The sequence below is a fragment of the Protopterus annectens genome, chromosome 11.part0 (genome assembly GCF_019279795.1).
Source record: "Protopterus annectens isolate FY-2018-M chromosome 11.part0, PAN1.0, whole genome shotgun sequence".
In the NCBI taxonomy this organism is placed as follows: Eukaryota; Metazoa; Chordata; order Ceratodontiformes; family Protopteridae; genus Protopterus; species Protopterus annectens.
The window spans coordinates 1,373,471,595-1,373,543,683 of NC_056745.1; positions in this window are offsets into that span (position 1 = coordinate 1,373,471,595).

A 72,089-nucleotide genomic window follows, 5' to 3' on the forward strand; every position below is an offset into this window, starting at 1 on the left:
TTAGTTTAGTTGGAAGTACTGCTGGGCCTGATTAAGGCGCTGGGAGATTTCAGAATAATTAGAACATACATGGAAAGGGCATCTAATGACTAGCCATAAAGTGCATAATGGTTTTGTAATGTCTTCCTCCAAGGACATGAGATGATCCAGAAGTTGAAATTCTTCTTCACATATTTATAACATACTTTATATATATATATATATATATATATATATATATATATATATATATATATGAGAGCCAAGATGATTTCTGTTTTTTTCCTGTATTTAGTTGTACATAAGTTGTGCAAAATTTATATTCCTGACATGACTATATTCAGTACATTGTCTCAGCACAGATGAGCCTAGTTTTTACTCCATATGGATGCGGTTTATAGTAGATATACAGATCCCTCTTAATGTAGTACTTACATATGTTTCATATTAAAAAAAGATGCAGATGCCTGGATGTCATGTTATAAAGTTATTGATACTTCCTTGAACAGTGAAAAACTTGTGTAGTAGATTTATAATCTTTCTGGCATCACTTTGAGAGATTATGTCTGCAATAAAACATTAAAGGGCACTAAAATGTAAATGTGTAGTTTCAAAATGATTACTAAAATCTGGTATGGTTCTTAAGCATGTTTACTACAAAAGAAACGCAGACATTTGGGGTAAAGGAAAATGAACCTATATCTTTCTGAAAGAATTTAAATACAGCATTACAAAAAATACTTATGAAAATAGAAGCTGCTAGAATAACAAGTCTTTACAAGCCCATATCTTTTATTTTCCTGGAGTATACAGAGTGCTTTTCTACAGCATTTATTAACTGGCTGATTATTTTGGATAGGGTTATTTCCTATTTATGATGTGCAGTCCTCTGTTAATAAGGATCCTTATAACAACCATTTGCACATGTATTAAGTCCGAATCAGTTACCAAAAGCACTGTATCTTCACTGTTTGGTTTGCACAGCATAAGTTGCATTATATGACATCAGTGTAAAATGGAGAAAAAAAGCATGAAGAAGAAAGAAGCATATCCTATAGTTGTGAGACAAATGTTATTGAATCTCTGATGCAAATTTAAGAAAGCGTGAATGGAAATAAAGAACTAGATTGATGGTGTGGAATGAATAATGTTTCTGCTAGGATATTAGAATTGTTTTGAATAGGGATGGAAGATGTTATTTGATTTCTTTTAAAACAATGTACTCTGTCAGTTCTGGAACAATTGTATTCATTTATTTGTTAATTAGTTAAGGGAATCAGTACGTCTGAGATAGTTTTTAACTATGACCTGCCTCCATGGCTAAGGACACATGCAATATACGTTAACAGTTAAGAGAGACAAGAATACATGTAATATGTGAACAGTTTTGAGAAGTTAATCAGCCAACATATTTTGGAAGTTGAAAAGAATTTGAAGTGCTATCAATAACCTAAATGGTAATGAGTACATGCATACTTAGGCTGTCAGTGGAGCCCATCATTGAAATCCAGAACCTGGAGCTCTGAGACAAACAATCATTTAGTTATTGTTGCTACTAAAATCAATGGTATTGTGTGACAACATATTTTATTTTCAAACAAGTGCACTCATATTTTGCAACTTTAAATAGACTGTACACTATTTAAAAGGTTATGCACCATAGTTCATTTTTTGTAGCTTAGAGCACCATAATTATATATTTTATTTATTTTATTTTACATTTGTTAACTGGGAAAGTCCGACTGGATACATGCCCATTTTCACCAGAGGCCCGGGGAGAACAGCTCCACATGTACAAAAAGATGACGGTCAATATTCATGGTTACATTAAAATATGTAACTATTTAATGTTTCAATAGGAGGTTTTTTATATATATATATATATATATATATATATATATATATATATATACATCGTTACATTGAAGTTTAAGATCATTGTAGGTTTATAGTATTACATATGTACAGCAATAGTAGTATTACATATTTACAGCAATAATAGTAAAGCATTTGAGTGTATAGAATGGCATGATGCAATGATAGATGACATGAGTGACAAATTCTGCCACACTGCATTAACAAATGTAAAATAAAATAAAATAAATAAAAATAAGTTTCTTAGATTAAAGAGGAGGTGAAGGCTAGCAACTAATGTGACCAAGACCTCCAACCTTAGGACTAGGTTGATTTGTTTAAGAAGAAATGACAAACCATTTTGGAACTCTATTAAATAGCTTGCAGATGTGGACCAAAAGTCCTTACAGGAGTTTGTACTCCTGCATCTGTTTTTCTCAGCAGTCTGTGCTTAGTATGGTATACTTCAAAAGTGGTAAAAAGACAAAATTGCCAAGTACCTTTCTAATGTCAATAGCATGTTTAACAAGAGTTTAAGCACCCCTAAACATCATTAAATTTGTGTCTTGGACTGCAGATTGAGATCGAATGGTACCAGCTGACAAAAAAGATCAGCAGATGGTAAAATAGCTTTAAGAGCTGTTAAACACATTAATGTGCCCTATTTGTAAACAGAAGTGTGGCAGAATGAAGTGTCTCAGTTTATTCTTCAGAGAGAGACTTTGTTTCCACCTGATGCCTGTTTAAAAGCTCTAAAGTATTTTACCAGCTTTCAAAGGTATTGAAAGCCAGTAAAACACTTTGCAGTTCTACACATTTTAATTTTTTCTTTTCTGTAACTGGTAGTACTTGGAGCACATAAAGCTCCAAATAATGCAAAGAAGTATAATTGGGTCTCTGATCATAACCGTAATACGTTTTTAGTGTGGATGCCAAGATTCACCGTCCAAGCTATACTCTTTTAAGGTGAATTTCTTGGTATCCACATCTCAAACAAATAATAAGATGGCTATTATTGGACATAATCCTCTACATTATTTTCAGTCTTAACATTTGTTAAATATGGATATTAGATAGCAGTAGTTTGAAGGTGGAGAAAAGACAGGAAACCTGAGCAAATGTGTGTGGGGATGGGTTTTTAATATAACCTTACATGACCTTGTTCTGGATGTGATCACTTCTTAATATAAGTTCTTGCCTGATTTTTAGTTAAAGTGTTAGAATCTTGAAAGATGTCCTTCGAGTTTATTTATAAAAACCTATAAGGATTTTTGTATAATTGCATTCTTGTGGCAAAATTCTAATGTTATATAACAGTCTCTTCACATTTCTTGCAGACCATCATTCATTATGTCAACAGCCAGCAGCAGAAGTACTGTTAGACTGGTTTTATATTTCTCCTTATTTCTTCCAATGTTTCTGACTTAGTTTTTGTTAGCTAAAATGAAAGTAGTGGAGTAGGTAAGGTACTCATAGAATGCTATACTGCTACCGCATACTTACTACTCTATTATTCTAGATAAGTTACACTTGATATTTAATAAACAAAGAAGAGAGCTAGGCATTTATTTGGCTATGTTTATGGCAACTGTAAATTAGAAGGAATAGAGGTAGGAAAGACCTGAGTGAATCTAACATGTTTATCTTTGCATGATAGTGAAATGTATTTCTCATTTGTCTAAATAAGCTGCACTTTGCTTACATTATTATGACATATGTATTTTCCGTTCATGGAAAACTATAAGGAACCTAATGGTAGAATATGGATTACTGGGGATTCAATGTCGAAAGGTATGATGAATTGTTAGCCATGAATTAATAAATATAAGATTGTGGTTACAGCATTGTGATGTTAGGATGTGACATATTAAGAAAAGGATATTAAGGTTGGTAAAATACAGCTGTATTTTCTGCAGAAGTGGTTTGTGGTGGAAACAGTGATGTTAACAATAGTAGCTTAGGGCACGTATTAGAATAAGTGACTATAATTATTGCGCATTGGTCAAGGGTAGGGCTGAAGATTTTCTTTCTGGATATTTTTCCTGCAGCTAAGTGTGGGAAATTCTGTAAAAATGAGCCAAGTAGGTTAAATAGTAATATAAGAAGATGTATGTTTTATTCTGGAAATTTCCATAAGTGTACATGGGAGTATATGGAGGACAGGTGAGACTATTTTGCTAGAGGTAAACTTCATGTAAGTCAGTACGGAAAATAAAATTCTGTGCCATAAATTGGTGAAAGCTTATTAAAGTTTTTTTTAGAAGTAGAATTCATAACATTATAGGTAATAACAAGAGTTAGAATAAGGGCTGGGTGATGTTATTGCTATCAAATGCAAGGAGCTTAAACAATATGTATAATGAACTTCAGCTGATATTAAATCAAGAGGATGTTGGAATAGGAATGGCGACATAGTTTAGTCAATTAACCCCTCCACTGGATCTCCCAAGATATAAAGGTTTTCATAAAATTAGAGAGTCCTCCAAGGGGGGATGTCTATACATGTTAAAGAATTTCTAAATACCCAACTCTTATCAGTAAGTGAACAGTGTGACTGGGTATTCAGGATAATTTTTTTTGTAGATCACCATCTCTTAGTAAGAAAGGACATAGGAATTGGGTAAAAGTAATTTAGGTCTACATTATCGGTACAAATTATGTCCTTGGGGGAGATTTGAACCTTCTTGAATTAGATTGGCTATCAATGTCAAAGGAAAAGTAGGGGGGGATACATAAAGGATACCGTGATGTGTACACCTTGTGTCCATGTTGTAGTAACCTTTTTGAATTCAGAGACAGCCCTTACATGGAGCTCCAGCATTATGAAATGTAGCACTGTTTTGGGCTGTGCGGCCATACTTTATACAAATGAGGCAGTCTGGGGGAAGAGGCATATGCTAATTAACCAAATGCTCTCTCTCCCACAAAACTGCCTCCAGGGAGGCATTTATTTGCTGAATGACTTATGAAATTGCTCAGACATGTAGATGCAGGGCACTCCTATCACACTGCAGTAGTGAACACAGTCTTTTGGTCATGTTCAGCCATTGTGGAAGAGATAAGTACTGTGGATTTTAGTAGTAAGGTAGGGTTGGGAGATATGTGAGAAGGTGGGGATTGCATGCGTGAATGTATGTGTGTGTGTGTGTGTGTGTGTGTGTGTGTGTGTGTGTGTGTGTGTGTGTGTCTTTCTGGGAGATAGTGTAAGGAGAGTAGTAGTGGAAGGGAGAGTTACAGCATGTGTGTGTGTGTGTGTGTGTGTGTGTGTGTGTGTGTGTGTGTGAATGGATGATTGGATGATTTTGTGAGTGCAGACAGGTGGGCAGGGAGGTTTATATATGTGTGTGTGTCTGTGTGTGTGTGTGTGTGTGTGTGTGTGTGTGTGTGTGTGTGTGTGTGTGTGTGTGTGTGTGTGTGTGTGTGTGTGTGTGTGTGTGTGTGTGTGTGTGTGTGTGTGTGTTGTGTGTGATGTGTATGGGTGTGTGAGTTTGGGTTGGGATGGCTGTCATACCACCACACACCCCTAGAATAACAAGCATAATGTACAATATTGGATGAGTGTGGCATTAGTCATCAGGGATACTACTTCTGTGGCCTAGCTGCACTTTAACACTATCGCAATTAGGAGTGGAGAGGGGAAAGTCTAGCCACCAAGGATACTACTTTTGTGACATATGGGCACTTTATTGGGATTGGGAATGGAGAGGGGTAGGTCTAACCACCAAGGATAATACTTCTGTGCCATAGGGGCACTTTAATACTATGTAATCTTGGGGGAGGGCACTAGCCACCAGGGGAACTGATCTGTCATGACAAATGGCATTTAAAGAGGACAGGGATCCGGGAGTGGAGGGAACACTAACACTAGGGGTAGGACATGTAGAGTTCTCAGAATATGAATGGGGACTGTGATGCTTGTGTGTGTGTGTGTGTGTGTGTGTGTGTGTGTGTGTGTGTGTGTGTGTGTGTGTGTGTGTGTGTGTGTGTACTTGTGCCTGTGTGTGTGAGTGACTGAGGTGGAAGGGATACCTGTCTACATGATGCGGCCTCAACAGTTAACTACCATGACTAATCTGCTTTTTGCAGTTAACTGTGATTCAGAGACATGGGAAATGACCTGATAATGTAGTATTTTGTCCTCATGGCTTACTGTCTCTGAATTGCAAAATACAGTGTTGTGAGCGACTGGCCTTTTTAATATGAAAAGTATGGCTCACTCTAGGCCCTTTAATGAATCCCTGGGTATGTATTTCTGTGTTACAGTAACTTGGGGCTCTGAATATATAAACAAGGAATGCCACCATCCAAAGGTTTCCACAAGAAAGCAAGAAGTCCAATGAGAAAACAAACCAGGTAGAAACCACCACGATGTAAAAACAAAATCTATTTATTAAAACTAAAATAACAAGCGCTTTCACGTGTATCAAAAAACACGCTTCATCAGGTTTAACTAGAAATTTCAACTGAGGCTTTTTATACAAATCCAAAAGCTATCAAATTGTATAATTAGCAATCAAAGCAATGCAATTAAACAATTAAAATGATAGTTAAATGTTTAAGTTAACTCTTGTAGCACAGGATAAAAATTCAATGCTTGAGACAGATAATAGCACAGTCTCTATTATATTGACATAAAAATAGAATATAAATATATTAATGAATTAATAAGCAATCGCCTCATACTTATACAATGTAACATGAAAATATAAAACAAATAGATTCAACGAAATAGTGAATATTTTAGGAACTAGTGAATAGAAACATAAACTGGTAAAACCAAATTGGTTCATACTGGTCAGTGTTCACGTGCCATTAGAACAGGCTTGATGCTGACAGACTGATTCAAGCCAGGCTAGAGATGGGCTTTCAACCTTAAGATCCATCTCAATTCAATCGTTTCTAAATAATTCATTGCATCACCTCCTCTAACATTTATATCTATAATTTGTAAAACCCTAAAGGTGAAACTATGATCAGGACACATGACTACATGTTTAGCCAAGTCATTGCATGTGTTCATCTTCCTAATGTCATATATATGGTTGTACATTCTATCTCTCAACCTGCGGGACGTCATGCCTACATAAAATGCAGTGCATGCTGTGCAGGTAGCCAGATAAATGAGGTTAGTACTGTCACAAGTAGCATGAAAACGCGGTTTTAAAAATATACCTAAAATGAGGATGATAAAATGTATTTCTGTGTTACAGTAACTTGGGGCTCTACAACATGTTTTGAAGCCAAGGAGAGGGAGTAATATACTAGATGTTATTTTGTTTCCATCTGAAGTTGAAGTATCAAATGTTAACTATAAGGAACCTATTAGTTCCTCTGATCAAACAGTAATTAAAAGTAGTTTAAGACGGATTGATAGAAATAGTAACGTCTTTGTAATCTGGCAAAAAACGTCAATAAATCAGATTATTTTTCTACTAAAAACTTAGTAAGAAGTTGGAACTGGAAAGATGTACTGGAAGGTTTTCCATCTGGTAAAATATGGAATGATTTCATGAGAAACTTAATAAAGATGTATCTGCCTGCAGTTAGGAAATCAGTAAAATTACTGCGCCTTCTAGCACATTATAGCTGGATATTAAGCTTGTAAAAACTATTAAGATGAAAATAAGGTGTCTGGATAGGTTAAGATTATTTCCCACTGAACAAAGTAGAGCATTATATATAAAAAAGCTAGTGCTGGAGTTAGAAAGCTAATTAGCATAAGCGTAAGATGAATTTAGCTAAGAATGGGGTTAATAATAAAAAATATGTAGTTTTGTAAATATGTTAGGGAATGGAGAATGACAGGTGATTTTAATGTTCATATGTTTCAGGATTAACAAATGGGTACTGAACCTTCTGTAAATATGTTAGGCAGTGCAGAATGACAGGCGATTTTAATGTTCATATGTTTCAGGATTAACAAATGGGTATTGACACTTTTGTAAATATTTGGTCTTCATCAGGCCGTTACAAGTTTTAAATGAGCAAACACTTATATTTATAGAAAATGCAATACAACACTATATATGTCATATCCTGTTAACGACACTAGTGGAACAGTGTAAAATATTCCTGCATTTCTCATTAAAATAAAATACAATTAGGCAGTTATTATGAATATATATCATTCCCCTGCTTCATGGCAAATCATATCTACATTAACAATCATAAGTAAAGATATGTATATCATATCTTTATACAGACATTAATAATTCAAGATAAAATATGCCTAGATTTCTTATTAGAATAAAACTCAATTACCTAGTTCTTAATAAATGTATATCATTCCCCTACTCTATAATATATCAAATCTATATTAACATTCATAAAATCATTTATAAAAATATAAAAATATATACATATATATTTAAAAAATACATATAAATTAGTATAATAAAGTATTTAAGTTGCACTACCCATTCACATGTGCATAAATATATATATATACATAAAAATATACATAAAAATACCAATAAATATCTTATACAGAACTTAAGAAAGTGGGACAGTGTGCCTTAAAATCAATTATTAGGCATATATAATACATTTGGTTTACATCACTTGTTCCTGTACACCTATAGTCCTATGTATATGACTAGAAAGTAATTACTATACATAGGAATATTATTATTAAAAACTGTACTTCATATTAGTCACATGGTTGACTTATCATGTTCTCATCTGTATTTTCATTTGAGCTTCCTAGCTTTAAGTACTGGTTTTATAGATACTCTGTCATTTATGCCAGGGCTGCGATCAGCCCTGAGTCTAATAATCCATTTCACTTCTGTCTGTTCAGTTTGGTTGAACAGGTCTCCTTTCCTAATCCCAGGCCTGTTTACATGGATAACTTGAAACATAAAACTGTGTTCCATTGATGTATTATGTACATGTTTCGAAAGAGCATTAGATGAACATGACACCCTAATTTTATATATATGTTCTCTTATTCTCTCTTTTAATTTCCAATCTGTCTTTCCCACATAAAATGCAGGACAGGACCGGCATGTAGCTAAATACACCACATGTTCAGAATCACAGGTAGCTGATGCTGTGAATCTGAATTCCTGTTTTGTAACTGGGTGTATGAACATGTTGGATTCCTTAATATATTTACATTGGTTACATTTGTGGCATTTCCTTGTAATATTTTTAGTATCAACCAGCATTGTCCCATCAACTCTATTCGGGCCACATAGCATCCTATGAAGATTCAGTTTATTCTTATAAGTAAATACTGGGACCTCACCTAGCACCTTAGATATATTTGGGTCCGTTAGGAGAACGTTCCAATATTTTCCATAAATATTTTTAATGCTGTTGGCGTCTTGTGTATAATGTATAGGAATCCTAATATTACTATTCGTGTTGGCATTAATTATTCCAAGGCGTCCTGGGTTATCACGTTGTTCAGCAAAATATGGATAAGCTCTGCCCTCTCTAAGTGTACCTATTTCATTAAAGCTAGTCTCAATTTCTTCCTCCGTATATGATCTATTCAGAAACTTGGCCTTTAACCCTTCTATCTCTCTCAAAAATCCTGCATCATTAGAATTTAGTCTAGATGCCCGCATTGCTTGGCTCTTCAGAATATTGCTAAAGATATGCCTTGGGTGCATGCTGCTACAATGGAGCAAACTATTTCTGTAGCAGTTTTTCCTATACACCCCTGGGTTCAAATTACCATCAGGTAGTTTTTCTATATATACATCCAAGTATGGTATAACTTCTCTTGATTGAACCATGGAGAATCTCAGGTAGTTAGTCTCCTTATTCATTTTTATATGTAAATCATTCAGCTTCTCTTCATTTCCCTTCCAAATTAGGAAGAGGTCATCAACAAAACGAGTGTAGCATAGTGCATTATTGTAGAATTCAACCATCTGAAAAAGAGAAATATCCTCCCAATCAGCCATGATTAGGTTGGCGTAGCTATTGGCACATGAAGTGCCCATAGCTACACCATCCTTTTGTATGTAAATCTGACCATCAAAAGTAAAAATAATGTTTGTTAATACAATCTCCATAAGTTCACATAAAACACTAATTTTACCAATAGATAGAACACCATCCTTCACCAATCTCCTTTCTTGCCTAAGTAACCCATCCTGGTTCGGTATCATTGTGAAGAGAGATTGTACGTCAAATGTCACCAGTATTCTGTCCAGCCCTTCCTGTCCATTGTGTGATGTAGATGTTTGTTCATATAATTTAATCAAAAATTGTTTGGTGTCCTTTAATATATGTTCATATTTATCTACTATCGGTCTTAATATTGATTCCAAATACAATGATATAGGTTTAGTTATCCACCCTTTCCCAGCAACTATAGGCCTCATTGGTGGACTAGTCCCATTTTTGTGTATTTTGGGAATTCCTTGTATAATTGGAATGGTGGGATGGTCAGTCAATAGGTATTTAAACAATTCTTGATTAATCTTACCTTCATCCAACATATTACTTAGTTTGTTGGCAACATCAGCTATTATTATATTTACTTTATTAATATTGATTCTTTGATAGAAATTAGAGTCACTAAGCATCATAGACATCTGATTTTTATAAAAGTCCATATCCATTATCACAGCAGGGCCTCCTTTATCTGCTGGTCTAATCATAATAGTTTTATCATGTTTTAAACTTGTAAGAGCTTTCCTCTGGGCTGGTTTTAAATTGCCAGGCCACCTCTTATTTTTATTTATATTCTCATTCTCATAAAGTTCTTGTTCAACCAGCTGCGAATAAGCTTCAATTAATGGAATGTTGTTAGGAATATATGTACTGGGCTTCCTAAATGGATGGGGTATATCTATCATATTGTGGAAATCAACCTTAATCTGTAAATCACGAATAAATAGTTTAAGATCAATTACATTGTCAGTGATATCACTTTTGGTAGAGGGGATGAATGTTAGGCCCTTTTCTAATACATTTTGTTCATCTTCAGTTAATGTTTTCATAGATATATTCCAAACTAGGGATTCTTCTTCCCTTGCCAAATCTTCTTTAATGTAGGTCCAGCTTGTGTTTGCTCTGCTGGCCTCTTCCTCTGTCTCCCCCTGCTTATGGAGCGTCCCCTCATTCCTCCTCCCCCTCTCCATTGATTGGCAATGGGGAAAGGGGTAGGTCTATTGCCACCTTCACTTACAGTGTCTGCACTAATTATACCAGAGCTCTTACTATTCCTTTCTCTTATATTATCATTAGTTGTTTCCACATGTTCACAAATATCTATTCGTATATTAGCTTCTTCAAATATTGATATATTGTGGATGTTATTAATAGGTGATGCACAAGCATCACTTATACCATCATGGTGCACTAAAGATGTCGTTACTAGGGTCTTACTCCTACCTGCTACTTGATTGTCTTTTTCCTTAATATCAGTGTTATTCCCACTATGGGTTAATGTATTAGGACATTGTTCTTTTCCCGATCTCATTGGTTCATCATTTACCATCACTGTTTGTTTGTTTTGCAATAGGTTATTGTCTTGGGCATTCCTCCACCCTTTGGCCGAGGTCTCCACCTTAGGCCAGGTGAAGACATTCCCCCTTGCAAAATCGTCAGTGTCCTTCTAATCTTATCCCTTTTCTGCTGTAGCAATTTCTTTTCAAAAAGAAAAACATTGTCTAACACTTTATCTATACGAGTATCTACAGCATGTCTAGGATACATATTACATACACTTGACTGTTGTTTCTGAATTTTTTCTCTTAAGGAAGTCTCTATAGGTAGGAAGTACCTATTTAGTAATTCCATATACTTAACACTTGTTTCAAGATTTATTTGCTGCCACATATACAATAAATCTGTGTATAAAGTACCTGTTGTGGGCATTTTTAGAACTCTCAAGCCCCTAGGAACAATCTTCCGTACTATGCATGCTTCGAAGTGTTGTCTCTGAAGCTGGAGACGCTTCAGTTTTAAAAAGTCACTCTCCATTTCTTGTGCTAATGTATCCAACCCTTCGTAGTTCTTATAAGTCTTTTCACTCTCATTAGTTCCTTCTGGGAAGCTGTAACCAAGTAGGTGATTAACTTCACATGAAACTGCATTCTGAAATCTTATCTGGTTTTCAGAAGAGTCCGCCTTAGCACTCGAACGGACATCCGGGTTGTACGGTAATTCTATTGATGCGTTCTCTACGTAGCTTTCAGCCATGAGTGTGCGAGCGTCAGCAAATATAAAATAGAAAAGTAACAACAAGGTAACGCTCACTGAACACTCCTGTGTCCACAAAGTAAATAAATTTGAAAAAGCGAAGGCAAGGTTGTGGCGCAGTGGGCAGGAAATAGTGACATCGACCTTGATTTGTTTCATTTTCTAACTGTATCTTGTCCTTTGATACTTCATTTGTATGGTATCCCAAAAATACATAAGTCTATGGATAACCCACCAATGAGACCTATCGTCTCAGATGGAGGCTGGATTACAGAACCGGTTTCAGTTTACTTGCACAAACAGTTACAACCACATCTACTTAATTGTAATACCATCCTGAAAGATACAGATGATTTGTTATCTAAGTTACAGCAATGGTATACTAGAAATGAGCCTGATATAAAAACTAAAATACATTATTTAGTTAGCTTGGATATCGTATCCTTATTTACCGTCATTCCTAATGATGCCGGACTTGAGCTCCTGAGGGAATTTTTAATAACACAACCTAACCCTGATTTCAAATCCATTGACAACATTTGCTGTCTTATGGATGTTGTTTTGAAAAATAATATTTAATGTTTAACGAAACTTTATATTTACAGTTAACAGGAATTGCTATGGGTACCTCAGTGGCTAACACATACGCTAACCTAGTCCTTTACCAATGGGAACATAAACATCTGTATAGTAATAGGAATCTTTCTACCTATATTAGTTTTTATCAAAGATTTGTTGATGACTGTTTAATTGTTTGGAATGGTACACTTCATGATCTGGATGTTTTTGTTGACTATTTGAACTCCACAACTGATTATTTGAAATTTAAAATGCAAGTTTCTGAAAATACTATGTGTTACTTAGATTTAAAAATCAAGCTGAATGATGGAATTCTTAATACTTCTGTATATAAGAAGGAAGTTAGCTGTTGTAAATATTTACATTACAGTAGTATGCACGCTCCACATATTTTCAGAAGTGTGGTAAAATCACAATTTATTAGGACAAGTAGGCTCAACACAGATGATGATGTATTCAAGTTACAACTGGATGATTTGATAATGGAATTTACCTCAAGTGGCTATGATGCCCACCTACTTAATAAGTCAAGAATTGATATTTTAGAGGCTAGGAAGACTTATTTGAAACCTATCAGCTTTAATCAAGGGCAGGATATTTCATTAACTACATCCCAGAAAAATAATAACAGCAATAAAGAGATGACTTCAGTTAGATATATGACCACTTTTAATAGAAGAAGTCACCTGGTTAAACAAATTATCTCAAGAAATTGGATAATTTTATTAGCTTCAGATGAAATGAAAGCTATTGTAGGTGATAAGCCATGCTTCTCCTATAGAAATATGAAGACTATCAAAAGCTTATTGTGTTATAAAGATTTTTATAAACCTAAGCCTATGACGTTGGCTACTAAGCATGGAACTTTTCAATGTTTTAACTGTATTGCCTGTGCACAGATGTTTGGTAATGGTAGTGACATTTTCACACACCCTAGCACTGGTCAAGTATTCAATTTTAAAATTTCAGCTACTTGTAACACTTCAAGTGTTATCTATTTGGCTACATGTAAATCCTGCACTTCGTTCTATGTAGGAAAAACTATTCGTAAGCTGAAAGAACGTGTTATTGATCATAATTCAGAAATCAGACGGTGTTGTGAAAATAATGCACTATATAAGCATATCAATATTCATGGCTCTGAACATTCTTTTAAGTTTAGAGTTATTGATTTTAATTGTCCTAGTGCCAGAGGTGGAGATTTGAATAATCGCCTTGAGACTAAGGAATTTGAATGGATTTTAAGACTAGCTGCTGATTCACATCCAGGAATTAACAGCAAAGTCAGTTTAAAACCAATTTTAACTAGATTACGTAATATTATTAATTGATTTTTTAAAAAGTTTTATTATGTTGTTTGCACTTTAAGACTTGTTCGTCACATGACTCTTGGCTGCTAATCATGTGACTTCTAGACCTGTATATAAGCTTCTAGTATGCAGACTTGATTGTATTAGTATTGAAGAAGGGTTCTGCCCGAAAGCTTTGCTTTGTTATTAAAGGTGGTTTTTCCTACAAGTTTGTACTACTTGCTCCACGTTTTGCAGCTGGTTTTTTGGTCTATATCTGTTGCTGTTATTGGGAATACCTACTTCAAGGTCTACCTCGCAGCCTGTAGTCTTTTTTTGACATCAAGAAATGGATTTAAATTCCTCAGATCTCTTATTGATGTGGAGAATAATCCTCTACTGAACTTTACAGAAACAATGAACACTGCATCTGAACCTACAGCAGACTTGGATAATGTTGCTGAATTCAATAGAGTATTACAACTTCTGGAAAGAAAGGTAATGGCATTTAAGAGGTTGCAATGGCAACGTTTTAGTTTTTTGGCATATCTTGATAAAGGTATTGTCCCACGTGGACTCAGGATCCTTAAAATGCCTTCATATGGCAATACCTTTCCAGAACTACTCAAATCATGGCAGCAATTGAATATTAAGTTATCTTTAGACTATATGTCTTTAATGAATGACTTTTTTATAAAAATTGAGGAAGAGTACAAGCCTGAAACTTTTTCACTTGAGAGTACTATTTTAGAATTGACTGTATTTCCTAAAGTTACACCTGTATACCAGCAAATGCTTGATAGGATTCAAGCTTTTGAGGTCAGGATGGAAGCTACCAAAAAACGGAAGCTCCAACGCAACATAGGTGACTTCCAAAGAGGGAATATCTTCTCTTGGCCCAGAACTGAGAATCCTCGTACTACTGTTTACCATAAAGTTCCTGCAAGAGAAGGACTTGATTCCCTGGATACTTTTGACAACATTTCTTTAAATAATAATCCACCCTCTACACCCTTGACATCTGAAACTCCCCCTGCACCAGTTACGAATGAGCCTGGCCTTTTGGTATCATGTTCCTCATCCCAAAGCGCATGCGCGCCTATAGGAAGTAAGAACAAGCGTGATGGCAACCTGAATGTGAATACGAACGCTATGGCTATTAAAAAGACACAACAACTAACTTTAAATTTAACTAATAAACGATTCCAACTGGAGTACGCTGAAACCGACCCAGGTCTAGAGGTTCACCTGCAAGGTCGTATGCAACACAGGCAACCATAGCAAACAAACGTAAAAATGAGAGCCCTTTAGGACTCAACAAAGTAAGTCGCAAGTAGTTGTGGCATTAAATTTATCATCTTTTGAGTTAAATCCTGCTCATCTCTCTCTTTTAGACAAAGGATTTAAATTTATACAATCCTGTAGTGATAATGTTGTGTCTGCTTTAACTGATTTAAAGTTGTTTGTTCGTAACTTGAGTTTAAAACTAATGTTTGGTAAATCTAACTCAATGGGAGACAATCTAAAACGACGAAGTACTTTTATTCCACTTAATGCACCCATATTGAATGCATTTCATGATGTGTGTGAACTACAAATAAGAGAACTATACCTGCCCATGAGGAATAAGAACTTTAATCTGACTTTTGCAGAGTATGAAGCATTAAAAAGTCTACAAAATAATAATGACATTGTAATAAAGCAAGCGGACAAAGGTGGTATGCCTGTTATTATGGACCGAGACAAGTATTTTTCATCTGTTTCTCTACTTTTGAATGATGAGAATGCATTTAAAATAGTTACACATGCAGATGTAAAGAAATGTGTGAGTTATGTCAACATGGTAATATTTGAACTTCAGCTTAATGGTGACATCGACCTTGATTTGTTTCATTTTCTAACTGTACCTTGTCCTTTGATACCTCATTTGTATGGTATCCCAAAAATACATAAGTCTATGGATAACCCACCAATGAGACCTATCGTATCAGGTGGAGGCTGGATTACAGAACCGGTTTCAGTTTACTTGCACAAACAGTTACAGCCACATCTACTTAATTGTAATACCATCCTGAAAGATACACATGATTTGTTATCTAAGTTACAGCAATGGTATACTAGAAATGAGCCTGATATAAAAACTAAAAGACATTATTTAGTTAGCTTGGATATCGTATCCTTATTTACCGTCATTCCTAATGATGCCGGACTTGAGCTCCTGAGGGAATTTTTAATAACACAACCTAACCCTGATTTCAAATCCATTGACAACATTTGCTGTCTTATGGATGTTGTTTTGAAAAATAATATTTTTATGTTTAACGAAACTTTATATTTACAGTTAACAGGAATAGCTATGGGTACCTCAGTGGCTAACAGATACGCTAACCTAGTCCTTTACCAATGGGAACATAAACATCTGTATAGTAATAGGAATCTTTCTACCTATATTAGTTTTTATCAAAGATTTGTTGATGACTGTTTAATTGTTTGGAATGGTACACTTCATGATCTGGATGTTTTTGTTGACTATTTGAACTCCACAACTGATTATTTGAAATTTAAAATGCAAGTTTCTGAAAATACTATGTGTTACTTAGATTTAAAAATCAAGCTGAATGATGGAATTCTTGATACTTCTGTATATAAGAAGGAAGTTAGCTGTTGTAAATATTTACATTACAGTAGTATGCACGCTCCACATATTTTCAGAAGTGTGGTAAAATCACAATTTATTAGGACAAGTAGGCTCAACACAGATGATGATGTATTCAAGTTACAACTGGATGATTTGATAATGGAATTTACCTCAAGTGGCTATGATGCCCACCTACTTAATAAGTCAAGAATTGATATTTTAGAGGCTAGGAAGACTTATTTGAAACCTATCAGCTTTAATCAAGGGCAGGATATTTCATTAACTACATCCCAGAAAAATAATAACAGCAATAAAGAGATGACTTCAGTTAGATATATGACCACTTTTAATAGAAGAAGTCACCTGGTTAAACAAATTATCTCAAGAAATTGGATAATTTTATTAGCTTCAGATGAAATGAAAGCTATTGTAGGTGATAAGCCATGCTTCTCCTATAGAAATATGAAGACTATCAAAAGCTTATTGTGTTATAAAGATTTTTATAAACCTAAGCCTATGACGTTGGCTACTAAGCATGGAACTTTTCAATGTTTTAACTGTATTGCCTGTGCACAGATGTTTGGTAATGGTAGTGATATTTTCACACACCCTAGCACTGGTCAAGTATTCAATTTTAAAATTTCAGCTACTTGTAACACTTCAAGTGTTATCTATTTGGCTACATGTAAATCCTGCACTTCGTTCTATGTAGGAAAAACTATTCGTAAGCTGAAAGATCGTGTTATTGGTCATAATTCAGAAATCAGACGGTGTTGTGAAAATAATGCACTATATAAGCATATCAATATTCATGGCTCTGAACATTCTTTTAAGTTTAGAGTTATTGATTTTAATTGTCCTAGTGCCAGAGGTGGAGATTTGAATAATCGCCTTGAGACTAAGGAATTTGAATGGATTTTAAGACTAGCTGCTGATTCACATCCAGGAATTAACAGCAAAGTCAGTTTAAAACCAATTTTAACTAGATTAAGTAATATTATTAATTGATTTTTTTTTTAAGTTTTATTATGTTGTTTGCACTTTAAGACTTGTTCGTCACATGACTCTTGGCTGCTAATCATGTGACTTCTAGACCTGTATATAAGCTTCTAGTATGCAGACTTGATTGTATTAGTATTGAAGAAGGGTTCTTCCCGAAAGCTTTGCTTTGTTATTAAAGGTGGTTTTTCCTACAAGTTTGTGCTACTTGCTCCACGTTTTGCAGCTGGTTTTGTGGTCAACATGTGGAAACAACTAATGATAATATAAGAGAAAGGAATAGTAAGAGCTCTGGTATAATTAGTGCAGACACTGTAAGTGAAGGTGGCAATAGACCTACCCCTTTCCCCATTGCCAATCAATGGAGAGGGGGAGGAGGAATGAGGGGACGCTCCATAAGCAGGGGGAGACAGAGGAAGAGGCCAGCAGAGCAAACACAAGCTGGACCTACATTAAAGAAGATTTGGCAAGGGAACAAGAATCCCTAGTTTGGAATATATCTATGAAAACATTAACTGAAGATGAACAAAATGTATTAGAAAAGGGCCTAACATTCATCCCCTCTACCAAAAGTGATATCACTGACAATGTAATTGATCTTAAACTATTTATTCGTGATTTACAGATTAAGGTTGATTTCCACAATATGATAGATATACCCCAACCATTTAGGAAGCCCAGTACATATATTCCTAACAACCATCCATTAATTGAAGCTTATTCGCAGCTGGTAGAGCAAGAACTATATGAGAATGAGAATACAAATAAAAATTAGAGGTGAGCTGGCAATTTAAAACCGGCCCAGAGGAAAGCTCTTACAGGTTTAAAACATGATAAAACTATTATGATTAGACCAGCAGATAAAGGAGGCCCTGTTGTGATAATGCATATGGACTTTTATAAAAATCAGATGTCCTTGATGCTTAGTGACTCTAATTTCTATCAAAGAATTAATATTAATAAAGTAAACAGAATAATAGCTGATGTTGCCAACAAACTAAGTAATATGTTGGATGAAGGTAAGATTAATCAAGAATTGTTTAAATATCTATTGACTGACCATCCCACCATTCCAATTATACAAGGAATCCCAAAAATACATAAAAATGGGACTAGTCCACCAATGAGGCCTATAGTTGCTGGGAAAGGGTGGATAACTGAACCTATATCATTGTACTTGGAATCAATATTAAGACCGATAGTAGATAAATATGAACTTATATTAAAGGACACCAAACAATTTCTGATCAAACTATATGAACAAACATCTACATTACACAATGGACAGGAAGGGCAGGACAGTATACTGGTGACATTTGACGTACAATCTCTCTTCACAATGATACCGAACCAGGATGGGTTACTTAGGTTAGAAAGGAGATTGGTGAAGGATGGTGTTCTATCTACTGGCAAAATTAGCGTTTTATGTGAACTTATGGAGATAGTACTAACAAACAATATTTTTACTTTTGATGGTCAGATTTACATGCAAAAGGATGGCGTAGCTATGGGCACTTCATGTGACAATAGCTACGCCAACTTAATCATGGCTGATTGGGAGGATATTTCTCTGTTTCAGATGGTTGAATTCTACAATAATGCACTATGCTACACTCGTTTTGTTGATGACCTCTTCCTAATTTGGAAGGAAAATGAAGAGAAGCTGAATGATTTACATATAAAAATGAATAAGGAGACTAACTACCTGAGATTCTCCATGGTTCAATCAAGAGAAGTTATACCATACTTGGATGTATATATAGAAAAACTACCTGATGGTAATTTGAACACAGGGGTGTATAGGAAAAACTGCTACAGAAATAGTTTGCTCCATCGTAGCAGCATGCACCCAAGGCATATCTTTAGCAATATTCTGAAGAGCCAAGCAATGCGGGCATCTAGACTAAATTCTAATGATGCAGGATTTTTGAGAGAGATAGAAGGGTTAAAGGCCAAGTTTCTGAATAGATCATATACGGAGGAAGAAATTGAGACTAGCTTTAATGAAATAGGTACACTTAGAGAGGGCAGAGCCTATCCATACTTTGCTGAACAACGTGATAACCCAGAAAGTATTGGAATAATTAATGCCAACACGAATAGTAATATTAGGATTCCTATACATTATACACAAGACGCCAACAGCATTAAAAATATTTATGGAAAATATTGGAACGTTCTCCTAACGGACCCAAATATATCTAAGGTGCTAGGTGAGGTCCCAGTATTTACTTATAAGAATAAACTGAATCTTCATAGGATGCTATGTGGCCGAATAGAGTTGATGGGACAATGCTGGTTGATACTAAAAATATTACAAGGAAATGCCACAAATGTAACCAATGTAAATATATTAAGGAATCCAACATGTTCATACACCCAGTTACAAAACAGGAATTCAGATTCACAGCATCAGCTACCTGTGATTCTGAACATGTGGTGTATTTAGCTACATGCCGGTCCTGTCCTGCATTTTATGTGGGAAAGACAGATCAGAAATTAAAAGAGAGAATAAGAGAACATATATATAAAATTAGGGTGTCATGTTCATCTAATGCCCCTTCGAAACATGTACATAATACATCAATGGAACACAGTTTTGTGTTTCAAGTTATCCATGTAAACAGGCCTGGGATTAGGAGAGGAGACCTGTTCAACCAAACTGAACAGACAGAAGTGAAATGGATTATTAGACTCAGGGCTGATCGCAGCCCTGGCATAAATGACAGAGTATCTATAAAACCAGTACTTAAAGCTAGGAAGCTCAAATGAATATATAGATGAGAACATGATAAGTTAACTATGTGACTAATATGAAGTACAGTTTTTAATAATAATATTCCTATGTATAGTAATTATTTTCTACTCATATATATAGGACTATAGGTGTACATGAACAAGTGATGTAAACCAAATGTATTATATATGCCTAATAATTGATTGTAAGGCACACTGTCCCACTTTCTTAAGTTCTGTATAAGATATTTATTGGTATTTTTATGTATATTTTTATGTATATAAATATTTATGCACATATGAATGGGTAGTGCAACTTAAATACTTTATTATACTAATTTATATGTATTTTTTAAATGTATATGTATATATTTTTATAAATGATTTTATGAATGTTAATATAGATTTGATATATTATAGAGTAGGGGAATGATATACATTTATTAAGAACTAGGTAATTGAGTTTTATTCTAATAAGAAATCTAGGCATATTTTATCTTGAATTATTAATGTCTGTATAAAGATATGATATACATATCTTTACTTATGATTGTTAATGTAGATATGATTTGCCATGAAGCAGGGGAATGATATATATTCATAATTACTGCCTAATTGAATTTTATTTTGATGAGAAATGCAGGAATATTTTACACTGTTCCACTAGTGTCGTTAACAGGATATGACATATATAGTGTTGTATTGCATTTTCTATAAATATAAGTGTTTGCTCATTTAAAACTTGTAACGGCCTGATGAAGACCTAGTTGAAAGCGCTAGCCGATTTTGTCTCAATAAATTATTTTAACTATTCCGTTGAACGCTTGGATGATTATTTGAAGTACTTCACAAGTTATTGTTCTGCGGATGTGACTGTTACAGTCTGGGCTTTTATATTCATTTGCAGCAGTGAATTGGAACTCTAACGCACGCATTTGTACGTGTCCAATACTTGGAACTTCTATTTCCTGCCCACTGTGCCACAACCTTGCCTTCGCTTTTTCAAATTTATTTACTTTGTGGACACAGGAGTGTTCAGTGAGCATTACCTTGTTGTTACTTTTGTAAATATGTTAGGGAATGCAGAATGACAGGTGATTTTAATGTTCATATGTTTCAGAATTAACAAATGTATACTGACCCTTGTATAAATATGTTACGCAGTGCAGAATGACAGGCAATTTCAATGTTCATGATTCAAGATTGACAAATGCTAATGAAATATTAAAAACCTCAAAACCTCTGCCTGACTACACTCTGCTTCTCTCTGTCCCACGGGTGTCCCTCAGTAGTGTGCACAACTTACCATAAACACATTCAAAGGACCAAAAAAAAAAACCTGAAGCAACTGCCTGCATATGAGAACACAGAGAGCGGAACCTGGTACAAACCAGTAAAAGCTACTGCAAGTCTGAATTTTATCAACAGACTGTGAGCAGTGTAGGTCTATTATATTTGTCTCTCTGTGATACTTCTACTGATTCTTCTGCTGTGCACACTACTGGGCCCCCCTTTTCCTCCCATTTATTGTAACAAATATATACATTTTTCCAAAGCTTTGCATTTATTTTATATTCTATTTTATTTATCTTGTATATCACATTTATTTTATATTCTTATATTTTATTCCCCATTTATTGTAACAGATATATACAGTTTCCTAAAGCTTTGCATTTATTTTATATTCTACTTCCCTTTTGCTCTACTAAATCTGCTTTTGAGTTCACATAGATAAACATATCTCCTCAACTACCTGTCTCCATAGGGGTTCCCCAAGGATCCATCCTTGGACCCCTACTCTTCTCTGTTTACACCAATAATCTAGCCTCTGCCACCAAACATGGCACACTCATACAATATGCAGATGACTCGTCCATCATCTGCTCAGCCCAGTCCCTACCACAACTGCAAAAAGTCACACAGGAAGCCTTTTCCTCTGTTGAAACATGGTTATCCGATGCCCGATTAATACTCAACCCAAACAAAACTAAACTATTCATCTTCCAACCCACCAAACATACTCAAATCAACTCTCACTTTAACATAACGGCAAAAGACAACACCACTATATACCCAACTGAACACACCAAATTGCTATGAGTGGAAATAGACAATAAACTAAAATTTGACATTCACATATCCATGACTATAAAAAAAGTCCACAAAAAACTAGGAGCGTTATACAGAAATAAGCAATTTCTCACCAAAGCAGCAAAGATTTCAATAGCAAATTCCCACCTTATCTCCACCCTACTTTATGCCTCTCCAATATATACCAACCTAAGGCAATGTGATCTAAACAAGCTAGAGACCTGCTACAACAAAATCGCCAAATTCGCCACAGGGGCATCCTACCGTAGTCACCACTGTCTTTCACTTGCTGAACTGGGCTGGCTTGAACTCCCTCACCTCCTTCAGTAGTATCAACTCTCACTCGCCCACAAACTAGTAAACCATCCACTAAATGTCCCATCCCTCCAGAATCTACTCCAACCCTATCGCACCACCAGACCACTAAGATCCAGCAGTAAAAATCACTTGCAGATCACTAAAGCCAATAACTCTGCTGGTGAAGCACTATTCTCTTGCACCATAGCCAAATTATGGAACTCACTCCCACCCACAATTACCTCCATCATGCACCCACTTCAAAACTTTACTAAAAGCGCAACTAAAAACATGCTGGCTATGCCCTTGTAACTCCCACTCTAATATCATCCACCCCATCCAACCACTACCTTTCTTTCCACTCCACTAACTACCTTGATTATAGCAAGCTCAGATGCTCATAAGCCAGTACTTATTATACAGCACGAACTTCTTCTTCTTGTAACATTTGTTAACATCTGGTATGCACTTCACAGATAAAGATTCTAGTTGTCTACTGATGTACTATGTTCTTCATCTGTAAATATGTTGTAAGTAATTGCTATGTAAATTGTTATTCACTATGTAATCCAATGTATATACTGTCTGTTTATTTTAACTGTGGAGCTTTTCTCCCCGGGCCTCCGCTGAAAATGGACCTACGTCCAGTCGGACACTTCCGGTCTTCTTGTAACATTTGTTAACATCTGGTATGCACTTCACAGATAAAGATTCTAGTTGTCTACTGATGTACTATGTTCTTCATCTGTAAATATGTTGTAAGTAATTGCTATGTAAATTGTTATTCACTATGTAATCCAATTTATATACTGTCTGTTTATTTTAACTGTGGAGCTTTTCTCCCCGGGCCTCCGCTGAAAATGGACCTACATCCAGTCGGACACTCCCGGTCAACAAATTTAAATAAATAAAATAAATAAATAAATAAATAATAAAAAACAGACGCCTTTAAGTACTGACCTGGGCTAGCTGGTTGATTATTTTTCACTTCTCACAGCTTTCTCCAAGTCCTGGTTCATAGCCTCCCCCTCTTTTCTTGTTCTCCTAACATAATTCTTTTGTAAGTTTCCTAGACTTGTCAAACCTGTTTTCTCACATCTTTCTACCACAACAATTAATAAACATAAGTACAGAGTTACCAGAGATGAATCCCATTTCTCTCCATCTAGCTTTAACCAAAGGTTGCATAGCATCAGCTGGGTTGCACTAAAATCACTTCCCCTTGATGAGGCAGTTGAGTTCTTCAACTTAACCTTCCTCAGCATACTAAACAATCTTGTTCCCCTTAGACAAAAGAGAGTAAAGACCAACCATACCAGTTGGCTAACAAGATCCACTAAAGATCTCATGAAACACAGGAACAAATCATGGAAAATCTTGCAAAAAAACAAAAATCCATCTGACCTCACCAATACAAACAGCTCCAAAACCAGGTTAAGTGCCTAGTACTACAAAACAAAAAAGAACACTCCCTTACATTACAAAATCAACACAAGCAAAACCCAAATAAATTCTGGAGCTCTCTCAACTCTTTACTTAACCCAGGCACTATTAATAATCCTTACCCAGACTCAAATAAAACACCCACTGAAATTGCTGCAACCTTCAATTCCTATTTCATAGATACTATAGCTAATGTAACTGTTACCTTTCCCAAGACCAACTTGTCCACCACAGACCTCTTCACAGATAACACCAATACCCCCCTATTTCCAACTTTACTCTGTCATCTATACCCACCTTGACTATTAAAAAATTGCTTCTAAAACTCAAACCATGCACAAATGCTCCTGACAATATACCTGCCAAATACCTGCAAATCTCAGCCAACTCAATCGCTTATCCTATCAGCATACTTCTCAACAGATCTGTTCAAGAATCCTATATGCCCATTATCTGGAAAAAAGCTTATCCTCCCTCTACACAAGGGGTGCCCCAGCATAGACACCACCAACTTCTGCCCCAGTGCTATACTATCACCCATCTCTAAGATTCTGGAAAAATGTATTCATTCTCAACTTCTTCACCATCAGACTCACAGTCACATCCTTTCCCCCACCCAACATGGATTTAGGCTAGGACATAGTACCACCACCACCACTGCCCTCATATTCTTCATGGATACTGTAAAATGAGCCTGTGACACCAGTAACATTGTATCTTCACAATTTCTTGATTTTTCTAAAGCTTTCAATACTATATCCCACTCTCTCCTTCTAACAAAACTCTCTAATATAGGTACCTCACCTCAAACTGTAAACGGGTTCACTAATTACCTCACTAACAGGCAACAATCAACTAAATGGCAGAACTCTTACTACCGTTTTCTAAACACCACCACTGATGTTCCTCAGGGCTCCATTTTAGGCCCACGTAACTTTCACACCACACTCTCTCAAGGTTCAGTCATCCAGGATGCAGACAACTCCACTATCATCTGCACTGCAAACAACTCCTTAGAGCTATGCCAACTCACCCAAAATGCCCTCACCTCCACCAAAATTTGGATGTCTAATACTCATCTTGCCCTGAACCCCAACAAAATCAAACTAGTAATCTTTGCCCCCAAAAAGTCCACATGCTTACAAAAAGAGAACTTCACCATTCAGTCCCAAAATGGTGCCACCATTGACATTGTACCTAGCACAAAACTCCTTGGTGTCATCATAGACGAAAACCTCACATTTGACCTGCGCATCCTCTCCAGTATCAAAAAGTCATATCAAAAGCTTGGCACTCTCTACTGACACAAACATCTACTCAGTGCATCAGCCCAACTTTCCCTTGCCTCTTCTTTTCTATTACCCTCTCTTTTGTATGGTACCCCCTCCTCATCAACATTCAGTCCTCTCTAAAGTCCAAACTAGACTCATGCTACAACAAAATTGCTAGGTTTGTAACTAATGCCTCCTACTCATCCCACCACTGCTTATCATTACGCAATCAAAAATGCCTTGAACTCCCCAACTATCTGACCTTTATCCAGCTAATTACAGCTCGCAAACTTATTCATAATCCATCCATGTGCCCTGCTCTATCTTCTATAGTTACTTTATACCATCTTAACAGACCACACCAATCCAACAACTAACTGCTCGTAAATGTAGAAAAACCCAACCTTTCAGCTGGCCAGATGCTTTACTCCTTTACCATCGCAAAACTTTGGACCTCCCCCCACCAACACTTAGATCCACCCACTCAGTAGCCCTCTTCAAGACATCTCTGAAATAACACCTCTCCTCATCTTGCACATGTGCTAACACCACATCTCATATAACCTAACTTCAACCATCACAACTATTCTCACCCCCACTCTACTACTCCGACATCCTCCTTTCACATCCACCTGTATATTTACTTACTCCGCCTCTCCATCCTGTCCACCTCCCTCTTCTACTAACCCTCATTGTCCTACCATTGAACCCTCCTGCCTACTTCTTTTCCTTCCTAACTCTTATAGAACTACCATTGAACCAGGCGAGACATTCAGGTTCTCTCGCAGCCTACCTTAATATCATACCACCACTTATATCTGCAACAGTATTCACCGACTTTGCTTATTCCTGCAACAGGACTCATACAGCCTATCATTCAGCTATTACACCTCCTAAATGTGTGAAAACTTTAAGTACCTAGTCTCTAATTAATTCCTGTAGCTGCTTTGTATTCATTGCATGAAGTGTCCTATATAAATTTTGCTAGCTGATAACTACTCATATAGAATGTTCTCATTGCTTGTATAATATCTTTGATTTGAGAATGATTACTTATGTACTGTTTTTTTTTCACCAATTGTATAAGCTGCCATTAATATGTGCTAAATGTCTTTATTAATGTTAATTCTGTATTGTATATGAAATGTCTTCTATATGGAGTGTTTCTCCCTGGGACTCCACTGAAAATGGGCACTTCTGGCCCATCTGGACCATCCCGGTAAACACATGCAAATAAATAAATAAATAAATAAATAAATAAATAAATAAATATATAAATAAATAAATGGGTACTGATGCTTGTGTAAATATGTTAGGCAGTGCAGAATGACATGCAATTTTAATGCTCATATGTTTCAGGATTAACACATGGGTAATCAAATACTGGAAAATGTAAAGTGGAGGATGAATGTGCTATTATCTCAGAAGATGTTGAAGAAAAATATTTTACTACGGTTAAATTAGTTACAGCCACAATGCCTGATAAGATAAATGTGCTTTTTTGTTTTAATTTATTATAATATTAGGGAAATACTGTTCTTTTTATTTCAAAATCTTTGAGTTCAGGTGTAGTCCCTCCTCAATGGAAGTGTGCTCACATCATCCCAATTCATAAGGGTGGAGTACATTTTAATACTGAAAATGTTAGAATTATAAACCTTATCAGTCCTATTGGAACATGTTGCACGAGAATTCTGATTCATAAAACCGTAAAACTTGTCTACCAGAAGTACCCTATGATGAGGCTTAATATAATTAGCCTATAGGGGAATGCAAATTGTCCTGATAGGTTCAAACAGCTCAAAATGAAACCAAAAGATTATATTAGCCTGCTGAGCTCGGACAGCAAAAAAGTAGTTGTTTCCCCTAGTGTGGAACATGTATATAAGGAATGAAAATAAAAAACATGGGTATTATCCCTGTCTCATAATTTTAAAAAATAATTATACAGCTTGGCACTTAGAAGTTAAAACCAATGAATACAAATTCCATCTTAAAAAAACTGATAAATGATTGAACCTGAAGCCATGGAAGAAATTACTCAGTCCATTCTTTATTTATTTCATAGTAATACAGGCAGATGAGAGCTGTGGGCTGTTTAAGAGAAAACTAGGATGTTGGTTTACATTTACTGATGAAGGATGAGTGCATATGTGTGAGGAGGTGTCTGCCTTGGAGGCATGAGGATGATGATGTGGAGCTCTCGGGTGGATCACTAACAATAATTCCCCACCCTTCTGTGTCGTTCACAAGAAACAATTTAAAGTAATGATCAAAAATAAAATAAAAATGAAAGTAGAGAGTAGAAAAACACTCACCAGTAGACGTTAATAAATTCCCCAGAAGGACTGCCAGTTAAGGAAATATATCTGTTTATCTCAAGTACAGAGGTAGTTAAGAAACAAAAACAAAAACAACAAAAAAAATGGGTCGCAGTCTTAGTATTATTGTGGATATTAGTATGTGAATGTGTGTGCCAGCGCTTTTGCTTAGAAAGCTTCATTGGATCTGCCTGACGATCTTTTATTAACGCTTAAATTATCCACTAAGATTATTAACTACTAAGAAAAAACTTTTTTAACTTTTACTTTTGTTTATTTCTATTTTATTATCATAGAATCATAGAAGATTACTAGGTTATCGACTCGGAGGTCATTTCAAGCCTAGCCATTTCATCCCAATATAATACCTTATAAATGTTAGATAACAACCATGATTGCATGTAATAATGGCTGTCCATAGCCAGGAGGGTTGTGGTCACTATTCCTGGTAAGAATTTATGGTGCCTCATCTGCTTGTCCAAGTTCCTTTTGAACTGTGTCAGAGCGGTGCTCTGCTTCACATGAATAGGTAGCCTATTCTAAAGACACAGCAGTCACTTGGAGATAAATCTGTCCCTACAGCATGTCCTATTTAAGTTGCAGGCCATATTTACATCCCTGGAACAGGTGGCCCTAGTCCTGTTTGATTTATGGATATGCAGCAAGTTCATTAGGTTTTGGTCTGAGATTGCTCTGTAATTCAGGAGTAAGTCTCCACTAAGAAGTCTGTATGATACACAATAAAGTGACAGGGACTTTAGTCGGTCTGTGTATGGCATGTGCTGAAGTTCCTTAATGTTCTTTGTTAGAAATCTCTGAGGTCTCTCTAATTGCTGCAGGTGCTTTGTATGGTACATTACATGGGGCATTGTACATGGGGCATTACACTCAATTATGGGCTGGATTTGTGGCAAGTATAGAGGGGTTATAGCCTCTTTTGATCTAGAGGTGATGCCTTTGCCAATCAAGTGTGCTATGTAGAAAGCCTTCTTTACTACAGTAGACACATATTGGTGAAAGTTAAGGTTGTGGTCAACTTGAGAACCCAAGTTCCTTACTACTTTGTGGGTACTTAGGATATTGTTGTTGATTTGATAGTGTGAAAAGACATTATGCTGAAGGGAATGAAGATGCATTTCTTTGCATTCAGTTTGACACTGTGACTAAGATGCCAGTTGTTGGTCTGCATAAGACTATCCTGGAGTACACTGGCATCATCAGAGATTCAATAATTGCACCCAGTTTGCAGTCATAGGTTCATAGGTTCATAGGTAGGTACTAGGCTATTGGCCCTAGGACCCATATAAGCCTAGCCAAAAAGGTACCCTGGCTTTTGCCACCCAAGAAAATTATTTTCCTGTACCCCTGTCAAGCAGAGACACAGAGGTGATCCCCAGGGTGAATTTCCTTTTTCCCATCCAATCATCAAGATTTTTCTTGAAGAGTGCTAATGAGGAGCTTTGTTTGATATAGATAGGTAGTTTATTCCAGAGTATGGGAAGTCTCTGGGACAGGAATCTATCCCTCCAGCATGTTCTGTTTATTGTGGTGACAAGGTTGAGGTACCTAGACCGTATAGCTCAGAGGGATTGGGATTTCTTTAAGTGGAGCATGTCCAACAGCCCTGGGTTTGACATAGTTTTGTATGTTAGGCAGAGATTGCCTCTGAGTAGGCAATATGCAACAGAGTAAAGCTGGAGTTTTATGAGATGGTCTGCATAGGGCATCTGTTTGAGGCTGGTAATCCTCTTTGCAAGGTATTTCTGTGGCCTTTCCAGTTGTTGTAGATGTCTTGTGAGGTACATACCAAAAGGGGCATTGTACTCTATAATGGGTCTAATGAGTGATGAGTAGAGGGGAACAATGACCTCTTTTTTCCTGGATGAGAAACCTTTTTTGATGAGATGTGCCACATAGAAGGATTTCCTGACTACTGTGGCGATGTGATTATCAAATGAAAGACTACTGTCCACCCGTGTCCCAAGGTGTCTTATCACACTTTCAGTATTAAGTAGACTACCACCTACATGGTAGCTCATGGGTACAGAGTTTTTACCAAAGGGGATGACAGTGCACATTTTGGCATTGAGCTTGAGGCCATGGCTTTGATACCAGGGATCTGTCTCAGTGAGGCCCTTTTGTAGGATGTCCACATTGTTTGGAGTTTCAGTTATGGCTCCTCATTTGCAGTCATCTGTGAACTTCATTAGCCAAAGACCTTCTGTGTTAGCCTGTACTTCAGAAAAGTAGATACCAAACAGGATAGGACCCAGGACTGAACCGTATGGTGCTCCTCTCGTCACTGGTCTGAAGTTGGATTTGGAGTCTGCTACTTTGATATTGTGGGTTCTGTCAGTGAGCCAGTTGACAACCCATCTTATGACAAAGGGATTTATACCTAGTTTAGTTAGTTTATCTATAATTCCAGAGTGGGGGATGGTGTCAAAAGCCTTGGTGAGATCTAGATAGGCTGTGTGAACCACCTTACCCTCGTCTACGGCTTTGGTGACTGCTTCAAAGAAGTCAATTAGGTTTAGGAGACTTGATCTGCCTTTTACAAACCCAAACTGTGTGGGGTCCAGAGTTTGGAGATTACCAATGTCTTTGTTTATAAGTTCCATGATGATACGTTCCATGGCCTTGCAGACCAGGCTCGTTTGGCTAATGGGGAGGTAGTTCTTGGGGTCTGTAGTGGCTCCCCCTTTGTGGAGTGGGATAACCATCACTGTGTGCCATTCAGTGGGCACAAAGCCTGAGGTGAAGCTATGATTGAACATGGTGCTTAGCAGGGGTGCCAGGTTATTCTGTAGTTCATGTAGAATCCACCCTGAGATGTTGTCAGGTCACATGGGTGCTGTGTTCTTGTCTTTGGAGAGTGTGGTTTTTACCTGTGCAGCCGTGATTACAGGAACTTTGCATTCTTCCGGTATAGAGATGGGCCCTTTAGGGGGTGAGGGGGTGGTAAAGTTAGCACTGAACCTATATGCCAGGATGTTGGCAATATCAGTTGGTTCTTTATATTTAGTGCCATTGTGCTGTAACTCAGAGCAGATCTGAGTGTTGCCATTGAGATTCTTGACATAGCTATAGAATGTGTTGTGGTTGTCTTTAGAATCAGTGGCAATTTTGTTTTCATAACTAGCTTTGGAGGATTTTATGAGGGATCTCAGCTTCTTACTGGGGCTGACCAGGGAGTTCTTCCAGTCATGGGATTTTACTCTTTTTTGCAGCAGTTATATGGGAGGGGACCACCAGATTGGCTTCCTGTTTTTTGGAGGATAGAATCTTGATTCTGTTAGGGATAGCACGATCCATGCACTCGTGTAAGTGCTTATAAAGTGCATTTGTGTAGGACTCAGCAGTTGTACCTCTATTGTCTGGCTGCATGGGTGTTGTGAAGTTTGCCACTTCTGTCTTAAGAAGGGTGAAGTTGGCTTTGGAGAAATGTTTTACCTTGGTTTCCCTAATTAGTGGTGGGGGTGGGATATAGATGTCTAGGCTGATTAGCTTGTGGTCGGATCTGACCAATGAGGAATTGACCTCTGGTGTGGAACACCAGTCGCCCATGTTGGTAATGACCAGGTCTAGGATATTGCTGCCCCTGGTGGGGGTGTGGATAAGTTGATCCAAGGTGTTGGAAATGGTGAATTTTAGAAAACGTTGAGCAAAAGAGTTGGTACTTGAGTAGTTTTCCCAGTTAATGGTGGGGTAGTTGAAATCACTTATTATTAGGGTGTTGGGTTGTACCCTAATATTTTCCAGTGTATCAAGAAATGAGGAGTGGGAATCCTGGGGCATGGTGGGGGATCTGTAGCAAGTTACAATTTGGATTGCGGTCTTGCCCAGAGTTAGTTGCACTTGGATAATCTCGGATGCATTATGCTGAGCAACTAGCCTGGAGGTGTGGATATTTTTAATGAATATGGACACGTGTTTTGTCAAGGTTAGGTGGCCAAAAGGTGTGGTATGAATTATAGCCTGGTAATGCAGGGGTGCTCTCTGGAGCCTTGAACCATATCTCTGTCACTGCACAGATGTCGATGTTCTCCATTTTAAGGAGTGCCTCGAGTGAATGCATTTTGAGGTTTAGACTTCTAGCATTGAGTAGCATTACCCTCAGATTTTGCTTGCTTGTACCTGTTACGGTGGTGAATTTTTCATCTGTACCTTGCCTAAAAAAAGCCACTGTAGGGGTGCAAGAGCCTTAGCCAGTATCTGGAATCCCAAGGGTGACAGGTGCTGGCCATCTCTGGCAAAGCACTGTGGTCTGTCGATCATGTCATCCCAGGCAGACAGATACTGGATCTCCTTAGAATGACACCCGAAGCTTAGCCATTTGTTGAAATCAGTAATTTTGTCCTTGTACTGTGGTATCATTCTGGGTGATGGCAGGATGCTACTCTAGGGCTAGGGTCATACCTGCCTGGGCTACAAGATCAGAGAGCTCCTCCATATCTCTTTTCATATAGTCCAGGGAGGTACATCTCAGGTCATTCACACCAACATGGACAATAACAGAGTCATATTTGTACTTGTTGTGGAGTGACCTGAGTGCATGTGTTATGTGTCAGATCCTGTCACCCAACAGGCAGCTGACAGTAACTTTCTCCTTGTTTAGCCTGGTGAGTGGAACATCAGTGTGCCTGACTATAGAGTCACCTATGACTAGAGTGTTGGGTGCGTTGTTATGCATTATGGGCTGTGGTTGAGTGGCACACTGAGTTTGTGGGCTATGTGTCATTTGGGTTGTGTTGGGGAGTGGAGGTTGCATGCATTTCTGCTTTGGAGGTCTCTGTTGCTTGAGCAGATTTTTATTGAGAGCCTCTGTGAATGTAGGTGTGTGTTTTGTGTTGCTATGTGTGTGTTTTGGTGGTGTAGGTTTTTAGGGACTATGTGATGAGTGTGGTGTGGTGAAGTGTTTACCTTCTCCTCTTGACTGTCTAGTCCGGTCTTGGGGGAAGAGAGCTTTGCTTCCAGTTTGGCTATATAAGTGCATCTCTCACAGGTTGTAGTGTTGGGTGGTAGCAGGAGAGGGTTGTCTGTGTACATGAGGCAATTGCTGCATTGCCCCAAGAAGCCCAGATTCATCAGGTATACAGGCGAAAACACAGGGAGCTGACCCTTAGACATGCCTGGATAGGTGCTTATTTATTAAGTACTAAAAACTGTTTTCCTCTAGACATGCAAGGAAAGTTGAGTGCTGTAGTAATTTGTGGCTTATTTAGTGCTTACAACGAGTTCTGAACAAGTGCTGAGCTCAAAGAAACAGATTTGAGTGCTAAAACTAAAAAAACTGGCTAGTTCTAAGGGAAAATTTGAAGAGCAGACTTTATGGCACCAGGAATAATTTAAACCTAGCTAAGTGGTGATGCATAATGTGTATTTTTTTAATATAACAGTAGCAATGAGCAAACTGATTTAAACAAATTAACCAATAAAAAGCTGAAAACTGAGCCCTGTTCCAGCAGTCTTCGATCAGACAAGTTCTAACTGCACACTGCTGCCACTAGGGTGCAAAGGAACTTTCTCCAAAAAAAGATGGTCTGGATTAGTGCTCAAGTTATACAAGCAAAGCTAGATTCAGCAGGTCTGAATTTAGTCTATGCTACAGCAAACAAGGCGTACCAATTTCAGAAGGAAACAGTTCAGATAAGCAGGCACAATAAGCCTTTAACCAGAAGCTCCCAGCTCAGAAGGGCAGAATCTACCCTCTCCTTCCACAAAAGTGCAGACCACACCTTCTTAATGTAAAATAACTGGCCCGAAGCCCAAGTGCAATAAATGCAGCAGAATAAATTAAAATAACAGTCACAATTTAATCAGGCTACTACCAAACAGTAATAAATGCAGCAGAACAAATACAACTGAGTACTTTTAAGAAGAGGCAAAAACAAAATAAAGTGCAATAATTTTTTTTTTTTTTAGTAAAGTGCAAGGAGAAAGGAAGGAGGAGCAGAGATAAAGAATCTAAGTGGGTTGGCCTTCTCAAATGTCCTCTCTGTATTAAGTAGAGAGAACACCAGACTGGGAGGGGTATCCCAGATCAAATTTACAGTAGGGGCGGGCAACTGCAAAGCCACCAACTATAACAACTTTACAAAAATAGGGTGGGAGGGAGGAGGGGGGAAACAGTTTCAGGACAGATGAGAAACATAAAACAATGCCAGAAAATATATAAAATAATTTAGTCAAGCAAACAATAATTCAGTCAGGCAAAATTAAGACAATGCAGAACTCTGAAAGGTTAAAATGCCAAGAAATATACTTATCAATCAGCGATATATTTCCAGATTGTTTGAGAATCACACCAGGAGTTTCCAACAGTGTATGCAAGAATTTGCAAACAGAAACTATTTTTAATCAGCAAGATGTGAAGCAATCAGATAATACAAAAGCTGTTAGACCAGTTTTATAAACTCCACTTCAGAAATAGGGGGTAAGCAGTTTCAGGACAGATGAGTAACATAAAACAATGCCAGAAAATATATCAAATAATTCAGTCAGGCAAACAATAATTCAGTCAGGCAAAATTAAGACAATGCAAAACTCTAAAAGGTTAAAAATGCCAAGAAATATACTTATAAATCAGTGATATATTTCCATATTGTTTGAGAATCACACCATGAGTTTCCAACAGTGTATGCAAGAATTTGCAAACAGAAACAATTTTTAAATCAGCAAGATTTGAAGCAATCAGATAATACAAAAGCTGTTAGACCAGTTTTATAAACTCCACCTCAGAAATAGGGGGTAATCAGTTTCAGAACAGATGAGAAACATAAAACAATGCCAGAAAATATATAAAATAATTTAGTCAGGCAAACAATAATTCAGTCAGGCAAAATTAAGACAATGCAGAACTCTGAAAGGTTAAAATGCTAAGAAATATACTTATCAATCAGTGATATATTTCCAGATTGTTTGAGAATCACACCAGGATTAATTTGTATGTATTCTTAACAGATATGGAGGTCAGTTTTTGAGAAAAACTGAGGGTGGTGGTTAACCGGCTGTGGTGGAAGTCTCTGAAAGAATGTTTCAGTTATTTTGATAAATTTGAAGCAGGTTTGGTCTGTGTTGCGAGAAAAGGTGAAGTGCTATTATTGTTGAAGGCTGTACATGTGTGTGTGCCATGGACCGCTTCTTAGGTACAAGTTCAGTGTAGGCGCAGGAAAAAAAAACAGGTCCCTGGGCAAATATAGCAATAAAACTCCTTGGTCAAGAGCCAGAGGCCATGTGACTCATCAGTTGTACAGAGAAAATGTACAAAAGGATGATCATGAGTGTGGTGAGGGGGGTACAGGTACAGAATGTTGGAGGCCGATTATAGACTAAACAGAAAAATGTCCAGGGTCCGGATCTGCAAGATCCTTAGGGCTTCCAAGTGTGTTCTTATAACTAACCAAAGGTGGAAGTAGCCCAGCACAAAGCAAGACTGGTAAGTTGTTAAGGCTAGAGCTTGAGGAACAGAGTAAAGGCATAGGCCCTGTCATTTAGGTTAAACTAATAACAGAGTGCACGGGTGTTAGGATGTGACAAGGATCCTGTAGAGCAGGGTTAAAAAATTACCTAAATAGATACATCTGCCCATATAGGTTCATAGAATGATACTACGGTATTGGCTTAGATGCCCTTATTAGCCTAGCCAAGAATTTTGCCCATGTTCCCTAGAAGTCAGAACCTGTTTCCACTGCCCAGCAGGGACACAGGTAGGATCCCAGGAGTGTATTTTCTGTTTCCCATCCAGTCGTCCAGGTTCCTCTTAAAGAGGGTCAGAGATGTACTCTAAATGACATGGAGAGGGAGTCTATTCCACAGATGGGGGATTCTTTGAGACATAAATCCCTCCCAACAACAAGTTCTACTAATGTCACAGACCAGGTTAAGGCCTTGCATGTGGGTTGCGCTAGTGGAGTTTGACTTATGGATATGCAGCAACTCCATCAAGGTTGGATCTGAGATGGCCTTGTATGCCAGACACAGGTCTCCTCTGAGCTGTCTGTATGAGACTGAGTAGAGGGACAGGGCTTTTAGCCTATCTATATAGGATAGGTGTTTGAGACCCTGGATTTTCCTCGTCAGGAACCTCTGTGGTCTCTCCAGCTGCTGCATGTGCTTGGCAAGGTGCATGCTGAAGGGGGCATTATACTCGATAATGGGTCTGATAAGGGAGGAGTACAGGGACATTATAACATCCTTGTTCATGGATGAAATACCCTTATTTATGAGGTGGGCCATGTAGAAAGCCTTGCTTACAACGGAGGCAATGTGGTGGTCAAAAGTCAGGTTGCTATCAACCTGGGTGCCCAAGTCCCTCCCAACTGATTGCATGCTTAGTATGTTGTTATTAATGTGATAATTAGTGGGGATGCCATTTTTTTCCCAAGGGGGATAATGATGCATTTCTTGGCATTCAGTTTGAGGCCATGCTTCTGGCACCAGTCATTAGTTTGGGTAAGGCCCTCTTGGAGTCTATTGGGAGGGTGGTGTGGAAGGGGCCATAGGCTGTTACCAGTTAAGTCCAGATAATTTTGGGAGAGTGCAGCCACTTTGTGTTAACTGAGAGAGAAAAATAGGCTCATGTTATCCTGGCCAAAAGAAAAAGGTAATAAAAATGAAGAAATTTGAGAATAGTTGGGGGGAGTTATGCTTACAATTGGGTCAGCTATATTGAATACTTGTCAGTGAAGGAAGGAGTTAAATGAGGTCATATGCCAAAAGTGCTATAAGCAGAGTTATTTTAAAAAAATATTAGATGACAGTGCAGACAGGTGATATGTGTAAACACCAGGTTTTAACCAGGTCAACATTAAAAAATATTTGAAATTAAACAACTAACCATCAGACCATTTATGTGTTAGATACAAGTATCTTAATACAGTGAGGGAGGTAATAAAATAACAAAGGCAACAGTATTTTAAAATGTTAAATTTTAAAGGTATGGGTGTCCCACTTACTGGGGATATATTGGGTACTTGTTAATGTCATGTTAGCAATAGGGCAAAAAAAAAAATATGACAGTATCAAACCTTATTTAGTTCAAAGATAAAATAAAATTAGTAGCATGCATGTATTTCCCGTTTGAGCTCATTGATGGACCCTTGGAATTCTGTAAAGGAAATGTGGTCCATGATATGGAAAGTAAAATAGTTGTTGCCAGCTCGGTAGTAGTTATGCTTTGCCAGGGTGTTGGGGAAACTTTGTAACAGGTGTCTGAACAGTGCTTGGAAATTTGTGTTTTAAGTTTGTTGATCATTTTACTGAGAGAGAAGGCTGGACATAGCCCTGTAGCTTAAGTACTCTGTATTACAGTTCCCGTAGGGCTTACTTTGGTAAAATATGTTTGTGTTAAGGCATTGAAAGCCCATAAGACCACTCATGTAGCCACAATAGTTGCATGTGGAGGGTTGACATGGGAAGGTACCTTGTGGGAGACTCACTTGTGGTTCTGGCTTGGGGCTGTCAACGTGGTCCCTGATGCTTTTGTTCTTTGAGTTGGTAAAATGAGGTTTATTTGGTAGTATCTTGTTGAATGAGTTGTTATTGCGTATTATTATCCAGTTGTCATTTATAGTTCTTACAATTTCATTGAAATCCATGGAGAAGGTGGTTGTCATACTAATGTTGTTCTCACTGTTGTTCTGGTGCCTTACTAGTCTTCATCGGTGGTTGTTGCTGAGGTGTTCCAGAAAATTGGGGTTGGCAGTTTTTTGGCTGGTGATAGGGTCTAGGATTTATTTTTTCAAATATTTTTCTTTTTCTTCTTCTGTTATATTGTATGCATGTTACAAGATCCAATCATTATGCAAGCTACAGTAAAATCATTATTATTTTTTTAAGAGGAATTCAGGCATAGTTAGATACATCATATAACAAGAGAAATGTCAGTGTTACAACAAAAATACACTGATAACATTGTATATACATACACTATGTACGAAATAGTGCTACAGACAATCAATTTCTAATTAATATTGTGTCACAGTTAACATACTTTTTCAATACAGAAACATAAACAGAACAGAGGTACTCATGAGGGTGAGTGCTTTTGTGCCCTTTTTCATTAAAACAATCACAATAATTGTTATTCCACATTCAGCTAATCTTTCAAAATATGATCCATGAGAAGACTTCAATATTTTTGGAAATAGGAATGCTTACTTTGGTTATTCATTGTATACTTATGTGCTGATATATACTTTATTGCCATACTTCTGAAACCCTCCCATGACAGTTTAGTTCGATCTTGCCAGTTCTGGGTAATATACAATTTCTCTAGAGAGAAGAAAGAGAGTAATTAGAACGTGTAGGTTAAACTTGGGTAATTTGTCAGGGCTAACATGCAAAATTGCAAAATTCCCATGATAATGTGGATTTTTGCTATCCCATCTTCTCTGGTGTAATTCTTAATGAGCACCATAACTTATAAGTGTATTTGCAGCTCCAGAAGATGTGGAGTAAATCTGCTATTTGTGAAGAACAGCATGGACAGTTTGGAGAGACCTCTGAACTGAAGTTGTTAAGTATTTCTGGGGTGAAGTAAGCATTGATGGTTTTCATTACTTGAGGATATATGAATTTTTGAAAGGGAATAATTTTAGCCTTGCTTCAATAGAATTAGAGTTTTGTTTTTCAGAGCATTCTTTGATCTTATCAGTCCAGTATTTTGAATAGAATAATGATGACTGGTATTTAAAAGATACTATTAACTTGTGTTCGATAGCATTTTTTTAGGGTTAAGTGAGTTCCATAATGTAATGCATTTGTTTCAGTCTTTTTTGTTTGCTTCAAAGTCACCAAATATTGAAGTACATAGTTCTCTGATCTGCCTTAGTATAAAGATATATTCTTTTGGAAGGTTGAAAACATTCCTTATATATTTTAAAGACTTTTTCCTATGTCTGTAAATATCCCAAACTTTACAGTCCTTAATGAGTGGATAGTTGTTCAGATTTAATAGCTCTTTATTTAATCTGAGATTTGGGTTCAGATGTAATGGTTGTAAGAGGATATAAGTACTTGTCAAATATTAAATTTCCAAGAGTTTCTGAAACCTTATTATTCTATGTTTTAAGGAGATATGAAAATTGCTATCCTTTCAGCTCTCCTGATTTAAGAAAGGAAGGGCTTTGGGATTAATGTTATTGTTATTGATATAGTTATACCATAATTTGATCCATAGTTTATGCCATTCTTTATTCTTTGGATTATAATCAGCAACTTGTATAATTCTGTTTGCACATATTATGTCATGATATCGATTGAAATCAGGTAAGCCTAATCCACCCTTTTCTTTAGGATGCATTAATTTCTGGTAACTAATTCTGACTGAGTTAGGATACTAGATAAATTAAACTGAAGCTACATTCAAATTCTTAAAAAAAGGTTTTCTGGACTTTTAGGTTTGTTGCATTTAGTTGAAATAGTAGCCGTGAAAGAATATTCATTCTTATAATTTCAGCTTTTGAAAGGAAAGAAAGCTTTATTTTTCCCCATCTCTGGATTTCCTGATCATTGTCTGACCAAACTTTTAGTAAGTTATTCTGCATGAATAGTTTTGGGCTATGTTCAAAGGTGATACCTAAAAAGTTTTGGGAGTATTTTAATTTTATTCCCAAATCTGAAAAATATAAGTCAGTGTGACTTATTGGATTAAAAGGGAAAATTAAGGACTTTATAGGATTAATTTTGTAGCCTGAAACTTTTGAAAAGCTAGTGATTAAGTCAAGAATTTTGCCTAAGCCTGTGTTAGGGAGTAAGACATATATATTTAAATCATCGGCAAAGGCTGTTAGTACAATTTTGTTCTTACAGATTTCTGGGATAGGATGGTACGTGTTTTGAGTTATAAGTAAAAATAGAGATTTTATATATATAACAGACATCCTTATCTGGGTCAATTTAAAATTTTTATTGTAATTGAATTTGTCTTGTTTATGTGTAGAATTTTGTGAGTAATCTCATACAAAAGTTTTATTATATTTGTAAATTCTTGTGGTATATCAAAATGCAATAATGCAGAGAATAAAAAGTTTAAGTCTACTCTGTCAAAAGGTTTGCAAACATCTAAAGCAATGGCATAGATAGGGTTTTTATATATTTAGATAATAAGATCATTGTATCTAAAGTTAATGTGTTGTCACATGTTTGTCTACCATTCGTACATCCTGATTGTTCAGGTGATATTATGTTAGGTAATACTTTTTTAAATTTGTTTGCAAGTATTGTAGCCAAAACTTTGACATCTAGATTTACGAGAGAGATTGGTCCATAATTTCAATGATTTTTAAGATCAGATTTGCTTTAGGTATAGAAATTGTCTGAGTTATTTAAATGTAAATCTGTAATGCCATATTCTCTTATGTAATTATAGATTTTTAATAAGAGTTTTGATATTTTTTGCCCAAATTATTTATAGAACTCTCCTGTATAGCCATCTGGCCCAGGAGCTTTACTTGTTGTCAGACTATTTATTACTGAAAGTATTTCTTGTTGTGTGAAGGGAGCTCTAAGTGAGTTCCTCTGAGCTTAACTAATCTTTGGAAAGGTTAGGTTCCTTAAGAAGAGATCACCCTCTAAATCAGTAGTTTTTAATTTGTGTGGGCTATATACATTTGCATATAAATCTTTGAAAGCTTAAATAATTTCTTGATTATATTACATGTATTCCATTAAAATTCAATTTCTGTTATCATAGGAGCCTTTTTTGTGCCCAAGCTGAATACTTAAGGAGAATTATTCTGCATGTACTATATATATATATATATATATATATATATATATATATATATATATATATATATATATATATTTGTCTTTTGGTAAGTTATTAATTTGCTTTTCTAGTAATGACTTTGGGTTTTTTTTTTGGATTGATTCTTCTATTTTGTTTATTTTATCTTTAATTCTGGTCTCTTTTTCTTTGCCTATTTTTTTATAGTATGACACTTTCTTTATTAAATTCCCCTGATTTTATCTTTGCTTGTGGCCCATTGTATATCATATGGAATATCAGTCAGTGTTAGGTCAGGCTCATGTTCCTCTAATATATTATTAATTTCCTGTATTATATCTTTTTTCTGTAGTAAGGTCAGGTTTAGGGGCCAGTTTGTACCCCCGTTTTTTTAGATTAAGGTCACTAGGCCAATTTATTTTGATTTTAATCTTCGAATGGTCTGAGAAAACCTGGGTTCTGTACAGTAGTTTATATGCGTCTTAAAGAAAATCTCAGATATCAGAAAGAAGTCAAGTCTGGACCTCAGTTTAGAAAGCTAAGATTGGTAAGTGAATTTTGTTGCTGACTGATTTTTGTTCCAGTAGCAAAAAGGGTCAAGTAAGTTAAAGTCTGTTATTAGGTTATTTATTGCTAAAGAGGCCTGGGTGCTGTAATTTTTGCTTCTACTTGTTCTATTCTATGGGATAAACTATAGCATTCCAGTCACCTCCTATAATATAATAATAGTTTGGAAATCTAATTAGACTGTTATAGATTTCCATGATAAAGTCTTGTTGTTTTGCACATGGACTATACAGATTCAGAAAAAGAGGTGGTTTCTGTAAACTAGAACTTTTAATTGAAAAATAGCACCACCTTCTATTTATAATTGAGTCCTGAAGTATAATTGTCTCTTTAAATGAAATTTTAATTAAGATAGCCAATCCTTACTATTTGTTTCACTACCTGACACTATTATTATATTTATCCATTTTTTTCTCCTTCTCATGCCGCCAATCATCCTTTAACATATAAGTCTCTTGTATGAATATAACATTTGCTTCTGATTTAAATGCTAAATGCATAAAATGTTTCCTTTTCTTTTTATTTTGTATCCCTTTCATGGGTTAATATAAGATAATCAAACTTTCAAAAGTTCAACTGTCATATGGTCGACACCATCTGATCTAATTTTTGAAAGTTCGAACATTTTAATGTAGATCTCTGTACAGTGTGGAATGGGAAGATTTCCCTTTTCTGCACTCTAGTGCAATCTCAGAGTTGGTATATTTAAAGAGCAGGGGTTGTGGGAGGTGCAGGTGGGCTTGCCCCCCTGCTTAAAATGTTCAGGTAGGTTATTTGTGTAATTTATTTTTTTTATTAGATATTCAAACTTTTAAAAGTTCGATCATATGGTGTCAACCATATAACAGTTGAACATTTGAAAGTTCGATTGTCTAATATAGACCTCCCCCTTTCACATTCCATGAGTCAATTATCCACATTTTGTTTTTCTTAGTATTTTCTTCTTAATGCTAATTTGTTTAGATATCTTCTCCTTGTGTTTATATCACGTTATCGAAAGATGAAAATAGCGAACGCTATTTAATCGGCCCCAAAACATCTAAACATGAAAATCTTGAACATTCAGAGCAGCAAATTTTTTCCCATGGAAAAATTTCACTGCTCCGAAACACATACACACAACACAAGCACATCAAACAAACAGCAACCACACACATACACTTAAATTCCTACATCTAACGCTACACTAAACTAAACATACACTACTATCTACCCACTTACCTTAACCCAAACCCTAACCCTAAGGTCCATCACTATCGCACACTCACCTAACCAGCGCCCTAACCCTAACTCATTTAAATCACCCCAACCCTAAAGTCTGTCACTATCGCACACACACCTAACCTGCGCCCTAACCCTAACTCACTTAACCCTCCCCTAACCCTAACATACAAAAAATGGCACACTTACCTGAACCCAACCCATAACTTTCCACCACAGTGCTAAGAATAGCAAAGCCACAGAAACGGCCAACCGAATTCTTTCCCGAGGAAAGAATTTGATGTTCGGCAGCTTTGCTATTCTTAGCATTTGCTGAATAGTGTTTGATATCAGAACATTTGAAGTTTTAATACTTTGATGTTCTGATATAGACCCTTCTCCTTATATTCCCATAAATAACATTTTTAGTGTTGGCAAATATGTCTCTATCCATGTAGCACTTAACTCTTCCAGCTCTACCCCCATGCCTACCCACAAAACTACCCAGTCTGGAAGAGAATAACAGTTTATGACCAAGAGATGTTTCTTCTCTTGCAAGTTAGAGTTAAGCATTTCTTCATGCCTCTAAATAATATTTTTTCAAAAATCTTTATACTACAAAAAACAATGGGTACACTAAGATTAGCATCTCCATACCTGATCACCTTTCCTGTTGTGTGGCTCCCTAGTTTGAAAGTATCACCCAAATTCTACATCTTTCATTTAAAATTATATTTAATTATGACTGACCATATTTAAAAGGTTAATCTCCTTTTAGTAATTGCGTGTTTCTGCCTTATACATTGATTTAAGAGTTTACTGAAGATTGTTTCTTGAATTGCGTTCTTTCATAAGATTTAGTACTTTATGGACATCTTCCTATTTATTTTCATTTAAGGTAGTAATACATATACTGTACAAACTCTTGGTCACTGGTTTGAAAAACAAAGAACAAAATAAAACAAAAAAAGCTTGTACCATAGAACAATTTTCTAAAACTCAGTACGTCTTTGTTTCAAAACACAGTATTTAACTGTAGATAGCATGGAAGACTGGCCAAAACACTTTAGGATTAGTTGTGACAAATTAGTAGTAGTGCATCAAAAGTCATTTCACACTAAAATAAAGCCATTTGTAAATCTCTAACACTATTTAAACAGCATTAAAACACACATTTCCCAGTGCAGGAACAGAGAATAATATGCCTATTGAGACAACTGTGATGCCTTAAAGGTTTAATAAAGAGCAAAGAAAATGTTTCTGCATGATTAAAATCTTTAAATTCTTGCACAAAAAGCATCTGCATTAACTAGAATGTATTACCAACAACCACCATAAGGAACTATGCAATGTGTATATAGTATTGCATGGTCTTAATAAGAATGAGTTTGTAATGTGGTTATTCCTTTGAAAGTGAACTCTGATCATATGTTCACTGTTTTCAAAGATTTGAGTACCCAAAGTACCAAAAGTAATTATAATCATTAGGTTATTCAGTTTCTGAGCAGGGAAAAAACCTTGGCAACTCTAAGTACTAAACACAGTAAACGTGTTACTCACATAGTTATATTGCCAATAGCATTGGAAAGCCAATAGTGTCTGGTTTACAGTCTGCTAGTTACTTCATGTGGGAGTTACCAGAGGTTACAAGGCTCACATAGTTTTATTTATAACATAATTAGGCCCCTTGTAGCAAAATTTGTATAACATGCTTCACAATTGCCAGAATTTTCACCATGTCCACAATTTTCCAAAGATTACTGCAACAACAAATTGAGGCGGAGACTAGATGCTTAACAGTTTGGCTTGGCCCTAAAGAGATAATATCATTTTTAACTGGTGTATAACATTCTAATATTCAACACTTATTTAAAAAGTGCCTGAAGTTTACACAAACATGCCTTATCACACTATGTCATATAAGCAAAGGACCATCATTGTTTTAGTTCTCACACCTTATTTTCTACATTACTGAGTTTTATACCTTGCTAGGGCTGCTCATATGCTAAGTAAGAGGATAAAAAGAAATTAACCAATTGTAAGCAAAAAAGAAAAGTTAGAATATGTAGCTCTTACCTTGCAATTTTCTTGTTATGTGACAAATCTGCTATCTTTCAGCTCCTTTAATAAATTAGAGCCTAGAACTTCATACAGCCATGCATTTTTTTATCCTTTACCATTCAATATTTTACCATATTTATTTTAAAAAATAAGAAGTACAACAAACTGCAGAACTGTAATCCAAGCCAGATGGCTAGAAAGAAAAAAACAGCAGAACTTTTAAGGGTTTATTTCATTAGCACTTTCATTCACAATATATGTGAGCTTCTTCAAACAAAAAATACTTGTTTCATTAAAATTTTAATTATTTTAACCATTTAAGAGAAATTACTAAATTGAGCAATTTATATTCTTTCAAAGTCCATGTGCCTTTATATAGGAAGACCACTCTAAGATTTACCAAAATGAAGGCATAGGTTTGCACAGAATTGAAAACTCTTCATTACCATCCATAGATGATTTTTATTTATAGTCAAAAGAAAGAAATTTTTGTCTGCCATTCTCTGTATTTTGCAGTTCAACTTCCAGTAATTCTTTTTGATCTGGTGGGGTTTCTTAAGGTGTTCAGATAAACTGGTTTTCATTCTCAACCTGAGTCAACTTGAAGTAAGAAGGAATGTTGTTCTTACTTTAAACATTCATTTTTGAGCTATATACTTGACCTTATTTGACTGCGAAATAGCCCAGTTTGAGGGGGAAACGAGAGAAAAGAACACAACCTTCAAAAAAATTGTCCATGCATGTAGCAGGATCCTCCAATGTATTTGAACATGGTGCACACATCATTCCAATTTTAGTCCCCCCCCCTTCAGCAGGGAGAACAAAATGTCCGATCTGTGCTAATGTTTCCCTTCCATATACTTCCAGGACTATCCCAGTACAACAAAGCTTATCAATTACACCTGTTGAGATTTTATTCAGGTTTCAGCATCTGGCAATTTGTTGAAGATTTTCATAAACACTGCTTTTGCTTCTTTTGCTGTTTCAATCACATGTTTAACATTGTTATATTGGAAGACTAATGTGTTTGAATACTTCATCTGGAATTAGTTTTTTTTGGCTATTAGATAAGCACAGAATGGTGACAGTCATTGCCTTTGCTTTGTTTGGAAGGATAGGTTCTGTGCAAACATAATTTTTATTTCATTCTATATGATATATATATATATTTTTTTTGCTGCTGTGAGAATTTTGTAAACATCTTTGTGATTGAGGAACTTTGCATAAAATTGCCTGGGTTTATCTAAGCTTTGTGTTTTGTGTAAATCTCAATGTGCTCTTTAGATCACAATCTCACTAGCTTCTGAATCATTTTCTGAAAGACAGCCCACGACTTGGTTTTATTGTTTGTAATAGTTGTGCTTATTCATTTTTCTCTGGGTTGCCTCATATTAATATATTGCCCCTTCTGCTTCTTGCCTCTAAGTCAATGTGTTTTTGTTGCATTTCATAAATCTTTTTAGCATTTGTTTCATTGTCTTTTTGGATTTGTTTTCTTAACTCATTTTTGGATACTTTTGCCTCCATGATGTCTAGTAATGAAGCTATTTGACTTAATATGTGCCCAAACTCTGAAAGTCAGTCTGAGAAGTTTTGAATGGCTATTTGTATAGGTAGTAATGCAGATTTTAGGTCATCTAGGTTAGGTGTTTGCTCTACATTTGATTTTGTTGAGAGTTTCAGGTTTTCTTGCAGTTTTGTGGCTCTCTGCTTATGTTTTTTTTCAGGCATAATCACTTGCAAGTATTTGGTTTTCATCATTTGTGCTTCCATTATTTCAGCTTCACTCATCATTTTGGCTATTCCAGTCTATCTTTTCTAATTTCTTATCCTCTTTAATCAGCTGTATCAAGCCATTATCTCATGTTTGTTCTTGCACTGTATTCTTAGATAGAAAGTTTGTTTCTCCCTTTACAGGATACTCAGATTATCTCTTCACAAGAGGCATATCTTGGTTGTGGGTGTATTATTTAACAATAAAAAGCTCTTTATATCTTTTTTTTATTTTATTTTTTGTGTTTTTCATTCATCTCTTTGGTTAGTTCAGTCTGCCCATTTATTATCCATTCTTGCTACATTAGGCCATTGTCTCATGTTCATTCTTCTGTGATATTCCTAGGGAAAAAAATGTTTTGCCCTTTATAGGATACTTAGTTTAGCTCTTCACAAGAGGTGTTGCTTGTTCGCGGTTGTAATATTTATCATTAAAAAGCTTTTTAGATCTTTTTTATTTTACTTTTCATGGATTTCATTCATCACTTTGGTTGGCTTGGTCTGCCCTTTTATTTTCCATTTTAACTTAGACCACTGCATCAGGCCATTATTTCGAGTTTATACTTGTGTGGTGTGTCTCAAATGAAATTTGTTTTGTATTTTTCAGGATACTCAATTTACTGACATTATGGCTGTGGGTGTTTTACTTATTGAGAAGAAGTTTTTCAGACCTTAATTTCACGGCTTACATGATTTTTTTTTTTGTGTGGAGCCAAGCTGTTAAGGTGTTCACTGGATCACTGCCATCTTGGAACCCCCATAAATGTGTCAGGGTCTAAGATTTCTTTTATAAGCTTGAGGCTGTAGAAGCCCCTCTCTAAGTCTGCTGTGTTCTTGGCGTAGTCGTTCAGCTCTCTGAAAACTCTAGCCATTCTGAGATCTTGTGATTTAATAATGTTTTGCTTTGTAATGAAGGCATACATGCTGTCCTTGTACAATAAAAAGTTAACCCTGGTTGGTTTTCTGTAGAGGTTGTTCGTAAGGTGGTTAGCCATGTTGGCTTTGCTGATTTGGATGTGTAGGAAGTTAACTGATGTCTGGCTGAAGGTGGTGCTGAATTTTAGGAAGTTTGTCAAGTTATTAATGTGCGTCAAGAAATCCTAATGTTTTGAGAGTTCATTGATCCAGATGATAAAAATATCATCTATAAAACAGTAGTAGCATCCTATGTATTGGAAATGGGTTGATTGAAACACAAACTCTTTTTTTCCATTTCCTGAGAGCAGTATTTTCTAAACTGGGGGCCATGGCTGCTCTTATAGCTATCCTTCAGGTTTGTCTGAAGTAAGAATCCTCAAATTTGAAGTAATTGTTTTCTAAGAGGAGCCTGAGTAGTTGGCTTATGGTTTCGTTTTTTTTCAGGTAGTGTGGACCAGCATTCCCTATAAGCTTCAGTGGCTGCTCTAATGTATAAATCATGTGGAAGGATGATGTATAATGCATCTACAGTGGATATGAAAAGTTTACACAACCCTGTTAAAATGCCAGGTTTTTGTGATATAAAAAATGAGACCACAATAAATAATTTCAAAAATTTTCTCACCTTTAATGTGACCTATAACCTGTACAATTCAATTTCAAAGCAAAAAAATCTGTTAGGGGAAAATATAAAAAATAAAAAAACATACAATAAGCTGGTTGCATAAGTGTGCACACCCTTAAACTAAAACTTTGTAGAAGCATCTTTTGATTTAATTACAGCATTCAGTCTCCATGGTGCAGTGGTTAACATTGTTCATAGGTTCATAGGTTTATAGGTTGGTACTAGGCTATCAGCCCTAGGGCCTATACAAGCCTAGCCATAACATTTCCCTGACTATTTCTTCCACACTATTTACTTCCCTGGACCCCTGTCTAGCAGGGCAACTAACATGATCCCTGGGGTGAATTTCCTTTCTCCCATCCAATCGTCAAGGTTCCTTTTGAAGAGGGCCAGAGAGGCGCTCTGCTTGACATGTATGGGCAATCTATTCCAGAGTCTGGGGAGTCTCTGGGTCAGGAACCTATCCCTCCAGCATGTTTTGTTCATTGCGATGACAAGGTTTAGATCCCTGGAGCGTGTGGCTCTGAGGGATTGGGATTTCTTTAAGTGTAGCATGTCCAACAGCTCTGGGTTTGACATGGCCTTGTATGTTAAGCAGAGATCACCTCTGAGTAGACGATATGCGACAGATTATAGCTGGAGTTTTTTAAGGTGGTCAGCATAGGGCATCTGCTTTAGGCCTGTGATTCTTTTAGTGAGGTATTTCTGTGACCTTTCCAGTTGTTGCAGATGTCTTGAGAGGTACATACCAAATGGGGTGTTGTATTCTATAATGGGTCTAATGAGGGATGAGTACAGTGGGACAATGACCTCCTTTTTTCTGGATGAAAAGCCCTTAGTGATGAGGTGTGCCACATAGAAGGATTTCCTGACTGTTGTGGCGATGTGGTTATCGAAGGTGAGACCACTGTCCACCTGTGTCCCTAAGTCTCTTATCACACTTTCGGTGTTTAGTGTACTGCCACCTATATGGTAATTCATGGATACATGTTTTTTCCCAAAGGGGATAACTATACATTTCTTGGCATTGAGCTTGAGCCCATGGCTCTAGCACCAAGCATCTGTTTCTGTAAGCCCCTTTTGTAGAGTATCCACATCATTTGGGGATTCAATAATGGCTCCTAGTTTGCAGTCATCTGCAAACTTTGTTAGCCAGAGTCCCTTAGTGTTGGCCTGCACTTCAGAGAAGTAGATGCCAAACAAGAGCGGTCCCAAGACTGAACCCTGAGATACTCCACTTGTCACTTGCCTCGAGCTGGATTTGGAGTTGGCTACTTTTACAGTGTGGGTTCTATCAGTAAGCCAGTTAGCAACTCATCGTGTGATGTAGGGATTAATGCCCAGTTTAGTAAGTTTATCTATGATTCCAGTGTGGGGGATGGTGTCAAAGGCCTTGGCAAGGTCTAGATAGGCTGTGTAGACCACCTTACCCTTGTCCATGGCTCTGGAGACTGATTCGAAGAAGTCAGTCAGGTTCAGGAGACAAGATCGGCCCTTCACGAACCCAAACTGGGTGGGGTCCAGTGTTTGAAGGTTGCCAATGTCTTTGTTTATAAGTTCCATGATAATACGCTCCATGGCCTTGCAGGTAAGGCTTGTCAGACTGATGGGACGGTAGTTTCCGGGATCCAAGGTGGATCCCCCCTTGTGGAGTGGGATAACTGTAGTTGTGCGCCACTCAGTGGGCACAAAACCTGAGGTGAGGCTACGATTAAACATGACACTTAGGTGAGGTGCCAGTTCATATTGTAGTTCATGTAGTACACAGCCCGGGATGTCATCTGGTCCCATGGATGCTGTATTCTTAGCTTTGGAGAGTGCGTTTTTTACCTGTGTGGCCATTATTACCAGAATTTGGCAATCTTCCGGTATTGAGATGGGCCATTTAGGGGGTGAGAGGGGGGTGAAGTTGGCACTGAATTGATCTGCCAGGATATTGGCAATATCCTTGTTATCAGTATGTTTAATGCCATTCTGTTTTAGCTCAGAGCAGATCTGAGCATTGCCATTTAGATTCTTGACATAGTTATAGAATGCCTTGTGGTTGTCTTTGGAATCTTTGGCAATTTTATTTTCGTAACTAGCTTTGGAGGATTTTATGAGGGATCTCAGTTTCTTACTGAGGCTTGTAAGGGAGTTTTTTGCATCCTGGGATTTTCCTCTTTTCTGCAACAGTTTCTTCCTTTTGTTGTAAAGTTTGTTTATGGCAGGGGACCACCAGATTGGCTTCCTTTTTTGGATGAGAGCACCTTGGTTCTATTTGGGATGGCACGATTCATGCATGAGTGGATGTGCTTGTACAGTGCCTTAGTGTAGGATTCAGCAGTTGAACTTTCAGTTCCCGTCTGCATGGGTGTCATGAAGTTTGTCACTTCTGACTTGAGTAGTATGAAGTTAGCTTTGGAGAAGTTTTTTATGGAGGTTTCCTTACTGGGGAGTGGGGGTGGGATGTGGATGTTAAGGGTGATTAGCTTATGGTCAGACCTGACTAACGAGGGGGTGACCATAGGTGTGGAGCATCGATTTCCCATGTTGGTAATGACCAGGTCTAGGGTATTGGACCCCCTGGTGGGACTATGGATTAGTTGATCCAGGGCGTCGGAATTTATGAATTCCAAGAACCATTGGGCAAAGGTGTTGGTACAGGAGTAGTTTTCCCAGTTAATGGCAGGGTAGTTAAAATCACCCAGTATTAGGGTGTTTGGTTCTATCTTAATATTTTCCAGCATATTTAGAAAGGTGTAGTGAGAATCTTGGGGTATGGTGGGGGATCTGTAGCAAGCTACAATTTGGATTGCAGTCTTACCTAGTGTTAGTTGCACCTGGAGAATTTCAGACGCATTGTGTTGGGCAACTAGTCTGGTGGTGTGAATATCCTTGGTGAATATTGACACTCCTCCACCTTTAGTGTTTCGGTCCTGGTTTGGTGGCCGAAAAGTGTGGTAAGAGTTGTAGCCTGGTATTGCAGGGGTGCTCTCTGGAGCCTTAAACCAGGTCTCAGTTACTGCACAGATACTGATGTTCTCCATTTTTAGGAGTGCCTCGAGAGAGTGCATTTTGAGGTTTAGACTTCTAGCATTGAGTAGCATTACCTTCAGATTTTGCATGCTTGTACCTGTTACAGTGGTGGTTTTGTCCTTTGAAATTTGCCTAAAAAAGACACTATAGGGGTTGCAAGAGCCTTAGCCAGTAACCTGAATCCCAGGGGTGACAAATGCAGACCATCTCTGGCAAAGCGTCGTGGTCTGTCAATCATGTCATCCCAGGCAGACAGATACTGGATCCCCTTTGAATGACACCAGAAGCTTAGCCAATTGTTGAAGTCAATCATTTTGTCCTTATATTGTGGTATCATTCTGGGCGAAGGCAGGATGCTAATCAGGGCTAGGGTCATACCTGCTTGGGCCACATGATCCGAGAACTCTTCCATGTCTCTTTTCATGTAGTCCAGGAGGTACGTCTCAAGTCATTCACTCCAACATGGACAATGACATAGTCATATTTGTACTTGTTGTGGAGTGACTTGAGTGCATGCGTTATGTGGTGGATCCTGGCACCTGACAGGCAGCTGACTGTAATTTTCTCCTTGTTCAACCTGGTGAGAGGGACATCAGTGTGCCAGACTATAGAGTCACCTATGACTAAAGTGTTAGGTACATTGTCTTGCCTTAGGGGCTGTTGCTGGGTGGCACACTGGTGCTGTGAACTATGTGACACTTTGGTTGTGATTGGTGTTTGTTTGCGTTTCAGCTTCAGAGGTCCTTGTTGCTTGGGCAGGTTACAGTTAAGGGCCTCTGCTTATGTGGATTTAGTGTTGCTATGTGTGGGTGTTGGTGGTGTTGGTTTAGAAGGGCTATGTGTTGCTTGAGGTGTAGTGTGGGTGTTAACCTTCTCCTCTTGACTGTCTAGTATAATCTTGGGTGGAGAGAGCTTTGCTTCCATTTTGGTTATGTAAGTGCATCTCTCACAGGTTGTAGTGTTGGGTGGTAGGAGGAGAGGGTTGTCTGCGTACATGAGGCAATTGCTGCATTGCCCCAGTATGCCCAGATTCACCAGGTGGACAGGAGAAATCACCGGAAGCTGTCCCTTGGACATGCCTGGTTTGGTGCTGTTTTTTTTTTTGTAAAGTAAAGGAGCTGTTTTCCCTTACCTTAGCAAGGTACTTTGCAATTATAGGCTGTTTAGTGCCTACTATTAATTTCTCCTTATTAACAAGGAGAGTTGAGTGCTTATGTCAGTTTAAGGCTTCCTAGTGCTTTCCAGCAGGTATTAGAGAAAGTGCTAGTCACAGGGATGCTTAAAGGTAAGATGAAAAAAAGAATGCACACTGCAGTGTGCACTAGAGAAGTTAGATGTGAAAGTAGGTAACTTAAGTTTTACCTGTTTAAAAAGTTAAGGTTTAGTGGAGAGTTACAATTTTTAAAACAGCAAGATGGATTGAAAGGGGTGGTCACTTTTGTATTCTGGTACTATGGAATACAGTAGGATGGCCAATAAATTTAAATTGTTGAAGAGGAGGGATTTCAAAAATGATGATTTTGTGATTACTCACACCTCACAGCAAGAGGTTCTCCATTCAATTCTCGGCTGGGTGCCTTCTGAGCAAGTCTACATGTCCTCCCTGTGTTCACCTGGGTTTCCTCCAGGTACTCCGGTTTCCTCTCACATTCTAAAGACATGCATCTGGATCGTTTCTCCCTGGGCCTTTGCTGAAAACAGGATCTCTTAGTCAGACTTTCCCGGTTAAATAAATAAGATAAATAAATATCTTAGGAAGTCATTAAAGTGCATTTTGCATCTCTTAGGTTCATAGGTGTTTACTAGGCTAACGACCACAAGGGTCTTTTTAAGCCTAGCCATGCATCCCAAATCTCTGACAAGTTCTGATACCCTTGATAAGTGTAAGCATGGGCCTGGGAGATGAACCATTTACAGGTTACCTATGTTCATTAGAGACATAGGTGCCAAACCAGGGATGAATTTCCGGTTTCCCATCCAGTTGTCCAAGTTGCACTTGAATTGGGTTAGGGAGAAACTCTGCTTTACATGGATAGGGAGCCTGTCCATAGATGGGGTAGTCTCTGGGATATATATCTATCTGTCCAGCAGGTCCTATTTATATCACAGCAAGATGTAAGTCTTTAGAATGGGTAATTCTAGTGCTGTTTGTTTTGTGGATATGCAGGAGGTCCATCAGAGTTGGGTCTGACAATGCCCTGTACGCCAGGCATAGTTCTCCCCTCAAATTCAAACAGGGATGGATAGCCAGTCCAGTGAAATAATCACCACAGTTTATACTTCACTGATCTGACACAGTTTTATATGGTATTTGCCCACATGCCTGCCAATCATCATGGCAGCCACAACTCTAGAGCAGCCATCTCCTAGGCAGCCATATATTTTTGCTTGTGCTCTCAATAGAATCCCATCACTGCGGGCAGATTTGTTTTTATTTTTAGCTCCTCCCCTTGGGTTAGGACAATGTGACACATCATTGTGGGGATACACTACTTTTCCACAGATACACGCATATGCTTCTGTGCACTTTTTGAGGATGTCTACTGTATTCTTGGCTTTATGAGCTAAACATATACATAGCACTCACCTCTGAGAGATTGTGGCATATAGCAGCAAAGGACTGAAGAGATGCTGCTGGTCTGTTAGGTCTATAGCCTTCAAATGTGCAGCTTCTTCTAGTATAAGCAATGCCTCACTGCACATAATGACAACCAGGGAGCCAAAAGCATAGCCTCTTATTCTTCTGATAAGACAGGCAGATACATACTGGTCACTTTACTTTGTGGAAAGCTGATTTGAATCCTCTGAAACCAGGTACAAGTCAGATCAAAAGAATGGAACAGCAATGTGACATTCTCTGGGCGTGTACAGAGTTGCCTTGGAGTGGATGTATGAGGTTAAGAATTAAGTTCCTGTTCTAAGAACCAATGGCTTATGGAGTAAACTTGAAACAAATTAGAACTGTGAGATGGAAATGTGAGTCAGTTTTTCTGTTTTATTATGTTATATGTTTAATTTTTGTTTATATGCTCAACTCCTCCAGACCTGGAGTTTGACATGTTGTGTCTAGAGGAATCTGAATTAAAAAGGTAGCCTTCATAGGGCAAGTGTGGGAATGGGCAAGCCACAGATGAAAATATCTTATATCTGCAAGCATACACATCATCCACTTGTGGGGGGGTTAAGACCAAAATAATAAGAAAAACATTCCTGATGGCTGCCTGGATGATGGACTCCTGTTATCAGCTGTCACACACAAGGAGACGTATGGCTAAATGGACTCTAGATGAAGGGCAAGATTATAATATGTGCAATTTGGATAGTCACCTGGGGCCCACAGCTCCAGAGTGTCCTACAGCCAGCTAAGAAAATAATTTTTTTAAAAGGTTTCCTTACGATCAGCACGTAAGCTAAGTCATTTGAGTTAAATTACATCTTGATCATAAGTGATTGATCACTTGTTTAAATGCTAAATCAGTTTAAAAACTGGCATTAAGGTCTAGAAAGGTGTGCATTTGTGTGAAATAACTTGAAATTTTCTATGTTTTAGTGGATGACTAGCTATATTGTGGATGAAAGCAACTTGCCTCTCTTCATTTGCTTAGTTCAAAATCTGAGAATGGAGGCTAGTGTTCACTTGTGTGAAATAAATTAGAATATTTATTGTCCCTTTTTGTAATATGCTGTCAGGCAACCAAACCAGGATGAGCTGGAGGTGGGAGCTAGATGGGATGTAAATGAAAGTTTATAGGTTCATGGGTAAATACTACGCTAGCTACCCTTGTGAGCATACCCTCTCAACTACCCAGATTTTCACAGAATGTCCAGATTTTTGTCTCATATTTTTGGTCTTTTTCTGACAAGTCACTGAGGATGGAAGTCACTAAATAATGACATACATTTGAGTTTCAGACTTGATATCCATCAGAAAATACTTGTTAACCCAAATCTTGTTATGCTACACTCTCACTTTATAAGAGCAATGTTTAAAATCTGTCCCTACTTTTGTGCCTTTGTCCCCCAATATTTTATGCTTTGTTAAGATTTCCTGCACTAAGAAGTTGAGATGTATGCTTGTGAGCCATTTTAAACCTAGTCAATTTCCCTTCCAAAGATGAAAATCAAACCCTGTACTTTCTGCCTATGAAGTAAACACCTTAACCATTATACCAACCCAACTCTTAATTTAGTCTCTTGCCCTCTTAATTTGTTCCGCTGAAGTCTGACATTAAGAGGTAGTATGCATTTGTGTGAAATAAATTTTATTATTTACTCATTTTTTTTATATGTTGTTAAACAACTAAATTGAGAGTTCTAGTTGTGCTGTGGAATAAAGCAGCTTGTCATCTTCCTTTTCTCCAATAAAAGCCTAGCTTTTTGAGGACTAGTGTGAGTTTGTGTGAATACATTGAAATACTTTATCTCTGGTCAATCTTTGTCTGAAACAAAACTGAAACTGCCCCTGACTTCACAGAATGTTTTTGTCTTTGCAATCTACCATCTTGCTGTTTGCCCAGCTTAGAGTCTGGCTTTAGAGGAATAGTATGCATTTGTATGATATAATCTGGAATATTTATTATCTAGATGCCGTTTGTGTGAAACCAAGTAGCATTTTCAAGGTTTTCTACAATGTTTCTTACTTTGTGTCATATTTTTGGTCTGTGTCTCACAACATTTGTGGTTTTCTGATTAATCATTGAGGATTTCAGTCTCGAAATGGGATGAGTTCACTGTTAATGAAAACATTTCATCTTCTTGTTGTCTGCTTGGTTTACATTTTGGATTTACAGAACTAATATTTCTTTGTATGAATTAATCTTCAGATACTGCCTGCATGAAACCACATTAAAACTGTTGCTGATTTTGAAGAATGACCCTTAATTTGCATTGTGTTGATCTGTTCCTCATAAAACTGTACTATAGTTTTCCGGCAAATTATTGAGGACTGCAGACACTAAATAATGACAAATATTTGAGTTTCGGACTTCATATTCATCAGAAAATGCACACTGATGTAAAATGGAATGGTTAAGGAGAGGAGAATTCAAACCAAGAGATGAAAGGTTAATATTGGTGGCCCAAGAAAGTGGGCTACATACATTCTGGTTTACAAAGTCCATTGAACATGTGGGAGAAACAGACAAATGTAGGTTTTGCAAAACCGATTTGGAGACAGTGGCATACCTCGTTGCTGGTTGTGACATACTAATACCAGAAGGACTGTATACTGAAAGGCATAATAATGTGGCAAGACTGTTGCACTGGAGATTGCGCAAACATTATGGTATTGAAGTGGTTGAAAAACACTGGAAATGTGAGGCACACAATATCACAGAAAATGATGAAGTCTGCATCACGTGGGATCACTCATTACCAACAGTTCAGAAGATAGATGCTAGAAAACCGGATATAGTGGTCCAAGAAAAGAAGACAAAAGTAGCAGTTTAATGAGTGAAAATGTATTGTAAAGAAATTGTGTAAAACAGTTGAAGATAATATTGCATGTTTGTTTGATGTAACATTTCTAGAGAAAGAAAAAAGAAAGTAGCAAAGAAATTTGTGGAGGAAGGAAATAATATTTATTTTTATTTTTTACTTAGGTACACTTTAACTAGGTTAGTCTCACTAGGACAATTGCCTCTTTTCATGGGAGACTTGCGATGATATTTATACTAATAGGGGAAGTTTGGGCAGGGCACTAGAAACTTCCCCCTCCTCTTTCTGATCAGTTACATGGGCTCTTTTACATCCACCTAAGCTACCACCAACTCAGGCAGATGGTCCCTTTGTTTAACATCTCACCTAAAGGATTGCATTTTTCTCAAGGAAGTGCATGAAACTTCTAGGTATAAATGCTAAAATAACTGGAAGACTGTTAGTGTGTGATTGTAGAGCTGAAACGGGCTATTAGAGTTGATAATGATACATGCTTATACAAGTGTAAGTGACAGACTATAATTACACGAATAACTGAAAAATATGTGATGATAAATATGGGCTTAGTGACTGTAGCAGATTTTAATTATAGCCTGAGAAAAGTAATAGGAACAATAAGACAAATATAAAAACAGAAAAAGAATGACAGTATTGATATGTGAGGGGGAAATATAAAGACAGACATTCATTATTTTTATGCTGTTGGAGAGTTTAAAAAAATAAAGGGAGGGAAAAAAAGGTGGCATGTTTCATTGCTCATAAAGCTATATAGGCTGAGATAAATGAAAATGAAAAAAACAAACATTAAGAAAGGAGAATTACTAGAAAACTAAGTAGATGTGATGGGATAACCTCTGGGATTCAGAAAGAATCCCAGTGAGGGCTGTAAGAGCACCAGCCAAAAGGGGCTGTTTCTGTAATCACTGAAATAGCAGTTCAGAGACATGTAAGCTGTAATAAGGAAAGATCTCATTATCAGCTAATCTGCATGTCTTTTAATTGCTGGTAATTGCCATGAGTGCTAATAAGCTCTTTCTTGCAGGAAGCAGCTCTGGTGGCCCATAGATCGCACTGGTACAGACATCCCCCACAGTCATACAGTCTGTCTCAAAAAACCACAAACACACACATGCACAAAAACGCACACGCACACACGCACAAACACACACGCACACACACACAAACACACACACACACACAAACACACACGCACACAAACACACACACACACACACACACACACACACACACACACACACACACACACACACACACACACACACACACACACACACACACACACACACACACCTCTTACTTGTCTCTGTGCACTGTCAGACCTATGCATCTATTTGTATCTAGAGACTGTTGCATGGTGCTGTTCTAAATTGCTCATCTGAGTATTTTATTTCCATCTGTTTGAAGAAGTCTGATGTTGTGTGCATAAAGCAGTATGATGATAAAAAGGCTGCACTCTAATCTGGGTAAAAACATGTTAAGAGCTAATACATGTTTGGCTTCCACAGTAAGCAGATTAGAAATGTTGTAAACTGCCTTGAGTTATTACCCTGCTGACAATCTGTTCTGTGTGTGGTTAAATGAATCAGTGAATCAACTGTTATGACCAAACTCATCTGTAATGAAACAATGGGTAAATACCTATGAGAATCACAGATTTTAAGGTTGCTGTCATTAACTTTTGTTGATTTTGCGAAATCATAGCATTGGTTTTACTGGTAATAAGTATTCACTTGTTTGAAGTCAGTGAATCCTAGATATGTTCAAACCATTCCTACAGGGTGCTATTGAGGGGTTTTGTCTGCTTTGATTAGGACTACTGTATGTCATCTGCATAAAGTATGCACACTTACTCAGAGGACGTTCCCAGGGAAGATCATTAACAAAAAGAGGTAACAGAAGAGGTCCAAGTACAGAACCCAGAGGTTATTAATTGAAGAATATCACAACCTGGATTCATTTCTGTTCTTTTTCCAAATATGGCTACAGGAAACAGAAATTAGTATAAAATGAAGGCTTTAATCAATGAAGTTAATATAATACTGCTTGTATGAAAGTGCGGTTTGACTTGAATCCTTTATTATTATTATTACCTGTGTCAGACCATTAGGCCATTCTGGGCATGTTGTTTATTAACACTTTGTCTAACACACATGCTTCCATGTAATACTTTCTGCATACTTTACTTGTCAAAGTCTTTAAACTAATGAATGGATTGATAGCATTCCTAAATAATGGCATTGTTCGGCTATTTCAAAATTCTGAGCCAGAAGCAACTTAAACCTGCTGCATTACATTTAGTAGTTGCATGTATTGGCAATATTTGTGGTTTTGTGGGTATACGTCATCTTTCAAACAGCTTCCAGAGCAGAAGGCCTCACATATTATTTGTTTGAATGGTATTCCTCACAAAATCCTGAAGGGCATTTTTACACTATCCTATGGAAGCTGCCATTACAGGAGTGACAATATATATTTTTACAGCCTACAGGTATAGGCTTGCTGCCTCTACCCATATGCACAGCAGCTCAGCTCAGTGATATATTGTCAACAGGTACTCAAAAATCTGTTTTTGTTTGTTTGTTCAAGTAGCTGTCAGTTATTACATTGAAATGTTGTGTATTTGTTACGGTTCTGTATAATCTGAATGCAACACCACCTGCATTCCCAGGAAAGAGTATTTCCATCATGTAGTAGCATAAAGGTACATGATGGCATGTTAGATCACATTTACAATGAACATTTTAGATGAGATCAGGCTTAAATAAATTATTATATTTCAACCACTAAAGAGGGACTTGAAGGATTCCCACTCCCCTATACTGCTCCCAATATTTTTCTGTAAACTTTTCTGCTTTTTGTTTCTGTTAAAATTTCATTGAACACCTGCAATTTTTATAATATTTCATAATTACACAAACTTTGATTAAACTCAGCCTACTGTTTTCATGTCAACAACATGAATGTTAACATGCTTTTCTTTTCCTGCCCAGTGAAACAATATTGGAGCATAAAACATTTAAAAGAAAAAAATGGATAAAAACATTGTTTTTTGCAGGGCGCAAGCTTCCCTGCATATCCCAAGTAGGGGGTTGTACCCCTTACCCCTGGTAATTATGTAATCTTATATATATATATATATATATATATATATATATATATATATATATATATATATATATATATATATATATATATATATATATATATATATATATGTACTAACTCCAAGATTGCACAAAATCAGGGAAGAGGAATATTTCCCAACCCTGAGAATCATGTGATCTCACACAGCAGTTGACTATATACTTAGTCTACTAAAAGGAGTCAACTAATTACACTGTCGACAAAAAACAGAGCAATCATACACACACACACACACACACACACACATATATATATATATATATATATATATATATATATATATATATACATATATATATAGATAGATAGATAGATAAATAGATATTATTTAATGTATTAAAGACACTCTAGCAACTTTGGAATAGTGGTTTGAGTGGCTCGGCAAACAGTATAAAACAGTTCTATTTGTATATATGGCAACAATAAATAGTCAACAGACACCATTCATAAAGGATACTGTTAACAGTCTGCTCATCATTTTAGAGGACATCAAGGGCAGATCAAGAAGCTTCTTAATGAAAAAAAAAAACAAAAAAAACATCACAAAAGCTGTACTGCTACGTGCATATCTGTGATGAAAGAGGAAGCCGGACCCACCCTATCAGAAGTATTACATGCACTAGGGGAAATGAAGCCAGGGAAAGTGGCAGACTCAGATCAAATCATGGAAGATAAAATGCCAGGTGTGGTAGTTGAAAAGTAGCTCCTGAGAGTACTTGTTGCAGTACAGTGACAGAGGCGTATTCCAGAGGATATTACAATAATAGGGTGGTGTGAATGAGACAGCTGCACAAAGTGTTAGGAGGCATGATTGGGGATGCTGATTGGTCAGTAGTGAACTACCAGCATTCAGGAATGAATGCTGATAGGGCACTTGTCAGTGCTGAAGCATTCCTTCCTGGTGTAGGATGTAGGAATTGTATTGTTCATTTTTCATAAGAAAGCTTTTCTGACTTTTTTTTTCTTTCTTAGCTTAGAAGATGAGTGCCACATATTATATTGAATGGACCAGACTGGGGAATAGACCAATAGACTTTTTTGTTTCTTTTTGCTCCTCAGCTTAGAAGCTGAGTGCCACATATTGGAGAGAATGGACCTTACCACACTGAGGAGTACCAGAATGGACCTTTGGACATTTTTTTTAACTCTACAACGTATTGTCAAACTGGGAAATAGCACTGGGTGCTAGATGAGCAAACTAAGGCTCTGGATATTCACAGCTGTAGACAGCACAAAGGTATCAGACTCCTACTAAAATGCAAGAAAGTGCTGGAGAGGGTGAATGATAAGCAATAGGCTTTCTACTATGCAGAGTAGTAGAATAATGATGGAAGAGGAGCAGTTTAGAAGAGATGTGGATGCAGCGCAACCAACATGTTGTTTGTCTTTCGGCTTTTCCCAGTTAAGGGTTGCCACAGCGGAACTCCGGTCCACTAATGATTGGCAGTAGATTTTCACGAACGCCGAGGTGCCAGCTCGACATCCAACCTTCAACGAAGGCACGCCCATATACGCATGTCTTTTGAACGCCCACCCAACCGCAGGGAGGACATGCAGAGTGCAACCAACATGATGTTTGCAATAAGACAAATGGATGAGAAGATGCTAGAGATGAGGAAAGAATCCAACCGGGCATTCCTAAACTTGGAGAAAGAATATGACAGCAGCCTAAGAAAACTGATATGGGTGGTCTTGTGAGTGTTCAAAATCCAATAAATGTTAGTACGATTAGTGCAGACTCTACACAAGGACCCAATGACACAAGTATCGATAGTGCTCAGACTCACAGAGGGGATCACTGTGGGGTGGATTGCATCAGATTCAGCTCTGAGCTGACTCCTGTTCACACTAGTATTAGATTACATCAGTAAACAAATCAGAGGGGACAGCTCAACAAATCTGATATTCAGACAATATAATATTACAAGCAGACTCTGGACAGGAACAAATAAATGATGGTGGACTGGAATGCAAAGCTGAAGACACATGGAATAAAACTGAGTATAGACAAGGCAGTGGTCATGGCAACAGGTGGAGAAATCAAACAAAACCAAACTTGAGATATAAGGAAAACTATTAGAACAAATTATCAGATTCAAGTATCTGGGAGATGTGGTCTAGGAGAAGAGTATTCTGATTGAAGCGGTCAAAGCTAGAATCTTAGATGCTGCAGGCAAATTGCACCAAAGTGTCATTGGTCATATATGGCAGAATAATGCTAAAGAAGCTGAAAAGTAAGATGCATACAATAGTGGTGTGCCCAATGCACCTGTGTGACACAGAAACCTGGGCATTAATGAAGCAGCTGATGAAGCTTCAAGTAATTGAGATGAAAAGCCTGAGATGGGTAGTGGGTTGCATGCTGTGGGATAGACAAAGAAATAAGGGCATCAAAGTTGAAATCGATGTAGCCCCAGTTGTACAGAAAGTCAAGAACAGATTATGGTGGTTTGGTCACATCTGCAGGTAAACAAAAGATGATTTGGGACAGACAGGAAGAAGCAAGAGAAGATGAGGATGTCGAGCCAAGAGATGGATGGATTATGTGAGAGAAGAGCTGTGACAGTTGGGCATGACTGATGAAGAAGGTAAGAGAGTGTCTCTGAATGAGAAAAGTGGAGACAGTTGATACAACACCTCAACCTCATCAACAATGGGAATATATATATATATATATATATATATATATATATATATATATATATATATATATATATATATATATATATATATATATATATATATATATACTCATCAACAATGGGAACATACATATATATATATATATATATATATATATATATATATATACTCATCAACAATGGGAACATATATATATATATATATATATATATATATATATATATATATATATATATATATATATATATATAGATATATATATATATATATATATATATGTATATATATGTATATATATATATATATATATATATATATATATATATATATATATAAACTGTATAGAGTGATGCTCATTAATGGTGGTAGGCAATCAGAGATGAGTGTTAGACCATTATGATCGGTTTGTCAGCTTCACAGTAAGCTGCTATCGCACCTTGTTTTGATCACTTTCACTGTTTTATTCTCCAGCAGTGAGTTGTGTAAGCATATCGCTGTTGCTATATTTGAAATTAACTAGTCATAGGTCATAGTAATGTAATAGTCCAATGAAAAATTAAACATATCAAATTGTCTGAGCGGTTGTGATAGGATTATCCAGATCAGTCATCCAGTGATCACATGAACAATTTTTGTCTTTGAAAAAAAACTCTTAAATTGTTAAATTTGCCTGAAGCTCATGTCCTTTTTCTTGTCTCAGTACACATTTCAAGTTTTCAGGGTACTTCTTAAGCTGTCATTCCAATACTTATTATGTCATCTGAAATACTTTAAATCACTTGAATGCCTTATAAAATCTGATCAATCATGTTTACCACAGAATTAAAGTGTCCCAAATTCAAGGAATTCAGAGTAATGAAGACTTGTAGAGACTTATTGCTAAATACGGTCTGGAATTCTTTTCTCCTTCTAATTGTCAGAATGATTCTTGCTTGTCCATCAGACTAAACAATTTCCATTTTCCAATAACAAAAGCAACAGGAATGCCAGCCATTCTTGATAAGAGGTGCTGGCCTAAATGCACTACTACTTTTTTATCTCACTTATTGTTCCTGGCCCACTGTTGTTTAGGGGTCTATATTAGATGATTGAACTTTTAAAAGTTCAACCGTCATATTGTCGACACCATATGATCGAACTTTTAAAAGTTCAAACATCTAATAAAAAAAAAATAAACCACATAAAAAACCTACCTGAATGTTTTAAGCAGGCCCCCCTGCACCCCCCACCCCCTGCTCTTTAAATATACCAACTCCCAGATCGCACTACAGTGCAGAAAAGGGAAATCTTCCCAGTCCACACTGTACGAAGATCTCCGTTAAAACATTCGAACTTTCAAAAGTTCAATCATATGGTGTCGACCATATGACGGTCGAACTTTTGAAAGTTCGACAATGTAATATAGACCGGTTGTGTAGTACATGCATACTGGATAGTCCCTTTTCACTGATGCGTACTCTGGCATTCTTTCCTGCAGACAACTGTTTGATTTTCTTTCACCATAAGACTGTAAGACATAATATTTCTCTGGTCTTTAAAAACCCGGGGAATACTTTTTCTAGCAGTTCAGCATTCATATTAAAATATGTTTCTGTCTTCATCATAACAACTACTGCAGCCTTTTCTTTATATGCCTTGTCAGTGTTTGTGCAACATGCTTCAGTTTTAAGCCATGTCATTTTAATTTCATGCATGTAGTGTATGTTGAGGGACATTGGCTCATCTCCTCACACCACATAAAGATGCAGCTTGTAGAGCTGTCTATTATGGTTATTTTTTTACTTCTAGTATAGATTTCTTGCCTGAGAAAAAGTCTGTAGCATGTTGTTGCATTTTCTAGATTCTCATGTTTTGATTTCACAGACATTAGAGATTAAATCAATTTACTGTTAATAAAGCTCCCTTTATAAGGGTTTACCTCCACGTGTTGGGTTTACAGAAAATATCCAGAAATAAAGCTTATTTATCTGAATTATTTCTAGAACAGAAATCACATTCTGTTTTGAAATATCACTGCTTTCTGCAGCAGCACATAAATACTTGTCATTTGTCTTTGCATGTGTATATTTGCTTCGTTATTTATAACACAAAAGTCTTTTGAATAGGTCTCAGTTTTTTTTTTACTGTTTTATAGGCTTTAGTTATAAAACTATGTTTCTTCAAAAGCAATTGCTAGAAAAGGGAAATCAAAAAGCAAACCAACTGTAATTGAATTATTGAATATTTTTAGGAGATCGTACTTGTGGTGGGAATTTTTAGAAAAGGGAAGGAGCAAATAAAATAGAAATAAAAGGAATTTGTGGGAACAATAAATGCAGAATAATGTTCATGCAGAGTTAGGTTCAAGGAAAGGCAGGGGATGGGTAGCTTATGTAATGCTGGAGTGAATTAAAATTGTTAAAAAGAAAACGTATACTACATGAAAATAACAATGGAAATGTTATTATGGTTTGTTTTCTATTAATGTAGTTGTAATTTTCTGAATGCGATGATTCAATAAATATGTTTAAAAATGCATATTCTTTTGGTTTATGCCTCCTTAAATTTATTTAATATTAATCATATATATTAGATCATTTAAGGTTGCATATAATTTTACAAAAACAGATTCAGTCCTATATTGTTTTGACATTCCAGTTAATCTTTTTACAGAGGATGTCAGAAAATCTGTCTTATTACATTTATTGCAGAAAGTCTTTAGTGATTTGTTGTGGAAGAAGGCAGAGTGTTGTTACAAGGTATACCATCAAGAAACTTATTGCCTTAAAGAGATATTGGGGGATTTAGGAAGGTACCAGATGACCACACTAACACAGTGCTGCACTATGTTCTTGCACAAAGATGTATAGTAATGCATAGAGCTGGCCCTGTGGCTATGCTGAATGCTAATGAAGTAGTTCAGGGAGAGGTATATGGTAATTAGGCATGTACTGTCTGCCTCACGACCACTGCAGGAAGGCAGCTACATGATGAGTAATTCAAGAAATCACCAAGTCGTGAACATCAGTATGGCAATGCGCATCCACCATGTTGCATTATTGAACCAAAAGGCCATGTTCAACTACCTACCACAACCGTGGTGTATGGATCAGGGGTGGGGGAATACACTAACCACCAGGACATAATAGATACATGCCATAATAGCAAATATATAGGAATCAGAGGTAGGGGGAACCACAGGAAGACTGCGGTGTGTGTGTGTGTGTGTGTGTGTGTGTGTGTGTGTGTGTGTGCGCGTGTGTGTGTGTGTGTGTGTGTGTGTGTGTGTGTGTGTGTGTGTGTGTGTGTGTGTGTGTGTGTGTGTGTTTGTGTTTTGTGTACTTGTGTGTGTGTAGAAGAGTGACTGGGGGGATACCTTTGTGTACATGAGCAGCAATGTGACATGCTAATCAGCAATAATCTGCATGTTTGTATAATAATTGTGATTCAGAGACATGGAAATTAGTGAATAATGAAGTCTTACATTGTCACAGCTAACATGTCTGTGAATCACAAATGAATGCATCATAGGAGCAGGAATAACCTATTAAAAATAATGAAATAAGCTACAATATTATTATGTTATACACTGAGTATCAAAATTGCTATTTGAAGTTTTTTTAATCTTTTTTATTTGTTAACCAGGTAAACCCACTGGACACAAATGCTCCTTTTCGGGGGTGAGTCAGCGGTACTGTCTGATCAAGTGAGTAGCTGAGTCACTCAATAGGTAAATGACTGGGGAAGGAGTCAAACCATTTGCTCTTGACTACAGGAAAAAGTCCAGTAACAGCTTAGACCATTAATCCTCTGTGCTAATTGACAGACTGTTCTGTGTGAAAGTCTCATTACATCACATACAACTTGACTTAGACTCAAAATAGCAGTTGACTTAAATGTATGCAAGTAACACTTGACAGCAACAAGGAAGACTAACAGAAGGAATCATAGGATAATTCATCTCCAACTGAAGTCACTATGACTCTCTACAGGAACTTGGTAAGGTCCTGTCTGGAGTATTGCGCATGGTTATGAAGTTCCCGTTTATCTAGGGATGAAGACCAGATACTGAGAGACAGAAGAGAAGAGGATAACAGATGTAAAGCCATGTAAGGAAAGAGGACTACAACTCAGTAGGTATCTGTGAAGAAAAAAGGCAGAGGTAAACAAACTAAGTACCTCAAGGGTAAAGATAAGGTCCAAATGTCTGTATTATTTTGTAGGAAAACATAAAGACAAAATGTAAAGATAGTGAGGCACAAGGAAGTATTATTTCAGAGAAAGGCTTATAAATGGTAAGAACAGCTTGGCTAATAGTACACTCGCAAACAGTAACGCAGTTTAAGACCTCATTTTAAAAAGAACAATTTTCATGATGTAGGATAAAAGAAAGGAAATGCTGGCTAAGAAGAATCTGCAGCTAATCCAACAGAAAGTTAAAATGAGCAACCTAGCTGGTCTTTATGATCCCTTTAAATATGTGTTTTTGTGAGTACAGCCTGCTGAAGAAGTAGTGCCACTTGGAAATTATTCATGAAAATGTGCTGGCCTTTTATTCAGATAACATCCCTTAAAGAAAATGCAGTAATGTATTATTCTCTGGTGTGTATACCTCAGTATTTTTTTTGTACTCATTGAGCTATAATCTATGAGTGACACATGCCTGTGTGTCTTTGTTTGTCAGGCTAAGATCATGCTGGTAATATTAGATACAAAGTAGCATTACATGTATCGTTGTCTACTGGCACAGTGGAATATTCTGCCAGTTCACCTTCTCCAAGGTGCACTAGCCATGTGGTCTATAAGTTATATTTACCTCAACCACATTTCTGCTGTCAGGAAAAATGCAAACTGCTAAAATAGTTGAATTATTCAGCAATATAAACAGTCTTCTGAAGCTGGCTCTGTCATGCAAAGGGATGAGGCCTTGAAAATGTTCCTGATGACCTGAGTTTGTTCAGCAGCTTGGGTCCTAGACAACAGGGGAGATATAGCATAAAATAAATAAGTACATAAAAGCAGTCCTGTGGCTAACCTATGTCATGTAATAGCAGGCAGACATTCATTGTGATTGAATCAGTGTGAATATATTGTGTCATTGTGTTCCAGTGTGAATGTATGTTTTTATTCAGTATGCCTTTATGCAATGTGAACCAGTTCAGTATGCTTCTGTACATCATTAATTAATGCTGCACTGTCAAAGATGACACTAATATTCCCCAATCAACAAATGAAAAAAAAAATATGCATCCATCTTATGGACAGTATTTCTCTTTATCTGCAAAATGTCATAGAATTGTAATTCCACATGAATTCCTCAAAGTGACATTCACCAAACTGCGTAAGACTGTACCCTAAAGAGCAGAGCAGCATGTCTGCGAAAAATGTAAACATTCTAAACTCCAAATTATGAAAGTCTTTTGATCAACAACACTATTTTTTTCATTTATTTTAGAAAATACTGTAAAATTCTGGAATCAGGACCATTTGATTGTTAAGGGAAAATATTAGATTTCACGGAATTTGGAACTGTATGCCAAAACTCTCATTCATTCTAACTTTGTTTTTTTTTTTGTATTTGCGGATTTGAAAACTGCAACTTTATTCAATGCTTTTTGCTGTACTTAGAGAATCTATTTTAAATTTGCTTAGATGTAGATGCTGTACAAAATTGTACAGGAACAATTTAGCAATCATGGGTATAATTCACACAATTTTAGCTCATGAAAATTTGATTTCATTTTTTTAATTGCAAATTATTTTCCCACATTTTCATTTTTAAGTAGTACTGTACCATTATATCTACACTTTAAATCCATTTTAGAGTAATTCAGTTCATGGTACTTTGACTCTACCTGTTTAAAGTCCAAAAACACTGATGTGTATTGCCAGGAACATTGATTTTTTTCCCATCTCCAATGTGGTGTGACCTCAACAGATGCACTACTTATGTAGGGATTTATGGAAATGACATCATCCCCCCACATACATAGTTTTAGTTTGTGTTACAGACATTATTGGAGGTGGTGTCATACCAAGAAGAGCTTTCTTCAGCTGTCTTTATGTTGTACATGCCAGTAAAAAGGGCATAAGACAGTATGGAGATCAGACAGCTTCTTTACTTTTTCCTCTTTAGTTTCACTTTCACAGCAGAAGTAGGGCACCTTTTTCCACAACTTCTTTCAAAGTACCACTTGTCATGGTCCTAACAATACACAAACACCCAAAGACATTTGACAACCTTTATTGTAATTAAAAGAATAACAAACATCAAACTTTATTAAGGCACACGGAATCAAACATTGCAAGAAATAAAATAGTAAACATAAGGGCAGTACACCCACCCTGAATAAGCAGTGTCCCCACTTGCTGACTTATCCTAATAATCATGAAGGCAGCGTTCCTGCTCACCTTAAAATAATCAATTCCATAATTCCATTCCAAGTTATAGTAATCCAGAAGGCAGCGTCCCCGCTCACCTAAATATCATTATCAATTTCATATTTCCATTTCATGTCATCCACCATCAAATCACCATCTCAATTCCAGCCCTACTGAGGGGGACAGAAGAGGGTCAAACCTGACCTTCTTCTCCGTCCCTCAAGCCATCACAAATGGGAGGGCAACAAGACCACACCAAATTGTCCTTACTCATACCAACTTCCCCTACAAAAAACCCTTAAGACATACCCCTTATCATTACCCCACCTTAATTAACTCTTCTCTACCCACTCCCTACCCACACAGACCTAACCTACCTATCACCCTAATACCAACCCCCCCACTTTACCCATCCAAGGTCGTCCCGTGACAATTTCATATGTTCCAAACTTCACTTGTCACAGTCCTAATAATAATACACAAACACCCAAAGACATTTGACAACCTTTATTGTAATTAAAAGAATAACAAACATCAAACTTTATTGAGGCACATAGAATCCAACATTGCAATAAATAAAATAGTAAACATAAGGGCAGCACACCCACTCACCCTGAATAAGCAGCGTCCCCACTTGCTCACTTATCCTAATAATCATGAAGGCAGTGTCTCCACTCACCTTAAAATAATCAATTCCATAATTCCATTCCAAGTCATAGTAATCCTGAAGGCAGCGTCCCTGCTCACCTTAAAATAATCAGTTCCATAATTCCATTCCAAGTCATAGTAATCCTGAAGGCAGCGTCCCTGCTCACCTTAAAATAATCAGTTCCATAATTCCATTCCAAGTCATAGTAATCCTGAAGGCAGTATCCTTGCTCACCTTAAAATAATCACTTCCATTATTTCCATTCCACGTCATCCACCATCAAATCACCATCTCAATTCCAACCCTACTGAGGGGGACAAAAGGGGGTCAAACCTGACCCTCTTCTCTGCCCACCAGCCCAAAGGGCTGTTCCCCCTCAGACCATACCACCTTCCAATAAATCCTCCACCTTCAACCCAGTTAAGGTGAAATAAATCCAGCCCAAATTCATTGAAATGAAATCCATCTTACTTGCACCCTACAGGAGCCCTGCTTTCAAACTCCACAATGCCGCATGGTATGCACCCCAACTGCCTTCAAATTATTCACCAACGTGAAAGTAACATACCTCTGAACTCTCTCCACCGCTACCAAATTCCTTGCCCCTCTCCACACCAACTGGGGAGTAATCTCAGACCCTCTTAAAACTCAAGAATGAATATATCCTCCTCAACACTAGCCTCTTCACAAATGTAATAAACTTCAAATGTCATTCTGTTGCCTCTCTTGGCTGTTCGCCTAGCTGCCCAAAAGGATGATCCTTCCAATCACCATAACTCAGCACCAATTACCTGTAACTTCATTGTGCCACTCCACCAACCAAAACTTCCACCCCATCAGCATCCATTACCTTAGATCCACTTCTTCCAAGCCAGTAGGATGCCCACAGCACTCATCCCTGCAGTAAATTAGACATCCGGTAACAACAACTCCTGTGACCAATGTATTCAAAACAGGAGGAACAGCCACCATGACAACCATCACCTTCCAACTCCACGTACTTCCAGCCCCACTGCTTACATCTGTAAAAGAAAGAACAGTGTAAATTCACAATATTCACCCAGACATCTTAAGACATGAAGCCAAATCAAAAGTGCCCTTCTCCTCGAACTGCCCCCCATTACTCTGACCTATCTCCCTTACCTCCGCCCAACCAGATAACATATACCACAAATAAAATATAAAACATTTATTTTTCTGAGGAATATTATTTTCACTAAATCACCAATATTATTCTTGCATTTCTTTTAGCAATAGCTACATTAAATGATGACACATCATTTTAGAAAATATTTAAAATTTGTTTTACCTGCACAAATTCCTTTCACAGCCAAACAAAGAACCACCAACAAAAGCAATCCCACAATATTCGCCAAAGTAAAATGATACCCACTGAAGATGTTGCAAGTAATCACTGTGGAAGGATAATCAAAGAGAATTACCTTACTTGCGTCCCCTACTTATTTCCATATGAAACAATCGAATAGTCTGCTGAATATATATGTTACCAACACCGCAAAAAATATCCGCACAGGTCCCCGTAAAATGTGATAATGGCTGTTTAACTCACAGTTGCCATATGAAGTAGAAGAAAATTTTATATACTCTCTTGCAATTTAATTTACCAATGCAGTCTGTATGCCAGCCAGCATGCAATCAGAAAACTCCCCACAAAGCCTCAACATCCTCCGCTGAACCTTTCATCCAGTCCTATATCCACAAACATAACACCCCACTCCCATGCCTCGAAAAGATAACCCAACTCACGTTACTATAATTCCACCCTTTATAACCACCCCAACTCCCCTTGAACAATGCCAAGCCTACTTCACTCTGCCTGTACATTAAATAAAGTCACCTTTCGGCACCCTGCTACAAATCTGACATGTGAAATTAAATACTTACTGAACTAAGCTTAACAACCAACACCGATCAGGAGCGCTTACCAATCCATCAACTGATGGTCCTCGATGCCTCCCATCTGCAAATAAAAGACATAATAAGTGCTATACTCATTAATCCTTTAATCATAAACAATGCTAGGTGCCACCTTGCTCAAGAATTTGATGTCTTTTATCCTAATGACTCCCCAAAATACATCATGAGGGCTACCAGAGTATGTCCAACCATAATCCCATTTAACAAACCTCATTGATGAAAACTTCCAACGACAAAGCCTTTAAGGGCTGGTCATCCCCTCCATTCCAATGTTATAGCCGGTTGGCTGATATTTAGAAAAACTCATAGCTAAATCTGCCCATACCCTGGTCCTGACATGAGTCTGCAGTTTCATTTACAGTGTGTTGTATTAACTAATCACCATCCTTTATACCTATCCAACCACATATGCTTAGTTTTGGTGTATTTATTAGTGTGTTATTCTACTCTACCCAAAAGGTCAATTTAGTCATGTTAATTTGCAGCCAAACGTTATCTGCAAAACATATAATCAGCTTACCCAATTTCAGGCCATCCGATATAGCCTGTAGAACATGTCAGATGAAAATTAAATGAAATCTAAACAAATAAAACGCTAGGACAAAGCCCTGTGGGATACCCTGATTGAAACCAAGGCATTCACCTATCCAGTTACTGTATGCTACTTGCCATGCTCTATATGTTAACCATGCAGCTATCCATCTTATCGAGAGTACATCCATACCTAGTTGTACTATTTATTGAGCAATGTCATGAGTCTAATTAAAGTATGCTGAAGCACGCACATTAAGCATCTCTCAAGAAAAGAACAAACCGATTAGCCCCCTACCCCCCAACATGGCCGCCGCACACTCCTTATGAAGTAGCAGATAAAAACCTCCAGCCATCACTGCACATGCCCAGCCATAGCATTAAGTTATTTCTCTGCCTGTGAAAATGAGTTGACAATTCTAAGCCAAAGCCATATTAGGACCATAAATGTCCTACTCCAGTTTACCACTATAAATACCTGCATTAATCATTGCTCTAATGTCTCCCTTGACTAAGAAGCAATAAATCATCTTTAAAACACATATTTATAGTTTAACACTGATAAAAAAAATACCTTGATTATTTTGTGCAGTTCTGGAGACACTGATTTCTAGCATGAGTTCAGAATTACATAATTAAACTAGGTATTCAGATAAAAGTCTGTACACTTGTAAGGGCCCTAGGGCTATTAGCCTAGTAACTTCATATGATCTGTAACTTGTCATCCTTATGGCTAAATAACTAGGCTAAAGAATACTTTTCAACTGTACCCAATTTCTACTTAAATTTAAACTCTATTTGCAAACTGACT